The sequence below is a fragment of the Homo sapiens genome, chromosome 5 (assembly GCF_000001405.40).
Source record: "Homo sapiens chromosome 5, GRCh38.p14 Primary Assembly".
Lineage (NCBI taxonomy): Eukaryota > Metazoa > Chordata > Mammalia > Primates > Hominidae > Homo > Homo sapiens.
In genome coordinates, this window is record NC_000005.10 from 101,232,527 (window position 1) to 101,304,615 (window position 72,089).

Below are 72,089 nucleotides of genomic sequence, written 5' to 3' on the forward strand. Positions count from 1 at the left end.
GTGGTATCTCATCATGGTCTTCATTTGCATTTCTCTAATGATCAGTGCTGTTGACCTTTTTTTCATATGTTTGTTGGCCACATGTATGTTTTACTTTGGGGAGTATCTGTTCCTGTTCCTTGTCCATTTTTAAGGAGATTTTTTTTCCTTGTAAATTTATATAAGTTTATTGTAGATGGTGGATATTAGACCTTTGTCAGATAGACTGCAAAAATTTTCTTTTGTAGGTTGTCTGTTCACTCTGATGATAGTTTATTTTGCTGTGCAGAAGCTCTTTAGTTTAATTACATTACATTTGTCAATTTCTGCTAGTGTTGCAATTGCTTTTGTCGTCTTCATCATGAAATCTTTGTCCGTGACTATGTCCTGAATGGTATTACCTAGATTTTTTCTAGGATTTTTATAGTTTTGAGTTTTACATTTAAGCCTTTAATCCATCTGGAGTTGATTTTTTATAGGGTCTACAAAAGGAGTCCAGTTTTGATTTTCTGCATATGGTTAGCCAGTTCTCCCAGCACCATTTCTTAAATAGGAATTTTCCCCGTAGCTTGTTTTCGTGAAGTTCATCAAAGATCAGATGGCTATAGGTGTGCAGTCTTATTTCTGGGTTCTCTATTCTGTTCCATTGGTTTATGTGTCTGTTTTTGTACCAGTACCATGCAGTTTTGGTTACTGTAGCCTTGTAGTATTGTTTGAAGTTGGGTAGCATGATGCTTCCAGCATTTTTCTTTTTGCTTAGGATTGTCATGACTATTCAGGCACTTTTCTGGTTTCATACAAATTTTAAATTAGTTTTTTCTAATACTGTGAAGAATGTCAATGGTAGTTTAATGGGAATAGCATTGAATCTATACATTTCTTTGGGTAGTATGGCCATTTTCATGATATTGATTCGTCCTCTTCATGAGCATAAAATGTTCTTCCATTTGTTTGTGTCATCTCTAATCTCTCTGAGCAGCGGTTTGTAGTTCTCCTTGAAGAGGTCCTTTAGTTCACTTGTTAGCTGCATTCCTAGGTATTTTATTCTTTTTGTGGCAATTGCGAATGGGAGTTCATTCATGATTTGGCCCTCGACTTGCCTGTTGTTGGTGTATAGAAATGCTAGCAATATTTGAACATTAATTTTGTAACCTGAGACTTTTCTGAAGTTGCGTATCAGCTTAGGAAGCTTTTGGGTCGAGATGATGGGTTTTTCTAGATATAGAATCATGTCATCTGCAAACAAAGATTGTTTGACTTTCTCTCTTCTTATTGAAATACCCTATATTTATTTCTCTTGCCTGATTACTCTGGCCAGAATCTCCAATACTATGTTGAATAGGAGTGGTGAAAGCGGGCATATTTTTCTTGTGCTGGTTTTCAAGGGGAATGCTTTCAGTTGTTGCCCATTCATTATGATATTGGCTGTGGGTTTGTCATATAGGGTTCTCATTATTTGGAGGTATGTTCCTTCAATACCTAGTTTATTGAGATTTTTTAACATGAAGAGCTGTTGAATTTTATCAAAGGCCTTTTCTGCATCTATTAAGATAATCATGTGTTTTTTTATCTTTAGTTCTGTTCAAATGATAAATCACATTTATTGATTTGTGTATGCTGAACCAAACTTGTATCCCAGGGATGAAGCCTACTTAATTGTAATGGGTAAGTTTTTTAATATGCTGCTGGATTAGGCTTGCCAATATTTTGTTGGGAATTTTTGCTCACCAAAAATGTTAGCCTAATATTTTTTTTTATCTCTGCCAGGTTTTGGTATCAGGCTGATGCTTATCTCACAGAATGAGTTAGGGAGGAGTCCCTTCTTTTCAATTTGTTGGGAATAGTTTTATTAGAACTGGTATCAGCTTTTCTTTTTGCCTCTGGTAGAATTCAGCTGTGAATCCATCTGGTCCTAGGCTTTTTTACATTGGTAGGCTATCTATTACTGGCTCAATTTCAAAACTCATTATTGGTATATTCAGATATTTAACTTCATCCTGGTTCAGTCTTGGGAGGGTGTATGTGTCCAGGAATTTATCTATTTTTTCTAGATTTTCTAGTTTATATACATAGAAGTGTTTATAGTATTCTTTGTTGGTTGTTTGTGTTTTTTTGGGGTCAGTAGTAATATCATCCTTATCATTTCTGATTGTGTTTATTTGAATCTTCTCTCTTTTCTTCTTTATTAGTCTTATTAGCGGTCTATTTTATTAAGTTTTTCAAAAGAGCAGCTCCTAGATTTATTTATTTTCTAAAGGGTGTGTGTGTGTGTGCGTGTGTGTGTGCGTGTGTGTGCGTGTGTGTGTGTGTGTGTGTGTCCTTCAGTTTAGCTGTGATCTTGGTTATTTCTTGTTTTCTGCTAGCTTTGGGGTTCGTTTGCTCTTGGTTCTCTAGTTCTTTTAGTTGTGATGCTAGGTTATTGACTACATATCTTTCTGGCTTTTTGAGGTAAGCATTTAGTACTATAAATTTATCTTTTAACACTGCTTTAGCTGTGTCCCAGAGATTCTGGTAAATTGTCTCTTTGTTCTCATTAGAACTTCTTGATTTCTGCCTTAATGTCATTATTTACCGAAGAGTCATTCAGGAGCAGGTCATTCAATTTCTATGTAGTTGTGTGGTTTTGAGTGAATTTCTTAATCTTGAGGTCTAATTAGATTGTGCAGTGGTCTGAGAGACTGTTTTCTATGATTTCAGAATTTGCATTTGCTGAGGAGTGCTTTACTTCCAAATATGTGATTCATTGTATTTTTATTTTTTTATAGGCTACTTTTTTTTTTTAATACTTTAAGTTCTGGGATACATGTGCAGAGCATGCAGGTTTGTTACATAGGTATACACGTGCCATGGTGGTTGATCCACCCATCAACCCATCACCTACATTAGGTATTTCTCCTAATGCTATCCCTCCCCTAGCCCCCACCCTCCAACAGGCCCCGGTGTGTGATGTTCCCTCCCTGTGTCCATGTGTTCTTATTGTTCAACTCCCACTTAGTGAGAACATGCAGTGTTTGGTTTACTGTTCCTGTGTTAGTTTCCTGAGAATGATGGCTTCCAGCTTCATCCATGTCCCTGCAAAGGACATGAACTCATCCTTTCTTATGGCTGCATAGTATTCCATGGTGTATATATGCCACATTTGCTTTATCCAGTCTATCATTGATGGGCATTTAGGTTGGTTCCAAGACTTTGCTCTTGTGAACAGTGCTGCAATAAACATATGTGTGCTTGTGTCTTTATAGTAGAATAATTTATAATCCTTTGGGTATATACCCAGTAGTGAGATTGCTACATCAAATGATATTTCTGGTTCTAGATCCTTGAGGAATCACCACACTGTCATCCACAATGTTTGAACTAATTTACACTTCCACCAACAGTGTCAAAGTGTTCCTATTTCTCCACATCCTCTCCAGCAACTGTTGTTTCTGAACTTTTCAATGATCGTCACTCTAATTGGCATGAGATGATATCTCATTGTGGTTTTGATTTGCATTTCTCTGATGACCAGTGATGATGAGCTTTTTTTCATATGTTTTTTGGCCACATAAATGTCTTCTTTTGAGAAGTGTCTGTTCATATCTTTTGCCCACTTTTGGATGGAGTTGTTTGTTTTTTTTTCTTGTAAATTTGTTTAAGTTATTTGTCGATTCTGGATATTAGCCCTTTGTCATATGAATAGATTGCAAAAATTTTCTCCCATTCTGTAGGTTGCCTGTTCACTCTGATGATAGTTGCTTTTGCTGTGCAGAAGCTCTTTAGTTTAATTAGGTCCCATTTGTCAATTTTGGCTTTTGTTGCCATTGCTTTTGGTGTTTTAGTCTTGAAGTCTTTGCCCATGCCTATGTCCTGAAGGGTATTGCCTAGGTTTTCTTCTAGGGCTTTTATGGTTTTAAGTCTTACATTTAAGTCTTTAATCCATCTTGAGTTAATTTTTGTATAAGGTGTTAGGAAGGGGTCCAGTTTCAGTTTTCTGCATATGGCTAGCCAGTTTTCCCAACACCATTTGTTAAATAGGAAATCCTTTCCCCATTGCTTGTTTTTGTCAGGTTTGTCAACAATCAAATGGTTGTAGATATGTGCTGTTATTTTCGAGGCCTCTGTTCTGTTCCATTATTCTATATATCTGTTTTGGTACCATTACCATTCTGTTTTGATTACTGTAGCCTTATAATATAGTTTGAAGTCAGGTAGCATGATGCCTCCAGCTTTGTTCTTTTTGCTTAGGATTGTCTTGGCTATACAGGCTCTTTTTTGGTTCCACTTGAAATTTAAAGGAGTTTTTGCTAATTCTGTGAAGAAAGTTAATGGTAGCTTGATGGGGATAGCATTGAATTTATATATTTCTTTGGACAGTATGGCCATTTTCACAATATTGATTCTTCCTATCCATGAGCATGAAATGTTTGTCCATTTGTTTGTGTCCTCTCTTATTTCCTTTAGCAGTGGTTGGTAGTTGTCCTTGATCAATTTTAGAGTTATTGCCATGTGGTGAGGAGAATAATGTATATTCTGTTGTTTCTGGGTATAGAGTTCTGTATATATCTGTCGTGTCCACTTTATCCAGAGGTGAGTTCAGTTCCTGAATATTTTTGTTAATTTTCTCCCTCAGTGATCTGTCTAAAATTGTCAGCATGGTGTTACAGTTTCCCACTGTTATTGTGTGGGAGCCTAAGTCTCTTTGAAGGTATCTAAGAACTTGCTTTATGAATCTGGGTGCTCCTGTATTAGATGCATATATATTTAAGATAGCTAGTTCTTCTTGTAAATTAAACAATTTATCATTATGGAATGCACTTCTTTGTCTTTTTTGATCTTTGTTTGTTTAAAGCCTGTTTTGACAGAAACTAGGATTGCAACCCCTGCTTTTATTTCTGTTTCCCATTTGCTTGGTAAATTTTCCTCCAACCCTTTGTTTTGAGCCTATGTGTGTCTCTGCATATAAGATAGGGTCTCTTGATTACAGCATAGTAATGGGTCTTGATTCTTTATTCAGCTTTCTATTCTGTGTCTTTTAATTGCGGTATTCAGCCTGTTTACATTTAGGGTTAGTATTGTTATGTGTGGATTTGATCCTGTCATCATGATCTTAGCTGGTTAACATGCAGATTTGTTTATGTGATTGCTTTATAATGCCACTAGTCTGAGAAATTCAGTGTGTTTTTGAAGTGGCTGGTAATAATCTTTTCTTTCCATATTTAGTGTTTCCTTCAGGAGTTCTTGGAAGGCCATTCTGGTGGTAATAAATTTCCTCAGCATTTGCTTGTTCAAAAAGGATGTTAACTTTTTTTTTTTTTTTGGCTTATGAAGCTTAGTTTGGCTGCATATGAAATTCGGGGTTGGGAATTTTTTTTCTTTAACAATGTTGAATATTGGTCCCCAAACTCTTCTGGCTTATAGGGTTTCTGCTGAAGGGTGCACTGGTATTCTAATGGACTTCTCTTTGTCGGTGACCTAGTCTTTCTGGCTGCCTTTAACATTTTTTTTTTCTTTTGGACCTTGAAGAATCTAATAATTATGTGTCTTAGGGATGATCTTCTCATGGAGTATCTTACTGAGGTTCTCTGCATTTTTTGAATTTGAATGTTTTCTTGTCTTGCTAGGTTGTGGAAATTCTACTGGATATCCAGAAGTATGTTTTCCAACTTGATTCCATTCTCCCTGTCTGTTTCAGGTACCCCAATTAGTTGTAGATTCAGTCTCTTTACATAATACCATATTTCTCAGAGGTTCTGTTCTTGCCTTTTCATTCTTTTTTCTCTCTTCTTGTCTGCCTGTCTTAATTCAGAAAGCCAGTGATCCAGTTCTGAGATTCTTTCTTCTGCTTGGTCTATACTTCTACTAATACTTGTGATTGCATTGTGAACTTCTTGTAATGTGTTTTTCAACTCTAACAGGTCAGTTATGTTTCTCTTTAAACTGGCTATTTTGACTGTCAGCTCCTGTATTGTTTTATCATCATTCTTATCTTCTTTGCCTTAGGTTACAACGTGCACTTATAGCTCATTGAAGTTTGTTATTATCCACATTCTGAAGCCCACTTTTGTCATTTCAGCCATCTCAGACACAGCCCAGTTCTGAGCTCTTGCTGGAGAGGTGTTGCTGTCACTTGGAGGAAAATAAAGCATTCTGGCTTTTTGAGTTTTAATTGTTTTTGCTTTGATTCTTTCTCATCTTTGTGGGCTTATATACAACCTTCAATCTTTGAGTTTGCTGACGTTTGGATGGGTTTTTTTGTGGTTTTGTTATTGTTGTTGTTGTTGTTGTCCCCTCCCTCCGGGCACTCTGTCCCAGAGAGAGATCAGAGCTTTCTCCATAATACCTGCAGATGGGTATGGCTAGAGGCCCTGGCTGGGAGGTCCTCCCCAGTGAGGAGGAATGGATTGGGGTCCCACATAAAGAAGAAGTCTGTCCATGATCTGGCAAAGCCACTGTGCTACACTGCTGGGGGGACCCTTTCTTGTCTGGACCATTTGGACTCTCCATAGCCCACAAGTTGGAATGGCTGAGTCAACCAAACAGCAGAGATGGTGCACCTTCCCCCCCACCCAACCCCGGGGGGCTCGGTCTGATCTCAGGCAGGCTCCATCCTGTTGCCAATGCCTGGCTGGAATTCCAAAACAGGTTTTCTTATCCCATGAGGTGTCATGTAAGTGGAACGATACTCAGCTCTCTGAATTCTATCTACACTCTTCCTAGGGTTGTATGCAGACCTCCAGCCTTACGTGAGTTGCAGACATGTTTGTTGGGGATCCCTGCGCTGGAGTATGTAAAGCTACATGGTCTCTGTGTGTGCATGAGCAGCTGATCTGAAGACTCCACACAGCTCTGTGTGTCAGACCCAAGGTCCTGGTGGCATGAGCTCACAAGGGGATCTCCTGATCCATGGGTTGCAAAGATCCATGGTAGAAGCATGGTTTCCTGGAGTTACACAATCACTCCCGGTTTCCCTGGCTAGGGCTGGGGATTCCCTTGGCTCTATGTCACTCCAGAGTGGGCCATCACCCTACCCTGCTTTTCTTCATTGTCCACAGTCAAATTGTTTCCCTAATCAGTCCCAATGTGAGAACCTAGATATTTCAGTTGAAGGTACTGTATTCATTCTCCCCTTTCATTCTTCTCTGTTAGTATCTTGGATCGCAGCTGCTTCTAATTGGCCATCGTGGCACCTCTTCAGTATTCTGGTTTCTTAGGCAATAAGCAGGGCTATAAGGTTCCCAAAAGTTTATGTTGTTTGTGCTAAGCTACCAGGGTGGGTGGATGGGCACAACCAGGAGAAGCAAGGTTAGTCGAGTCTGTACTCTGACTCTCCTTGAGCAGAGCAAGCTGTGACCCCTGTGAGGGTCAGGGGGTGGTTCTATGGTCACTGGAGCAGTGTTCCCAAGGTGAGTATAACTGCCTCTGCTTCACAGAAAAGTTTGCAAAGGGAGTGGGGAGTTACAGGCGGCTGTAAGCTTCACCCAGCTTCCATGCAGTTGGCAAGGACAATCTCACTCCCACAGTGTTCCATTAACATCACCAGGTTAAGACCCAGGCTGCCTGTGCACAGAACTCAGACCTGCCCAGGCCATAAGCTTACCCTTCAGAGATAGCAACCATGGCCTCCCTGTCTCCGCACTAGGCTGGGTGCCCAGTTCCTGTGCTTGTTTCTGGAGCATACTTCCCTTTCAGCCCCTGGGTTCTGGGCAAGGGAGTTCATCCCCACTTGAGATTATATTATGAAATTCAGTTAGGAGCTTCATTGTCATCATAGTGACCCCTCCCTGAGCTAGTTGACTGACTTCCCCAAAGTCTCTTATGAGATATAATCAGGAATGGCTTCCTTCAGTCCTCACTGGAGACTGGGAATACTTGCAAAGTATTTCCTGCTGCTGCTTCTACTTTCAGATTTCTTGTCATTCCTTAAATCAGTCCCAGCTCTGGGTAGGTTTAATGTCTCCTGCGAGCTGGATTTTCAGATTCCCAAGTGGAAATGTATATCCTGGAGGCAGTCTCTCTCTCCTCACACTCTGTGGACTTACAGTTTTTCTCTTGTCTCAGAGAGTAGGCTTCAGACTGTTACTTGTTTCAAAGGGTCTATGGATTATTTAAGTTTTCCTATTAATTTCCTGCATTGCTCCTTGGAAAACAGTTCACAGTGTGAATTTCTACACAGTATTCTGTCCTTCCAGTGGGAGAGACACACTGACAGTTCCTCCAATCTGCCATCTTAGAAAAAAAAAATCACCCTTATTTGTATTATTTTCTAGGTCTATCTATATTTTCATGAAGTGAATGTCTTATTAAAATGACTTTATGGGAGATGTCAACAAAATGGTGGAAAAAGAGCTTTCTGACTCACATTCCAAGCATGGATGTACCAAATAAACATCTACTCATGTATCAGTTCCATCTGAGAGAAATTCAGAAATAGTTGAGAGACTCCTACTCACTGAGCAGCTAAGAAAACATCCACACGGAATGGGTAGTAAAAGCAGAGGCACACCCAGGTACAGGCCCTGTTCAGATACTGCACCACGTAGACAGGAGAGAAATCCCAAACACTCAGCTCTGCCTGTGGAGAAGAGGGCTTGGACCTCACATGTAATGCCCTCACTCTAAGGTTCCTTTTAATTTGGTTCTTAATTCACTAACTCTGGGAGTGAAGGAGATTAACCATGTAAAAGTCTATCTTGTCCACAAGAAAAAAAAAATGAGTGGTTTTGTATACATGTGCAAGCACTTCTAGGGGCTCTATCCTCCAGCAGTAGTGCAGAGAAGGGGCTTGAAAAAACAGCTCCTTGTTTCTCCCCAGAAGGGGTTTATGACACACTGTTGCAGTGGATACTTAGTAGCCTGGCTTCTACCTAACATACATTGAGGACCTAAAGATCAAACAAACAGTGACCCTCCAGCAGTCTGAGAAGCAGATCAGCACTTTCCAAGCCTTCTACTCCTGCTTGCCCCAGTGATAACATCAAGTTTATCAATTCATTCTGGAAAGAGTTTGTCCAAATATCAAACACTCCAACTTTTACAGCTTCCACCCAAGGTATTGAATTCTAATCCTCCTAGCTGTGGGAGCAGAGAAGACTACGCATATGTAAGTCTCTCTAGAACACAGAAGAAAAAGTACAGTTGTGAGCAATCATTCAAGTACTTCCAGGCGCTTCATCTCTCAAGGGTGCTGAAGATAATGGGGCTTTAAAAATGAAGTTTCCTTCTTCTCCCAGAAAATGGTTTAAGCCACACATTAAGTACCCCAACTTTTATGGATCCCACCAGATGGGCTGTCTCCTAAGCATCTTATCTCTGGGGGCAGAAAAAACTAGGCATATCCAAGGCTCTCTGGATCACAGAACAAAGAGGTAGTTTTTAAATGATGTGCAATATCTTCTAGTGGCTATGCCCCCTTAAAGCAGTGCAGATGTAGGGTTGGAATGTATAGTTTCTATTTTCTCTCTGAAAGAGGTTTCTTGTATTCTCTTTCAGTGTCTTCTTAATGTCCTGCTTCTAATAAATTTGTATCAAGGAGCTAACAGAATAGACAAATAGTAACCCTTTGATAGCCTTAGCCAGGGCTTGAAACTTCCTGAGCCTTTCCTCCTGCTTGCTCCAGTGATATATCCAGGTCTACCTTTTCATCCTGAAAAGAAATGGTTGAAGCACATAGTGCCATAACTCCCATAGCTTCTGCTCAAGGGACTATCTTCTTAACAACCTAACTCTGGGATTCAATGGATATTTGTGTTCGCGAGTGGCCCTAGACCACAAAAAATAAAGAGATAGATACACAATGGGCTCACGTCCAGCAGCTATCTGCCCAAGATCAGAGCATACAAACTGAATATGAGTACAGGCATTTGACAAAGATCCTTGCTCAGGCTTACTGCAGAAAGAGAGGGAGATAAGAGCCTGTGCTCAGCTTTACCATGAGGATAGATAAAACTGAAATACATCTCCAACCTTTCCAGTTACATCTAGAGGGGTTGGCTTTTACCTTAGTTATCAGAGTAAGGTCAGTAAGTACCTTACTTACTGACAGGATGTGGCCTATTCTAATCTCCAAGGAGCCACCAAAAACATAGACAGTAGTTTGGTCAAATACAAAAATTTAAAAGGTACATTAAAATCTCTAGCCAGACAGATAGGTGAGATGTTTCTCCTACAAAAGACCGGTCTAACAAGACTGAGGGAGGCAGTAGTCTTATCTGATTCACAGACACCAAGACAGTGAAAAAAAAAATGAATATACAGGTAAATATATTTAAAATAAGCAAACAAGATAAATCTCTAGAAACTTACCCAAGTGAAGTGAAGATATGTTTTTTACCTAACAGGAAACTCAAAATTATGGTCATAAAGAGGCTCATTGAGGTTAGGAGAGCAATGCATGTATAAACTGAAGATTTCAACAAAGCAATAGAAACTGTAAAAAAGTACTGAACAGAAATTGTAGAGCTGAAAATTGCTATAACTAAACTGAAAAATTTAGTAGAGGGATTCAACAGAAGACTAGCTCAATCAACAGAAAGAATCAGGAACTCAAAGACAGGTCCCTGGAAATCATCCAATCTGAAGAGCATACAGAAAAAAATAAAAAAGAATAAAGATAAGTTAACAAATGTTTCTCAACACAATAAAGGTCCTCATTATTTTTTAGTCTCACGTATCACTTTGTAATGTAAACGTTTTTCTTGGTATATAAATTTTACTTATTTTACCCTTCTCTTTCTCCTTTCTTAGCTCATGACAAGCTCAAAGCTAACTTTATACTGGGTGATAAAGAGTTGAAGGCATGTCTTCTAAAATTAGGAACAAGACAAAAATGCCCACTATCATCACCTCTTTTCAAAGTAGTACTGGAAGTCCTGGCCAGATTAACTAGGTAAGAAAAAGAACATCTAAATAGAAAAGAAAGATGTAAAATTTTCTCTGATTTCCACACATCTTATAACAATCTTATATAGAGAAAATTTCAAAGATTACACCAAAAAACTGTTAGAACTAATAAAGGAACATAGTAAAGTAGCAGGATACAAAATTAGTTTAGAAAATTCAGTAGTGTCTCTATACACTAAGAAAAAAAGACTTGAAAAAATATAAATTTAATTTACAATAACATCAAAAAATGAAATATCAGTAAATTAGTAAATTTAACTATGGAGGTGAAAGACCTGTGTACTGAAACTTGTATATCGATGTAAAAAAATGAAAAATGACATGAACAAATTGAAAGATATCTGGTGCTGATGCATTGGAAGGATTAATATTGTTAAAATGTCTGTTCTACTCAAAGTGATATACTGACTCAATGTAATTCCTATCAAATTTCCAATGTCTTTATTCATAGAAACAGAAAAAAATTACCATTCGTGTGGAACCACAAAAGACCCCAAGTAGCCAAAGTTATCTTCAGCAGAAAGTACTAAGCTCAAGCTATCACATTTCCAGCTTTCAAAATATATTACAAAACTGTAGTAATCAAAACAGCATTGTACAGGCAAACAAACAAACAAAACAAAACAATAAAAAACAACAACAACAAAAACCCCAGAAACATTCACTAATGTAATAGGAAAGAGGGTCAATAAATAAAATGGACATTTATGGTCAATTGATTTTCCAAAACGGTGCCAGGAACACAAAATGGGGAAAAGGCAGTCTCTTCAATAAATAGTTGTGGGAAAACCCAATATCCACATGCATATGAATAAAATTGAACCCTTATATCACTTCTCATACAAAATTCAATTCAAAATGAATTAAAGACTTAAATGTAATACTTGAGACTGTAAAACTATTAAAGAGAATATAGGAGAAAAGCTACATGATATTAGACGAGTCAGTGATTTCTTGGATATAACCCTAATAGCACAGATGGCAAAAGCAGAAATAGATAAATGGGATTCCATCAAACTAAAACGTTTCTACACTGCAAATCAAACAATTAACAGAGTAAAGAGACACCCTACAGGTAGAGAGAAAATGTTTGCAAATCATACATCAGATAAGGGGCTAATATCCAAAATATATAAGAAACTCAAACTAGTCAATAACAAGAAAAAAAATTTCAATGAAAATGGACAAAAGGGTTGAGAATGGTGGCTCATGCCTACAATCCCAGAAGTTTTGAAGGCCAAAGTAGGAGGATCACTTGAGCCTATAAGTTCAAGCCTGGACAACATAGTGAGATTTTGTCTCTATACAAAGCAGACAAAATTGTTAGTTAAGCATGGTGGCACAGGCCTATGGTCTCAGCTACTTGGGAGGCTGAGATGAGAGGATCACTTGAGCTCAGGAAGTTGAGGCTTCAGTGAGTTGTTATCACACTCACAGGTATGTAAAAAATGTTCAACATGTCTAGTCATCAGAGAAATGCAAGTTAAAACAACAACAAGATATTACCTCACACCCGCTAGAATGGCTACTATTAAAAAAATGAAAGATAACAAGTGTTGGCAACTATATGAAAGAAAGGGAATCATTTCTTAGGAAAAATAAATTCTGGGACCTATTACATAACATGGTGCCTATAGTTAATAATGTAATATATTTTTCAAAATAGCTAAAGAACAGACTTCAAATGTTCTTACCACAACAAAAAGAACTATTTAAAGGGATAGATATGTTAATTGTCCTGATTTTATCATTCCACAATGTATACATGTATCATAATGTCATATTGCATTCCACAAATATATAGTTATTATCTGTATATATACATGGAAACATAGAGCCACAAAATTTCCTAAAAAAGAAAAATCCAGGACCAGACGTCTTCAGTAGTTAATCATAACAAATATCAAAAAAAGAAAAAAAAAGTATCAAACTGTTAGCAAAAAAACTTGACAATAAAGAGATATTTTAAAATTCAGTTTATGAGCCTAGCAATGCCAAAATCAGATAAAAGCATCACAAGAAAAGAAAAACATGGAACAATATCCCTTATAAATACGTATGCAAAAATCCTTGGGAAAACATTAGCAGATCAAATCAAACAACATATACGAGCTATACACTATGACCAAGCAGGATTTATCTTCACCCACTAGATTTTAAGTAGGCATAATATAGCAAAAAATTATTTTTAACAAATTTATGATATCTCAGAGTAACATCAGCAAAATGGTAGAGTAGGCAATACCAATCTCTCCTTCATCCCCAGAAGAAGCAACAAATAAGCATGAATCGTTAGAAACAACTTTGACAAAATTCTAAAAAACAGTCAAATGTTTGTGTCAATCAAGTGAATGTTAAGAAAAGGCAAGTTGAAATTGACAAAAAATTCTCAGTTTTTTTACTTGCCTTTATCACACCACCTCCCTGGTACAGTAGCAGTCTTGAAGTGGTAGCAACTTCTTGTTTTCAGTGTGGGACCTTGGTCTCCAATTCCTGAAAAAGCAGAGCAAACCTTATATATAAAGCATTCTGTTTATCTGTTCTGAGCTGTCAAATGGGCTTCCTGAAGAACTAACATATGGTACTTGTCTCTGTTTTTCCTAAATCAGACCAAAAAAAGTGGCATATATTGCACATATATATATATCCATATATATATTTATATATGCAATATATATGCATATCTCAATGTATATATACACCATATATATGGTTTCTCTGTCTCTCTCTCTATATATATATATAGTGTGTGTGTGTGTATATATATATGGTGTGTGTGTGTATATATATAGTGTGTGTGTGTGTGTGTATATATATATGGTGTGTGTGTGTGTTTATATATATGTAGAGAGAGAGAGAGAGGGAGAGAGTAACTTTAGCCCCAGATAATTGTTGTTTATTAGTTCAACTTTCAGTGTGTATGTGTGTGTGTTTGTGTGTGTGTGTGTGTTTTAAGACATATGTGTGTGTGTATATATGTGTATACACATATATACTATATATATATTTTTTAAAAACTGTTTTACTATATTTTATTGATATAAATACAACAAACCTCCTAAGTGTGTTCCTGCTTCAAGGAACTTAAGGACGTCCTCCTCCTTTATTTGCAAGACATGAAGGGCTCCAGACATTGTGAAGGTTTCACTTTAAGTTAGGACTGACAGGAATACAGAACAATGCCATATGGACCCCTCTGTGGGTAGTATGGAAAAGCTGCTCATTTTTATATACCATCTAAAGTTCAATAAGTAAAGTTGTGATAGATTCTTTGGAAAACTAGGAACATCTGTGTATACAGGAGAATTTAGAATTCCACATGCATAACCAGGGCAAGATATATGCTCAGAAAAAACTGAGAAGGTCCTAATATTTTGCCTTGGGAACTAGACTAAGTTGGAAACCTGGCAAAGATTTGAAGTACCCCAGCATAGAGCCAATTTGCAATGATTGATAGAGAAGTTTGTTTTGGTTTGCTTTTTTTTTTTCTGTTCTATAGTTGTTGTTTTGTTTATTTACTTATTTTTAGTTCATAACAATCAAGAAAATCTCTGTCAAAGTATTGACTAAACACAAGGTAAAAGATCAGAGATTTCAGGGACCACATATGACAAAGAATACAATTTTTACAATCATTTGGAAAAGTCACTAAACATATGGACTATTAAACCTTCAACAATAAAAAAGCTGCAAATCCTGAGTAAGAGGGAGAATCTGACTTCCAGTTGCCACATTAAAGCATTCGAAAGTCTACTTTTTAAAAACAATAACAAAATCACAAGACATGCAAATAAACAGAAAAAAACCTGCCTATTGAAAGGAAAAAATATTAAATTGACAAAATATGCAATGAGCTAAATGTTTGTTTCTCCATCAAGTGTATATGTTGAAATCCTAACCTCCAATGTGATGGAGCTAAATGGTGGCGCATTTGCAAGATTATTAAGTCGCAAGGGTGGAGCCATCATGAGTGGGATTACAAGTTTTACAAGAAGAAGCGTAAGAGCTTGATCTCTCTCTTTCTCTCTCTCACTCATTCTCTCTGCTCTTCACAATTTTAGCCCTATAAAAAAATGCTGAAGGAACTTCTTTAGGTTAAAATTAAAGGATACAATTAGAAAACTGCCATCTGCAAACCAGGAAACACACCCTCACCAGACACTGGATCCACCAGGAAACACACCCTCACAAGACACTGGATCCACCAGGCCCTTACCCTCAGACTTCCCAGCCTCCAGAACTGTGATATATAAATTTCTGTTGTTTAAGATGTCCATTCTATGGTTTTCTCTTACAGCATTTGAAACTGATTGAGAAAGCCCAATCATGAGATGGACTGGACAAATCTTTAAACAACTCTTCTAAATATGCTAAACAGCTAAGAGAGGAGACAGAAAGAAATAAAAAACTAAAGAAATTAACAAAACAATGTCTAAACAAAAAGACAATAATATTAAAATGATGAATAGCTACAAAGAAACCAAACAAAACCTCTCAAGATAAAATGAATAACCAAAGTGAATGTTTTGCTATATGGGCTCAACAGCAGATTTGAGGAGGTAGAAGAAAGAATCAGTGAACTTGAAGATAGGACAGTTAAAATTATTGACTCTGAGGAGCAGAAAGAAAAAGTAATAATAAAGAATACTTAACAGAGCCTAAGTGACCTGATGAAAGCTATCAATTCAAGAACATACAAATTATGAAAGTCTCAGAACTAGAAGAAATAGAAAATAGGGGCAGAGAGAATATTTAAGGTAATAGAAACAAAAATACTACCATTTTTATCAAGTACATGTGTATGCAAATCCAAGAAGATGAACAAAATCCAAGTATAATAAAAATTAACCAGACCCACATTAAGACACAGCATAGTCAAATTGTTAAAAGCCAAAGAAAATATAATCTTGAATGAAGTGAGAGAGAAATGATGCATCATCATATATAAGGATCCTCAACAAGATTAGGAGCTAATTTCTCAAGTGAAACCTGAAGGCCAAAGGCATGGGTATTATATATTTATAATGCTGAATGAAAAAAAAATGAATGCCAACCAAGAATTCTATACCTGACAAAACTATTCTTGAGAAATAAAGTAAAATTAAGACATTTTCAGATAACCAAATCTGAGAAAGTTGATTACTACTAGACATTCCTTACAAAAAATGCAAAAAGGAATTATTTAGGTTGAAATGAAAGGAAACTGGATGTAATTCACAGCAATACAAAGATATAAATATCACCAATAGAGGTAAATATATGGACAATATAGAAGCTAATATTTTTGTAATTTTGTTTTGTAACTCTAAATTTGTTTTTGTTTATGAATATTAATCAATGAATGTGTCAATGAAGATTGCAAAAAATTAGAAAATACTTAGAGATGAGTTAAAATAAAACACAACATGTAAAACCTTAATAGATGTAACAAATGTAGTGCTCAGTGGGAAAATTATAGCTGCAAATACCTATATTTAAAAAAAAGACCTCAAATTAGTAACCCAAATGTACATCTTGAGGAATTAGAAAAAGGAATTTACATCTTAAGGAACTAGGGAAAATATTAACAAAGTAGGAACTAGAAATGAAAACTAAAGCCAAAGCTTTCAGAAACAAGACAATGATAATGGCTAAAGTGGAGACATAAAACAGAGAATAGAAAAACAATACAATCAAGGTACCCAAGAGTTGGGTGTTTGAGAAGATCAACCAAATTGGCAAACTTTTTGCTAGTTTGACCAGGAAAAAAAGTAGTGCAAGTAATTAAAAACCAAAATAAAAATAGAGACATAACTACTAGCTTTATAGAAAGAGGAAAGAATGTTAAGAGAATGCTAAGAACAATTGTACAGCAACAAATAGTTAACCTAGATGAAATTTACAAAATCCTAAAAATATACACATTTTCCAAACTGACTCAAAAGGAAATAAAAAATTTCATCAGACCTATAACAATTAAAGATATTCAATAAGTAATCTAAAATCTCCTAAAAAAGAAAAGTCCAGAACCAGATGTCTTCAGTAGTTAATCATGACAAATATCGAAAAAAGAAAAAAAAACTTATCAAACTGTTACCAAAAATACTTGATAATAAAGAGATATTTTAAAATTCAGTTCATGAGGCTAACAATGCCAAAATCAGATAAAAACATCACGAGAAAAGGAAAACATGGAACAATATCCCTTGTAAATACATATGCAAAAATCCTTAGGAAAACATTAGCAAACCAAATCAAACAACATATAAGAACTATACACTATGACCAAGCAGGATTTATCTAAGGAATTCAAGGGTGGTTCAACATAGAAAAATCCGTCTACGTAATATCTTACATTAGTAGAAAAAAAAGAAAAAAATGATTATCTCAGTTGTTTCAGAAAAAACACATGGCAAAATTCAGCACTCTTTCATGATAAAAACAGAAAAGTAGGAATACAAAGGAACTTCCTAAACAATAACAAAGAACATTTATAAGATCTCACACTAATAACCATCTATGCCATTGTAAAGACTGAAAGCTTTCCCTCTAAGATAATGAGCAAGCAAACATGCTTTTTTCCATTGCTGTTATTTGACAGTTTACTGGAAATTGTAGCCAGAGAAATTAAACAAGCAAAAGCAATAAAAAGCATTGAAATTGGAAAGGAAAAAATAAGATTGTCTGTAGTCAGAGATAACTTGATCTTACATAATAAAAAAAGAACTCCACAGAATTCAGAAAGCATTTGAGCTAAAAATTAAAAATTAAAAAAATATAACACAAGATCAGCACACAAAATCTAGTTGTGGTTCCTAAAACAGCAATGAGCAATTCAAAAAAAATCAAATCAATTTACAGATTCAACACACTCTTTATCAAAATTTCAAAAGCCTTTATTTGCAGAAACAGGAAAGCCAACTCTCAAATGCATGCAGAATTGCAAGGGTCCCCTCAAGGCCATGACAATTTTGAAAAACAGAACAAAGTTCAAGGACACACACTTTCTATTGTGGAAAGTTACTACAAAGCTACCATAATCAAAACAGTTTGATACTTGCAGAAGAATAAACATATGGGCCAATGGAATGTAATTAAGAGTTTAAACCACATCCTTATGACAAACTGATTTTTGACGAGGGTGCTAAGTCCATCAATGGTGAAAAAATAGTTTATCAGAATGGATGGTGCTGAAACAACTGAATTTCTACATACAAAAGAACACGATTAGACCACTTGATTAAAAATGTATCAGTGACCTAAATGTAAGAGCTAAAATTATAAAATACCTCAGACAAAACATGAATAAGCCTTTATGTTCATGGTTTTGGCAACAGATACTCATATATGACACTAAAAGCAATAAAAAATAAAAACAAAGGAAAAATCGACAAGTTGGACTTTGCCAAAACTAAAATCTTTTGTGCCACAAAGGACATTGTCAAGAAAAAAAAAAACCTACAGAATATGAAAAAATATTTGCAAATCATGTATCTGAGAAAGCTTTTACTTAGAATATATAAAGAACTCCTACACTCAAGAACAAAAATAAACAATACAATTTAAAAATGGGCAAATGTAAATTGATAAAAATTTCTTCAATGAAGATATAAAAGTGGGCTATACATACATGAAAAGATTTTCAAATATTCACTAATCAAAAGAGAAATAGAAATGCACATGAACATTAGTAATCACTAGGGAAATGCAAATTAAAACCAGGAGATGTCACTTCATGCCCATTAGAATGTCCATTATTAAAAAGCAAATAAAAAATATGTGTTAGTGCAGATGTAAGAAATTGAAACCCTTTTATATTGCTGGTGGGAATGTAAAATAAAGCAGCCACTGTGGGAAACAGTTTGTCATTCCCTCAGAAATTTAAACATGTAATTACCATACAACCCAGCAATTCCACTTTTAGATATATGCCTAAAATAATTGAAAACAGAGACTCAAACAGGTATTTCCATGCCAATGTTAATTGCAGCAGTATTAACAGTAACTAAAAGAAGCAAACAACTCACTTTCCACTAACAGATAAACAAAATGTGGTATATTCATACAATGGGATATTTATTCAGCCATAATAAAAAATAAAATTTGTATACATGCTACAACAATGATTTATCCTTGAAAGCATTGCAGTAAGTGAAATCACACAGACACAAAAGAGCAAATATTGTATATTCCAATCTATCTGAAATATCTAAAATAGGTAAATGTATAAAGAGAGAAAGTAGTTTAGAAGTTATCAGGAGTTGGGGAAAGGGGAATTGGAAATATGTGCTTACTTCTTTAAAGAGTGTCTGTTTGGAGTGTTAAAAAGGTTTTGAAAATAGATTGTTGGACATGGTTGGACAATATTGGAATTACACTGTGAATGTAATTAATGCCACTTAATAATACACTTAAAATAATTAAAATGGCAGAATTTATATGTATTTTACCATGATAAAGAAAGAAAAAGCAGTTCATATGATTTCGATAGAAATTCCTAAGACTCTCATTAAACATTTTATGAAGTGCTATTTTGCCCTGTGATGCCTCCAGTTAGTATTTGCATTGCTGTTGAATTCGTGAGTGATATGTATTTTCATGTTTTTAAATATCCCTCTACTTGAATATAAGATTTGGAAACACAACCATGTCTCATATTTGCTAGCACATTTCTGAACACTTTTTGATCAACATTCAAAAAATAATTTAAAATTTGAGAATATGTTTAAATCTCAAAATGGAAAAATATTAAGTCATTGTATACAACCAATTGCTCATAATCTTTCTTTAGATAATAGAAATTATATATGTAGAGTATATTATATGATGATATATAAGTATGTGTACATTATATCATAATTATATGCATATGTAATAATTATTAATTTACTCAACACTTGTGATACTACACTAGTTTATAAAGCTGACTATCTTTGTGACGCCACCCTGTATTTTCTAGAATTTTTTAAAGAATGGGCAAGAAATATCCAGCTCATTATTTTCTTTTGCAGAGTATATTCACATACCATTAGAAATAAAACACTCATGATTTGTAATACATATTTTAAAGACAAATTCTAACAAGAAATAGTAAATGTTTTCATGTTGAAAAACATTGAAATCAAGTAGAAATAATTGTTTCTTTTTGAATACAGAAGGAAAGAGAACAGAAAATAATTACTTTTGCTCATCTACATCACTTCACAAAAATGAAACATTTGTTTTCATCTATCCAATCTCTAGTGGTAGTTGAAGGCTCAAGCTCAGTGTTATTTGAGGACATCTGTGTTACTTCATTCCACATTGAATTCACTTCCTTTTTAAAGAGTTAGTCTCTAACTTGGCAGTTAATTTATACAGACTTATTATATATTACAAATATAATAATGACAAATAGTTACAGGGCATCTTCTATGCATCATTGGCTGTTCCAAGTGTTTTAAATATATAAATTCATGAAATCTCCAAGCAAGTTTATGAGATAGGTAAAATTATTAGTTGCATTTTGCAGATAAAGATATTAGTTTTGGAAAAACTAAGAGTCTTGCTCAAGGTCATATAGCTAAAAAGTGTCAGGCTCAGATAAGAATATATCTTTTAAACATCTTAATTACTATAGGTCTTTCAAAACAAATATACTATGCTATGCCATGCCATTCAATGCCATGCCATGCTATGTTATGCTTACCCCATTAGTATCTGTTGTGGGTTGAACTGTGTCCTTCTAAAAGATATGTTGAAGTCCTAACGCCTCATATTTGTAATGTGACTCTATTGGGAAACAAGGTCTTTGCAGATGTAACCAAGCTAAAATAAAGTGATATTAGATTAAGGTGGGTCCTAATCCAGTAGGACTCATGCCCTTATAAGAAGAGTGGAATATATGCAGGCTCACAGACGGAAGAATGACGTGTGAAGATGGAGTCTGAGATTGAATTTAGGAATCTACAAGTCCAAGAATGCTAAGAATTACTGGCAACCAGCAGAGCTAAGAAGTTGCAAGAAATGATTCTTACCTAAGAACTTAGAGGGATCATAGGCCTACAGATACCTTAATTTTATACTTCTGACCTACAGAACTCTGAGAGAATACGTGTTTTTAAACCACATAATTTGTGGTAGTACTTGGTTATGGCTGTTCTAGGAAACTAACAAAATGTCTCAGAGTGTTTTATCAATTTAGGATTTAAAATTGCTTCCGTTCACAAATTTTTAACGTTTAATTTTGTACATTAGTAGCATTACTTCAAAATTAACAGGAAACTTAATGTTAAAGCAAGCAAACAAACAAACAAGGAAGCAGTCCTGAGGGGCTTTCTGGTGAGGCCCCTGGTGCCACCTTCTAGGTCTTAGAGTTTTTTGATGCACAGTTGTGAAAAATAACAAACCCAATTTAAAGTTATTATTTAATTTGTGTGAAAACTGAAGCTTAAAGAACTTTATTCTCTTATATAAGGTCATCCAGATAGATGGTGGCAGACCTCTCACTTTGGTATGTATTGTTCTTTTATTTCTTTATTAATTTTCTACACTATGCTGGGCTTCAATTTAAAGACTGACTTCTAAAAATAGCTCTTATTGATTTTCTCATCATAAAAATATTATATTTTATCTCAAGAAAATTTATTAAATAAAAACAGTAAAATGAAGAAATGAAAAGTCTAATTAACACTCCATAAAAGAACTGTAAATATTTGGTGGATTTACATGTAAACACTTAACTCTGAAATTAGATCCTGGAATCTCTATTGCCTAGTCAGAAAGCAATCTTACAGTCAAAGAAACATCAATCCATCAGCCAAAAGATATTTACACAGAAATAACATTTTATTACTCTTTTTCTTGTAATTCACAGCACTTTGAAAACCCTCTTCCTCTAGTTCTTCTCATTCCACAATTTACTTGAAATTCTGTAGCCACCATTCCCATCCTTTACTCTTAACAATACACAGATTTCCTTTCTTCAGGAAACTCACCCTTTTTCTCCAACTTGTCCTTTCATCTCTCTTCCATTCTCCAGATTCTTTTTTTTGCAAAGTTCAGGAAACTTTCTCACAGAAAATCTACACAAAATGTAGCAATAACCTAAGCAGATATATTTTACCTGGTCCTGCCCTTGGTACACATACACATGTACTAGTTTGCATCATACTTTAGTCAGAAACACTGTCATCACTAGGAGTTCTCTTAAAATATTTGTTTTATTTATCCTTTTAAACTACTTTTTTCTCATTATAAGTCAAGAAATATCATTGATTATTGTACCTTAATTTTTACAAAGGATTAAGCAGATGCATTTATGGTAGGTATATATTTTTAAACATATCTAGGCTATTTTAATGTCATATATGCTATTGTTAAAATTCTAAACCATAGAAGAGTGAATAAATGAGACTTCTGTCTTCATCTCTAGATGTTGAGAAGTTGAAGGTACTTTATTCCCATATTTACAATAAAATAAAATGCAACAAACTGTAAATTCATGACCAGTTTTGAACCCATTATAAAGCTAAGTTGACAGAGCAACTGTGATATTGTGAAATACATATATTTAGTCTTCAGTCCCCATTTTTTGACATTTAACTCATAAAATCCTTGGACTATCCAGTGTTATAAAATTTTCTATGCTACTGACTTGACTAGTGGCTGACAACCTCTAGGTAGCCACAGGATTGGGCTGGTCACTAGAAAGACTAAGGCAGGATTAGACGGCTGAGACTTTCAGTACCACTCCTAAACCTTCAGTGGGGAGAGAGGGGCTAAAAGCTCAGTTGAGCACCAACAGCAAATGGTTTAATCAATCATGCCTATGTAATAAAGCCTCCATAAAACCCCTCAAAAAACAGGATTCAGAATGCTTCTGGATAGCTGAACATGTAGAAGTTTTTGAAGAGTGGCATGCATGAGGAGCGTATGAAGGCTCCATGCCTCTTCACGCATGCATTGCTGTATGCATCTTTTCATTTGTATCCTTTGTATTATTCTTTATAATAAACTGATAAACTTGAGTTACATTTTCCTGAGTTCTGTGAGCCACTCCAGCAAATTAACTGAACCCAGAGAGGTGCTGTGAAAGCCCCAATTTATAGTGGGTCAATCATAAACACAGGTAAAAAAAACCTGGGGCTTATGGTTGGCATCAGAAGTGGAAGGCAATTTTGTGGGACTGAGCCCTCAACCTGTAGGATCTGATGATATCTCCAGGGAGACAGTGCCAGACTTGAATTAGAACACATCCAGTTGCAGAATTTATTGCTTTCTTGGCATGTGGGGGAAAAATACCTACACATTTAGTCACAGAAGTCTTCTATGTTGACTGTGGAGTGAAAGTTTAGGAAAAACAGTTTGCATGTTTTTCATTCAGATCAACCCACTGCCCCAAAATTTCATTAGAGACAGCAACCTACAGAGAGAGCAGAGAAACCTGGAGGGAGAGAGAAGTGAGCGCTGGTTTACTTATTGAAGACATAAATGGGCACTTGCAACAGGAGCTCAGCATATATAATGCAAATTTTTGAAGGCTGTATTTGAGTTGGTGGGATATTGTAATGCCCTGGGTGTCATAGATATTGAGGTATTTTACACTCTGTGGAAAGCGTTTATCAACAATCTCACTGAGTATTCACAACAACTATCCAAATGAGTCCTAAGAAAGTTTCCATTGTAGATCAAATGTAGAGGAGGGCAGTAGCAGTTCTGTTAGAGAAGAAAGACTCCCACTTGAGCCCTTCTCCTCTAAATCCACTATAGAACAAAAGCCTTAATTTATGCAGAGGTGGGCAACATACACCACTGCCTTTAGAATACTGGAGAAAATTTATTGCATCTAGAATAAAACATGGGAAAAATATCTACTCCTGAATCAGGTGAAGATCTATGAACTGGATTCTGAACTAAGCCAATGGAGGTGAAAAGAAATAAGTAGGAGCCATTCCCCAAACCTAGGATACTGTGACTGCCTAAGACTTAAAGCTTGATCAAACCATTTAAGAATGCTTCTCAAGTACTGGGAGCCAAGCCGCCCAGCTTTGAAACACAAGTAATGATTGAGAACTGCAGAGAGCAGTATAAGAAAAGAATAAGAACATGCAAAAAATAACACTCTCTGAGGCACAATGTAAAAGGAAGGCCAATACTCAGGGTCAAACCAATCTATACACTAAACACATGGTATTGCTACAGGAATGTGCATCCTATTATGCATAGATAATAACTATAACAACAATATACTTCTTCTCAGCTCATCACCTGAATTAATTAATTAGTTAGCTTGAACTCCTGCACTGAAGGCATTCAAGAGAAAAGGTATAATCATTTTCAGCATTGAAAAACTGTTTACTTCAGTGTGTATTGTCCTAAACAGATTGCAGGTGGCTTTCAACAAAACCTATAAGACAAATAAAATTATCTGAGATAGCACACTGCTAAGAGACCAAGTAATAATCAAAACCATATTTTAAATGACACAGATATTAGAATTTATGCTAGGGCATTTAAAATAGTTATAATTGATATGTTAAAACATCCCATGGAAAAGGTGTACAATATGCAGGATCATATTGGGAATTTCAGTAGAAAAATTTATACCAATAAAAAAATAAATTATTGAAAGAACACAAGTACAGGACACAAATCAAACAAAAGAAAAAAAATTCAAATGGAAATACTAGAAATTAAAAACATACTAACAGAGACATAAAGACTGTCGTTGTATGCTTGGCACACCTGAGGGAAAAATCAACTCAAATCAGAAAATCAGACAATAGAAATTATACCAATTGAAAAACAAAAAGAAAAATATAAAACACTCAAGAGTTGTCTGGAAATACCATATGGTCTAACTTATGTGTAATTAGAATTCTAGAGGAAAATAAAAGAGAATAGGGCAAGAGAAATTGTTTAAAAAAGAATGGCTGAGAATATTTCAGAATTAATGACAACCATCAAACTATAAAAACACAAATCTCAGAACCAAACAATTGGTGTTTTTTAAAGAGAAGTATGTACATTATGTTCAAACTGGTGAAAACATTAGACAAAGAATAATAAAGCAAACATGGCAAAAAAGCAAATTAAATACAGATAAACAAATATATAAATTATGGTCTGATACCATACAAGCCGGAATATAATCAATCCAATGAAATAGGAAAAGAAACTACTTATGGGAGAAACTGAATGATATGGTTTGGCTCTGTATCTCCACCCAAATCTCACCTTGAATTGTACTCCCATAATTCCCACGTGTTGTGGGAGGGACCCAGTGGGAGACAATTTGAATCATGTGGGCGGTGTCTCACATACTGTTTTCAGGGTAGCTAATATGTCTCATGAGATCTGATGGTTTTATCAGGAGTTTCCACTTTTGCATCTTTCTCATTTTTTCTCTTGCTGCCACCATGTAAGAAGTGCCTTTGCCTCCTGTCATGGTGCTGAGGACTCCCCAGACATGTGGAACTGTAAGTACAATTAGACCTCTTTTTATTCCCAGTCTCAAGTAAGTCTTTATCAGCAGCATGTAAATGGACTAATACAGTAAATTGGTAATAGGAGTGGGGTGTTGCTGAAGAGATACTCAAAAATGTGGAAGCGACTTTGGAACTGGGTAACAGGCAGAGGTTGGAACAGTTTGGAGGGCACAGAAAAAGACAGGAAAATGTGGGAAGGTTTAGAACATTCTAGAGATTTGTTGAATGGCTTTGACAAAAATGCTGATAGTGATTTGGACAAGAAGGTCCAGGCTGAGATGGTCTCAGATGGAGATGAGGAATTTTTGGGAACTGGAGCAAAGGTGACACTTGTTATGTTTTAGCAAAGAGACTGGCGACATTTTTTCCCTGCCCTAGAAAGTTTTGAAACTTTGAACTAGAGAGAGATGATTTAGTCTATATGGCAGAAGAAATTTCTAAGCAGTAAAGCATTCAAGAGATGACTTGGGTGCTTTTAAAAGCATTCTGTTTTAAAAGGGAAACAGCATAAAAGTTCAGAAAATTTGCAGCCTGAAGATGCAGTATAAAAGAAAACCCCACTTTTTTGAGGAGAAATGCAAGCTGGCTTCAGAAATTTCCATAAGTAACAAGGAGCCAAACGTTAACCCCCAAGACAATGGGAAAAATATCTCCAACATGTCATAGATCTTCATGGCAGCCCCTCACATCACAGACCTGAAAGCCTAGGAGGAAAAAAAGATCTCATGGGCCAGGCCCAGGGTCCTCATGCTGTGTGTAGCTTAGGTCTTGGTGTCCTTCATCCCAGCTGCTCCAGCCATTGCAAAAAGGGGCCAAGGTATAGCTAAGCCAATGGTTCCAGAGGGTGCAAGCCCAAACCTTGGCAACTTCTCTGTGGTGTTGATCCTGCAGGTGCATAGAAATCAAGAATTGAGGTTTAGGAACTTCCACCTACATTTCAGAAGATGTATGGAAATACCTAGATGCCCAGGCACAAGTGTGCTGTAGGGGCAGAGCCCTTAAGGAGAACCTCTGCTAGGGCAGTGCAGAAGGGAAATGTGGGGTTGGAGCCCCCACACAGAGTCCCTACTGGGGCTCTGCCTAGTGGAGCTGTGAGAAGAGAGCCACCATCTTCCAGGCCTCAGAATGGTAGATCCACCGACAGCTTGAATCACGTGCATGAAAAATCCACAGACACTCAATGCTAGCCCGTGAAATCAGCCAGGAGGAGGGTTATACCCTGCAAAGACAAAGGGGCAGAGCTTCCCAAGACTATGGGAACCTACCTCTTGGATCAGAGTGTCAATGTGACCTGGATGTGAGACATGGAGTCAAAGGAGATTATTTTGGAGAACTAAAATTTGACTGCCCCACTGAATTTCAGACTTTCATGAGGCCGTAGCCCCTCTGTTTTGGCCAATTTCTCCCATTTAGAAGACCTGTATTCACCCAATACCTGTACCCCATTGTATCTAGGAAGTAACTAGCTTGTATTTGATTTTATAGGCCCACAGGTGGAAGGAACTTGCCTTTTCTTCAGTTGAGACTTTGGACTGTGGACTTTTGGGTTAATGCTGAAATGAGTTAAGACTTTGGGAGACTGTTGGGAAGGCACGATTGCTTTTGAAATATGAGAAGATGAGATTTGGAGAGGCTAGGGTCAGAATGATATGGTTTGGCTCTGTGTCCCCACCCAAATCTCATCTTGAATTGTACTCCCATAATTCCCACATGTTGTGAGAGGGACCTGGTGGGAGATAATTTGAATCATTGTGGTGGTTTCCTCCATACGGTTCTCGTGCTACTGAATAAGTCTTGCAAGATTTGATGATTTTATCAGAGGTTTCCGCTTTTGTGTCTTTCTCATTTTTTCTTTTGCTGCCATCATGTAAGAAGTGACTTGCAACTTCCACTATAATTCTGAGGCCTCCCTAGCCATGTGGAACTGTAAGTACAATTAAATCTTTTTTCTTCCCAGTCTTGGGTATGTCTTTATCAGAGGCATGAAAATGAAATAATATACTGAAGAAGTCCTAAATTAATGAAGAGATATATGTGCTTATGAATTGATATACGTGCTTATGAATTGATATACATGCTTATATATTGTAAAGATGTACGTGCTTATATATTGTAAAGATGTCAGTTCTTCCCCAAATAATCCACTGATTAGATGGAATCTCAAACAAAACTCTCTCAGGCTTTTTGGTAGATATCAATAATACTATACTCAAATTTATATAGGAAATCTAAGGAACTGAAATAACCAAAATACTTGAAAAAGAGAAATTTCTAGGATCATAATGATACAAACAACTAAATATATAAGTAAATGGAGGACAGGGATATATCTCTTCACGACAGAATAAGTCTGAATAACAAATGTAAAATTAATGATAAAAATAGACGATTAGTATTAAAACCCCACATTAATAATTTTCACAAGCAGTGTCCACTGGGATGATGCTAACGTTAGTGGGTAAAAATTTAAGCAGAAAGAGATATCTCATAGCTTCAAATGTCCCTCTCAAAATATTAAATGTTTACAAGGGGAAAAAAGTAACAATGGAGAATCATTGCAGACAGTACCTTAACCGATGATCAAGTTAACATCACCAGTAACACATATCTTCACCAAGAACTACCCAATACAAGAGAGTAGGAAGGACATATCAGAGTTGTGGCATTGTTTCCAATAATATATAAGGTATATGTAATAATGGAGACACTTCAGAAGAAAACAAATTGGAGGACATTCTATAATGTAACTGACCAGAATTCTTCAAAAGTTTCTAGGTGATGTGGTTTGGCTGTGTCCTCACTCAAAGCTCATCTTGTATTCCCACATGTTATGGGAGGGACTTGGTGGGAGGTAATTGAATCATGGGGGTGGTTCTTTCCCATGTTGTTCTCCTGATAGTGAATATGTCTCATGAGATCTGATGGTTTTAAAAGGCAGAGTTTCCCTGCACAAACTGTCTCTTTGCCTGGTGACATCCATGTATACTGTGTCTGTCCTGCAGACTCTGGACAAGCGATGGATGAAAGAAGTATGCAGATATTTTGCGTGAGCGTGACTAAGGGACTGCTCAGCTTAGAGATGCCGAAGAGAGAGTGCAGTCTCGATAAGCCTGAGTCGCTTGTATTTATTCAGTACAGATTTTATGATAAAGGCTTGGAGCTAACACAACCTGTGGATAATTAACATTGTTATTCCCCCTTTCAAGGAGCAGTCTTGCGTGGGGATGATCAAAGGTCAGTTTCTGGACACCATAAGTAAATAAACTTATCTAGATAAACTCCTTTACACTCCCTTGCATCTACTTCTCACCCTCTGCATCAGGGTAAGGGAATTAGCTGCATTCAGCTTTTATTCTCTCCCGAAGCTTTGCAAAACCTCCCGGCCTTCCAAGAGGGTTTGCGTCTTGTCCTAGAAATTTTCTTATAATTTTTCCCACCACCCTGACTGATCTCCTACACATGTAAGATGTGGCTTGTCCTCCTTGCCTTCCACCATGATAGTGAAGCCTCCCCAGTTACGTGGAATAGTAAGTCTATTAAACCCTTTTTCCTGGATAAAGTACCCAGTCTTTGTATTGTATTTATCAGCTGCACAAAAAGAGACTAATACAGTAAATTGGTACCAGTAGAGTGGGGTGCTGCTGTAGATCCCTGAAAATGTGGAATCGACTTTGGAACTGGTTTACAGGCAGGGGCTGGAATAGTTTGGAAGGCTTAGAAGAAGACAGGAAAATTTGTGAAAGTTTGAAACTTCCTGGAGACTTGTTGAATGACTTTGCCCAAAATGCTGATAGTGATATGGACAATAAAGTCCAGGCTGAGGTGGCCTCAGATGGAAATGAGGAACTTGTTGGGAACTGAAGCAAAGCTGACTCTTGTTATGTTTTAGCAAAAAGACTGTCATCATTTTGCCTCTTCCCTAGATATTTGAATTGAGGGAGATGATTTAGGGAATTTAGTGGAAAAAATTTCTAAGCAACAAAGCATTCAAGAGATAACTTGGGTGCTGTTAAAGGCATTCAGTTTTAAAAGGGAAGCGGATCATAAAAGTTCAGAAAATTTACAGCCTGACAATGGGATAGGAAACAAAATCTCATTTTCTGAGGAGAAATTCAAGCCAGCTGCAGAAATTTGCATAAGTAGCGAGGAGACAAGTGTTAATCACAAAAACAATTGGGAAAGTGTCTCCAAAGCATGTCAGAGACCTTTGTGGCAGCCCTTCCCATCATGGACTTGGAGATTTAGGGGGAATAAATGGTTTTGTGGACTGGGTCCAGGGTCTCTCTGCTCTGTGCAGTCTAGAGACTTGGTGCCCTGCATCCCAGCCATTCTAGCCATTAATAAAAGCAGTTAAGGTACAGCTTGGGCTATTGCTTCAGATGGTGGAAGCCCCAAGCCTTGGCAGCTTCCACATGGTGTTGATCCTGCACATGCATAGAAGTGAAGGATTGAGGTTTGAGGACCTTTGCCTAGATTTCAGAGAATGTATGGGAATGCCTGGATGCCCAGGGAGAAGTTTGCTGCAGGAGTAGGGCCCTCATGGAGAAACTCTGATAGGGCAGTGCAGAAGGAAAATGTGGGGTCAGATCCCCCGCACAGAGTCCCCACTGGGGCACTGCCTACTGGAGCTGTGAGTAGAGAGCCACCATCCTCCAGACCCAAGAATGGTAGATCCACTGACAGCTTGCACTGTGTGCCTGGAAAAGCCACAGACACTCTATGCCAGCCCGTGAAAGAAGCCAGGAGAGGGGCTATACCCTGGAAAGACACAGTGGTGGAGCTGCCCAAGGGCATGGGAGCCCAACTCTTGCATCAGTGTGACCTGACTGTGAGACATGGAGTCAAAGGAGATTATTTTGGAGCTTTAATATTTGACTGCACCACTGGATTTCTGACTTGCATGGGGCCTGTGGCCCCTTTGTTTTGCCAATTTCTCGTATTTGAAATGGCTGTATTTACTCAATGCCTATACCCCATCATATCTAGGAAGTAACTAACTTGCTTCTGATTTTACAGGCTCATAGGTGGAAGGGACTTGCCTTGTCTCAGCTGAAACTTTGGACTGTGGACTTTTCAGTTAATGCTGAAATGTGTTAAGACTTTGGGGTACTGTTGGGAAGGCATGATTGGTTTTGAAATGTGAGGACAGGAGATTTGGGATCGGCCAGGGGCAGAATGAAATGGTTTGGCTGTGTCCCCACCCAAATCTTATCTTGAATTTCCACATGTTGTCAGAGGGACCCAGTGGGAGATAATTGAATCATGGGAGTGGGTCCTTCCTGTGTTATTCTTCTGATAGTGAATATGTTTCATGAGATCTGATGGTTTTATAAGATGGAGTTTCCCGACACAAGCTCTCTCTTTGCCTGCTGCCATCCATGTAAGACTTGACTTGCTCCTCCTTGCCTTCTGCCATCCATGTAAGACTTGACTTGCTCCTCCTTGCCTTCTGCCGTGATTGTGAGGCCTCCCCAATCACGTGGAACTATAAGTCCATTAAGCCTTTATTCCTTTATAAATTATCCAGTCTTGTGTATGTCTTTATCAGCAGTTTGAAAATGGATTAATACACTAGGTCATGAAAAATAAGGAAAAATTAATACTGTTTCAAATATGGAGGCTAAGAAGACATGATAACTAAATGTATTGTGGAATAACTAATTATATTCAAGAAAAGAACAAGACAATGCGTGGGAAAACTGGTGATAATTGAATAAATTCTCTAGTTTAGCTGAGAGTATGGTACCAGAGTTATTTTCTTGTGTTGATACTCATGGTAATGTAAAATGTTAACATAGGGAGCCATTGGGTGAAGGATATATAGAGGTACTTCCCTCTATTTCTACAACTCTTCTGTAATCTAAAATTAATCTCAAAATAAATAGTTAAAATGAAGCCAAAATCTAAACGACCAAAAAGTGAATAAATAGAAAAAAATCTACATATCCTCATCTTTCCATGTTCAACATTTTTCAGAAGAAGACATACAAATGCCAAGAATTATATAGAAAGTGCTCAAGATAACTAATCATCAGAAAAGTATAAATTAAAACCACAAGGAGATTCCACTTTATACTAGTAAACATGGCTGTTACTCAAAGGACAAAAAATAATAGATGTTGGTGAGGATGCGGAGATAGAGTTACACTTATACATGGCTGTTGGGGAAGTGAATTACTGCAACTCTGTGGAAAACAGTATGGAGATTTCTCACGAACTAAAAGTAGAACTACCTTTCGATCCTGCAATCCCACTACTATTTATCTACCCAAAGGTAACAAAATCATTATATCACAAAGACATCTACACTTGCAGGTTATCACAGCACTATTCACAATAGTAATGACATGGAATCAACTTATGTTTCCATGAACAAATTGTTGGACAAAAAATTATGGTATACAATGAATACTATTCAGTCATGTAAAAGAAAGAAATCATGTCTTTTGCAGCAACTTGGACAGAACTGAAGGCATTATCTTAAGTGAAACAACTCAGAAACAGAAGGTAAAATCCCACATGTTCTCATTTATGAAAGCTAAATAATGTGTACACATGGACATAGAGTGGGGAATATTAGACATGGAAACTCAGAAGCATAGGAGGGTGGGGGAGGGGTGAGAGATGAGAAATTACATAATCGGTACAATGTACATTATTTGGGTGATGGTTACACTAGAATATCTGACTTCACCACTACACAATATATCCATGTTGTGTAGTATAACAAAACTACACTTGTACCCCTTAAATGTATACAAATAAATTTTAAAAAAAATTAAAAAATACATACACTCCATATTCTTCTAGAAATGTGGAATATATTTTTATTTTCCTAAGCCTTATATAATACTGCATACTCTTTTTATCTATTAAGATAGACTGAAGTGATGGTAAACTGATGTTCATTGATTAAAATTTGTATGCTTTGAAACATGTGACCCAAAGGTCCAAATTGTGTAAGAAACATTTCATAAAGTACTTTATTTTTGTAAAATATAAATTTCTGGGAAATAATTTCTACTTTAACTTTTTTTCTCTTACTGGATTGTTAGTTATACTTTAGGTGATTAGGCTGGTAAAGTGCAGGCTAGCTACAGAAGTATATGCTCATTATCTTTAAAAGTTTAGCATTTTTTGGTTGTCTGGATAATGTGAATATGTTTGTTTGCTTACATCCACTATATTTTTCCCAACACCATAACGTTTCTCTAAGGCAAAACAATTTCAATGTGAACTTCTTGGTTTAAAAATATGTCTGTTAATTTTTTTTTCTTTTTTACTGATCCAACTGGGGAACAAGTTAGTCTATGAATCCTTTAATCCTCCTCCCATAAAGAGATTTAAATAAAGCTTGTTCTTTTAAAATAGATGCGTATTTATGACTGTATTCTCAAATAAAATGCTGTGCAAATGACTCTGAGTGACTTTTGAGGTTAGGTTATAACATGCCATGAATCTTCCAGTAGTTCTCTCTGGGATTCTCTGTTACAATGTACAAAGGCCAGCTACCAAATGATCACTATATGAAAGGACGACAGAAAGTGACTACAAAAAGAGAAAGAGAGAGAGACCCAATAATTCCACTGGTTTTAGTGTCCAGATATTTGAATCTTTTCATTCTAGTGCAAAACATGTGAGGGAAGAAGCCTTCATGAGGACTGCAGACACCTTTTGATGTGAATGTATGAGTTAACAAATGAGAATTGCAGTTGAGTGTAGGCAACTTCCATATTCATGAGCAAAATAAATGATAGCTAGTGTTTTAAGTCACTGTTTTGGTATAGTTTGTTTTACATCCATAGATAACCGAAAAAGGAAATTATTTAGAATCATCTATAGGACTGTTACTGCATTTCGATACATCACATTTTATTCCAACTAATAGCCTTAAATCTTAAAATCCTGAAAGAGAGAATGTGTCTGCGATTGTCTCTCTGTCTTTTATCCTGAGATAATCTTTCTGTACCTCAAAGGCTTTACTTTCATCAACAGCTAAATTTGTCAAAACTGTTTTCTTACCCAATGTACTTAACTGAGTTGTTTATATTAATGAAAAAGAGTTTTGCATAACTTATCTTTCTTTTTTTTTCTTTTTTTTAGTATTTGAAGAGATTTATTCTGAACCAAATATGAGTGACCATGGCCAGTGACACAGCCCTCAAGGAGGTCCTGAGAACATGTACCTGTAAAGATTTTTTTTTTAATTGGGGTATGGGGAAGATACCAAGTCAAGATGCATGTGGTTACAAATAAGAATTTTTAAAAAGGCAGAATAAACATCTTGTAATAAACTTAATAAGAAATACGTAAAAGAAGAAAACCATATTGAAATGTATATCATGTTCTTAAATAGAAAAATTCAGTATAACAATATCAGCTCTTCCTTAGTTAATCTACTACTTTTATGTGATCCTGATAAAACGGCCAACAGGAACTAAAGTTAGACAAGCTGATTATAATGTATCTATGGGGAAAATAAAATTCAAGAATGAACATAGAATTCTAAACAGGGAAGATAATAAGGAAAGAATGTAATTCAAACACTGTGCTGCTATCACATGAATAGACATATCAATGAAACAGATTAGAAAGTCCAGGAATGGACACAAACAAACCATACAGGAATTATAATAAAAAATGAATTTTCAAATCAATGGAGAAAATATAGATTATTCAATAAATGGTATTGAAACATCTGACTAGTAAAGCAGGAAAAAAGAAACACATTTGGATTAATACCTTATATTATATATCAAGAAAAAGTCCAAGTTGATCAAATATCTGAATCCTAAAACCAAAACCATAAAAGCACTAAGAAAAAAATGGAAGAATTTTGTTTAATCTCAAAGTTGGAAAGGTCTTTCTATACGTGAAGGAAAACCCTGAAGTCACAAAGGAAAATATTGATAAATCCAACTCTGTAGAAATAAAAATGCATACATAAAACATCCAGTATAAATCAGAAGATAAATGACAGACTGGGAAAAAGTATTTGCAACTCATATTCAAAGGCTTAATTTCTTTAACGAATAAGAAACAAAATCAATGATTCAAAGAAAAACATGAAGAAGAAATAGCAAAAGACAATTTGTAGAAAGGAAAATCAAGCAATTATAAAAATTAAGGGGTATTCAATCTCAGTACTTACTTTTTAAAAATGTTAATCAAAACTACAATGAGCTGTAAGTTTTCATCTATTGCATTATCAAAGAACAAAAGTTTGATAATTCACCAGATTGCTCTGCCAGTTTTAGGGTTATTGTCCCTCAGCTCCAATCCTACCTTGTGAAACTGTGATGCTGGTGCTGGCACTCTGCACCCCACATTCATCATTGCCATCTGACTCCATGGTAGGCTCAGCCAATGAGAGGTACAAGAGGTAGAGAGGAAAGCTGAAAGAGGAAAAAGGGACTTATTCCTCCCGGTCCGCTTCCTGTTCCTGTCTATTTCACCTCAGCAACTTCTTTCACCTGCAGCATCAGTTCTTAGCCACTGAAGCAGCTGAGTCCAGTTTGCAGTTTTTCCACCACGTGCCAATTAAGCCTGATTATTCTGCCCTCAGAGAACCATCACTAGCCAACCAGTGCTCCCTGCCAGAAGTCTGGTCGCAGCCCCAGCGGATCCCTCCTCCAAGCTCACGGTATCAGATGAACCATACTCCGCGCTCAGAGATATGAGTTTCAATACTGGAGATCCCTCCTCTAAGTTTCTCAATTTTAATAATTTCAACTTATTCACTTGTTCTCCTTACCCCTAGAGATGGTGGTTGTTTTCTGCAATTGCTACCTCCCTGATACCTTAGTATTCCATTCTTGCCTTAATTTTCTTCTTAACAACTTTACACCTACTCAATTATCTTTCTGAAGGCTTTCGTTTAAACAAGTTTCCTGGTAACTTGCTTTATTGTTTGGGTGTCTTTTGACAGAAAAAATTTTAGCTGTGATATGCCAGTCAATATTGTATTCTCTGTATTTTAAATAAGAAAAGCTACTCAAATGCTGCCATAACTGCAGACTATAATCTCATTTCTGGGTTATGTTTTTCCTTTTAAAACCTTAGGCAAGATTTGCAGTATCTGTTTCAAGCCATAGAGACATTGGAGCCCAGATTATAAAATTCTATTTTTCAGCGTTACCACAGATTCACTGTAAGAAACTATAAAAATTGCTTAAATTTGGAGATGACATGATAACACATCTAGGAAATATGACCTTCATTTACATCATGTTCTTATTCCTCTACTATTAGCCTCTTGGTGCCTAAAAATTGACATGCAGCAACTTCAAATCTCAAAAGCTAAAATAGAAGTGAATACTTGAAGGTAAAAGTTTTTAAAGTATCAGTTGCACATGGAAGTAATTGAGAGGTGCTATAAAAAGAGGAAGGAAGTATTAAACTTGGCTCTCTTTTCACCTCTGTGGTGACTTGATACTTAGAATAATCTACATTTACAAGATATTTTCTTGGCTCTCTCCTGGCTTCTGACATCACAGATTACAGACAGAAAGGAATAAAGAATACTTAAATAATGGTGTCAGTAAATGGTATTAAATTTTTCTCTAATATCTGTGTGTCATATACTTAGTCAAGTAAAAGCTGAATTAAAATTTTAAAAAATATATTTTTAAGTATTTCCTCTTATTTCCATGCTCTTAATTGATGTTAGTGGCTTTAGGTACATTTTAAGACTTTGTACATTACTTAACTCATTTGGTTATCACCCTTTAGCCAATGTATTAGTTACCCAGTTTTACCAATGTGCTATCTGAATACCCTGAAAATAGAAATAAGATGACAGTGACTGTTTCCATCAAATTGTGCTATTAGAATTTTAAATAAATAGGAAATAATTAAATATCTACAAAGTCATAACAACTTCTAACTCGTTCTCAATAAATGATGCTGTTTGAAACTTTTTTAATTCTGGAAAATTATAAATAACCTAGAGATAAATAAATTCTGAATTGATAATTGTTAAAATACCCAGACATTCTGATGTAATCATTAATTGAATGTAATGCCATAAATGCACATTTACGTGAAGCAATATTTATCCCATATTAAGTGAAAAAAATGCTTTAAAACAACAATAAATTGCACCTCTCCTAGAGTAAGAGAGAATAGATTTTCCCTCCAATCTTAAAATTAAAAAATAAAAACAAAAGTATGCAAAAAATATGAAAGTACAGTTTTCAGACAGTAAACAATAGGCAGCAAAAAACTGTTACATCTGAGAGAAATGCTTAAAAGCATGCTTGGAAACAATTAAACTGGTGACAAAGTATTTACATGGATACCAAAGCAATGTCCAACACTAAAAGAATACAATAAAACTCTGGACCCAATAATGTAAAACCACAATGTTCATTACCCAATCAAGAATTCAACAGGCATGCAAAGAAGCAGAAAAACATGACTCTTATTCAGGAAAAAAATAAACTACTAGAAACAGAACCAAGAATTATCAACATAATAGGGTTATCAACCACAGATGTTAAAAAAAATTTATAAATAGGTACCACATTTAAGACAGTAGAGAAAAAGATGAATATAATGATGAGAGGCATAGGATATATGTAGAATGGCTCAAATAAAGTTCCATCCATTTAAAACAATATCTAAAATGAAAAATACACTGCATTGGATTAACAGCATATTAGACATTGCAGAAGAGACTAGTGATATTGAAAACAAAACAATATAAAATATCCAAATGAAACATAGAGAAAAATAAGAGTTAAAAACAAACAGAGCCTTGTTGGTTAGTGTGACAGTATCAAATTGTGTAATACTGTCTACTGGTCTCAGAAGAAGAAGTAGGAGAGTACCAAAAGTTGAATAAATAAGGGCTTTAATAATTTTTTTTATCACAGATGATATGCTGTTCTATGTACAAAATTTTTAAAAAATCTACAAAAAAGCTTTGAGAACTATTAAATACTTTTATCATGTTGATGAATGCAAGCAATAAACAAATGAATATTTAAATGAATGAAAACCAACTTCCACACAGCAGTATCAAATTTAAGAAATTTTTAGGGATATATTTAACAGGAAGTGTGCAAGTTTTGCACAATGAAAAGTATGAAATATTGCTAAGGGAAATTATGGAAGACCTAAGTGAATTAAGAACAGTAGTATCATTATGGATCAGAAGACCCAATATTGTAAAGATTTCAAATCTCTCTAAATTTATTTACAATTTTAAAGTCATCTAAACCAAAATGGAAATCAGCAAGCCTCTCTTAAACTTTATAGAAAAACGATGTTGGATAATTAAAATTACCTGATTTCAAGACTTATTGCAAAGCTATATCAACAAAAGCAGTGTGGTATTGATATAATGGTAGAAATATAGACTAGTATAAAATAATAGGAAGGCCAAAATAGAAAAACACACATAGGGTAAATTAATTTTTCATAAAACTACCAAGGTAATTCAATGCATAAAGGATGAACTTTCAAGACATTTTGATGAAACTATTAAATATCTAAATGCATAAAAATGAACCTACATGTTACCAAATTCTATACACAAAACTAAATCAGTATAAATAATGGATCTAAGTGTAAGGGTTACAACTACAAAAAATATATTAAAAAATTGAGCAGAAATATTTGTAGGAAGCAAATATTTTTTGATAGGACACAATATTTATAAATAATAAAAGATAAGAGACAGATGAACTTAAATTAATTAAAACTTAAATTAAAAACTTTTAAAATGTTTTTAGCTAAGATACAATAATAGGACTAGATTTATCCTTTACCCCAAAATAACAATAAAACCATTACCACATGTGAAACCATAGTTGTTAAGACATAGGTTATCAGACAATTAAGGTTAGTGATCTGAGAGAGAAAATAATTGAACAAAGTGAGTCATATGTTGGCCCAGCTTACTGCATGGAGAAAGTACGCAGCCAGCGATTTGAGGATGGCGAGTCCATGTGGAACTTAGTATTCTTGTCTCTTTAAGAAGATAAATCTAGGAGACCAAGGAGACCAAGGCAGCAATTGTTAGCAAGGCAGAATACGAGAGACAACAACAACAACAACAAAACAACAACAACAAAAAAGATTAGGAGGAACAATTCCTAGTAAGAAATTTATGAAAGTATTAAGGAGAAAAAGCCCCAAGCTCACGTGGGACTGGGAATCAATCCTATTCCCAAGAACTAAATTAGAAAGCTTCAAAATTTGTTCAGAATAATATCCATAAAGTTTTTGAATCTGTAGGAGTCACAATTCATCCTAATCTAAAGGCTTCTCTGCCTCCACCTAAAACAGCTCTAAATAAAGGTCCTGAAGAGTTAAACAATATCCAAGAAATCTAACCGCACCCCAGAACAAAGCTCAGTAGTATTTACTGGAATACAAAAATTTGCAGTATGAGATAAAATTCCTCACGTCTGTTTTTGATGAAAAACTACAGTCATGCAAATAAGCTGAAAAGTACAACCCACAATAAAATGAAAATCAACTGATAGAAAAATACCCCCAAAAGACACAGATGGAGTATTATAAATGAAAGTTTTATCTTGTATTATAATTGTACTCTATATGTTTAACAAGCTACAGGAAAGGCCGAATTAGACTTTATGTTATGTAGAATTAGGGAAGATATAAAAAAGACTCAACTCCCACACACCCAACCCTGGGCCACTCCTGAAAGTGCACTCAGGTTGCATCTGGAGTTCGTCCTGAGGGCTGGAGCAGGCAGTGTCCATCCTTGGTGCAGAAGCTACTGCCCTGGAGCTGTCTGCTTGGGTGATCCAGGCAGTGTAGTTCCCCTTAGACTGTGAGAGCCCAGCCCTACCCTGTATCACCTCTGCAGTTCCTGAGAGATGTTCCCCTTCTTCCCCAATGTCATTGCCAATTACAGGACCTAGAATCTAAAAGCATGCTGGGCAAACACACAGGGTGAGGAAGAGGCAGTTTTTTTGTGACTATGAGGGGTGTGGCAAAACCTTCATCAGGAACTACCATCTGTCCCTTGATCTTGATTCACACAGAAGAAAAGCCATTTCTGCAGCTATTGGCTGTGGTCAAAAATTCAAAACAGAATCAAATCAGTAAAAATAATGTGTACGTAATTTTGAACTTTGGAACATGAGCTTTAAGAAACATTGCAGCTGAAAATTTTTCAGTGCCAGTATATTGGTGAAACACTCTTCAAGAAAACCATGGAGGATGTGGGAGACACTTTGCTTCACCCAGCAGGTGGAAAGGAAGGAGAAAGGTTCAGAGGGTTCTGTGTGTCAGACAAGACTTTCCTCTGAGGTAAAACCATGGACAGAGCTTCTTGAAATGTGAGAGAAACCCAAAGAGACAGTATCACATGAAGCATGAGAGGAAACATGTGAAATATGTCTCTGGAAACATTCAAATGCAAAGATTGTCTTAAGCAGCACATGAAAACTCGTGCCTCCAAAAGGGATGTATGCTGATGGCGAAGAGAAGGCTGTGGTAAAACCTTCACAACTGTTTAAACTCCAGAACCATATTTTCTCTTTTCATGAAGCGGAGCATTCATTTATGTGTGAACATGCTGGTGGTGGCAAAGGTTTGCAATGAAACAAAGTCTCAGTAGTTATGCATGTACATGATTCTGATAGGAAAATAAAATGACCAAAATAAAACAATCTTATGGAAAATAGTTTTGCTTCTCATGTCATTGCATATATCCCTCCTAAACAAAACAGGAACAAGGCTTATCTTTGCCTACAAATGGAGAGTCACTGAATTGTATGAAGACAAGGTGCTCTGCGCAGTTGTGATACTTACCCCCAGCTAAATCTCAGATTGCTTTGTTTAAAGAACTATAGACTGAGGAACTTAGCTATTTCCTGTCAGAAGCATGTTTTTTTCCTTTATAAATCACTATTGCAGTGGCTCACACCTAAACCCAGCTACTTGGGAGGCTGAGGTGGGAGGATCCCTTGAGCCCAGGAGTTTGAGGCTGCAATAATTCTTCCACTCCACCCCAGCCTGGGTGCAGAGTGACATCCACCCCTACCCTGCACCTTGTCTCTAAAAAAAAAAAGATAAATAAAAATAAAATCACTGACGTAGAAAATAAAGCCCAAAGGAAATTTCTAGAGATTCTAAAAAACATTCTGAAATTTGGAATACACAGCAAAAGATTCCATAAGATTAGATATTGCAGAATACAAGATTCATAAGTTGATAAATTTTATACATAAATAATTAAAAATATCCAATATGAAACACAGACAGAAAAAAGACTGAAAAAATAAAAGGGCATCAGTGGACTGTGGAACAACTCTACAGGACTGAGAACATGTGAAATTAAGCTATTCATAAATTTTGAATTTTTAAAACTCTTAATAAATAATGCTGAATACTTTTGAAATTTGATATAAACTGTAAACTCACAGATCCAAGAAGCTCAAAGAACCTCAAGCACAAGTCTGAAATCAAAACTAGACAAAACACGAAGATATATCATAAGCAAATTTCCTAAAGAGTGATGACAAAATCTTAAAAGCAGCTGTGGGCTACAGTAAAAAAAACAAACAAACAGCAAATGTGATTTCTTGTCAGAAACAATGGATCAGATATATTCCTTAAAGTGTTGAGGGGGAAAAAAGAGATATACCTAAAATTATGTCTCCTGTAAAAATTCATTTTAAAATTAAAGGCAAAATAAAGACTTTTCAGACATACAAATACTTAAAGACTGTATTACCAACAGATCTAGGTTACCTGAAATGCCAAAGACGTTGGCATTTTTGACCACAGCCAATAGTTGTAGAGATGGCTTTTCTTCGGTGTGAATCAAGATCTAGGGACAGATGGTAGTTCCTGATGAATGTTTTGCCACACCCCTCCTAGTCACAAAAAAACTGCCAAAGACATTAAGACAGATGAAAATGATACCAAATGGGATTCCAGATCCACAGAAAGGAATGAAAAACACCAGAAATTGAAACTACGTAGGTAAATATAAAGACACTTTCCTTGTTATATGAAATGTTACAAATACAATTAATGTATTGAAACAAAATAATCTATCATGGAGTTTAAACCTATGTAAAAGTAACATAGAGAAATGAACTATGTCTCTATATACTAGTTATGAACAATTGGAAATGAAAATGTTTCTATGTGTGTGTATATATTTGGGTGTGTATACATACACACGGAGACATTTTAATTTCTTTCTATATATATAGGCAAGAGCATCAAAAATGAAATACTTAGAGATAAAGCTGACAAAATATTTGAAGAGCATATACGGTAAAAACTGAAAAATGTTTCAGAGAGAAATTTGAAGAAAAATGAAGAACTTTATGTGTCTATGGACTGGATGACTAATATTATTTAGATATCAATTTTCCCCAAATCAATCTATAAATTAAAGGCAATTGTATTCAACATTGCAGCAGATATTTAATAAAATAATGCTGGTTTTAAAATTCATGTGGAAATGGCAAGGAAATTGAATAGTTAAAATCAATTTTGAAATAAAAGGAGCAAAGTTGGATAAATTACACTGCCTGATTTCAATACTTATTCTAAAGCTTCTCCAGGAAAGAAAGGATGGTATGGGTGTCTAAATAGACAAGTCAAAGGAACAGAAATAGACATAACCATGTAAGTCTATTTTCCAGAGTTGCAAATGCAACTTAGTGAAATAAGGATAGTTTTTACCAAAAATTCTTGCTGAAAATTTGAATATCCATATTCAAAAAATTAAGCTGGTCCCAAAATTACAGCATGTACAATAATGAGCCCAAAATGCATTACAGGCTTAGAAGCAAAGCAAAAACTGAAACCACCCCAACTTTTAGAGTAAAACATAGGAGAACATATTTATGACCTTAGACTTTGTATGTAAACCTTAGATAATACATCATAAGCTCAGTTCCATAAGTTATTTAAATTGAATACATTTCTGTTGATATACATTGAATAAATTAAAAATAAAAATCGACCACTTAGACTTCATAAAAACTAACAACTTTGCTTGTCAGAAGACACTGTTAAGAAAATAAAAAATAAGTTACTGACTAGGATAAACTATTTGCAAATCACATATTTTAGAAAATGATTTGTATCAAAATATAAAAAAACTCAAAATTCAATGATAAGAAAAAAATTCAAATAAATATAGGAAAGCAAATAGGAGAAATAACACATGAATAGTAACGATTCCAATATCAGCAGAAACTAGAGCATTAAATTAGTCCTAACACAAGAAGACAACTAATTATGTATATATGCTTACACACAGACACACACATAAATTTGCTGCATAAATGAGAATGCCTCTAGTCAGAGGGAATCAGGTTGTAGAATTGTCATTTCTTGCCTTACAATTTCTTCCAGTTCTTTCTTTTTCTTATAATTCCCCTTCCCCTTGGTAAAATTGACAAGATGTGGAAAGTGATCACAGGAAATTTTACAGGATAATTAAAGGCATTTTTTAAAGTTAGAGAAAATCAGAAGAATATGTATAGAATGCATGTTCCTTAATTTAGATTACGTTTTAAACTTCCAATAGAATGAATATAAGGGCTCCCAGAGATAAGAACCCTCATTTTTTTTTCCCATTACAATCCTTTTGAATTTTTTTTACAACACAATTATTAGTCAGTTTTTCTAACTGGTTTTGATGAATCCCATCTTCTCCCCCTAAATTGGTATGTATTAGCATTTACATCTCATCTTTCTAGTAATCCTGAGATTTAAAGGCAGAGCTGCCATCCTGAAAATAAGTAATTAACATGTGCTTTCTCTAATACTCAATCGTGGATATTATTTTTCTAATTTTCTTGTGCATTTTTTCCTCCTTTCTAAAATTTATTTTATTTCCCATATAAGGGATTCTGCAATTTCTATTCCTTGGCGAGCCAACCCTAACAATGCAGTAATGATTAGATATGCTGCTAGACCCAGGAGTGTTACAATCCTTGCTTCTCTATCTTTCTCATTTGCCCTTTAATTGGGCAGTGTAGCATCAACATGTCATATAACATTTATTACTTTGAAGTGCCTTAGACATAGCATAAGAACAATACATGTTTAATTAAATGAAGGATGCATGGACAAGTGAACTCGGTCGGCCTGTAGGAGGTCTCTATGGATTTCACACATATTTCTAGGTAGCTGGGGGCAGTAGAATAGCATTTAATTTCTGAGAGAGGAAGTGATCCTGAGAAGACTCAAAAAAGCAAAGTACAGGCCTTAAAGAAAACTGCTCTTGGATGCCTAATTACCCTAAGCTTATCCCCACGTTCAAATCATTTTCAAATATCTGAAAGAATTGAGGAGGGCAGGTCTCAGTAGCTGAACCATAAAGAGATAAATTTAAGACCTGTATTATAAGAAAGTATATTCTTCATGTGTCACTGAGACATTGATATCTGCACAGCATTTAATGGAGTTTTGACAGTAGCTAATGATAATTTAGGTTACAGAGTTTTTGTTAGTAGGTTTACAGCAAGACCAAAAGTGGTTTTTGCGTACATTGAAAAATATTGTAGGATGGAGATGAAGTTTCAAATACTTAGTTAAAAATGGGCTACCCGATAAATGTTGTGAAGAAAATTGAATATTCATTTTAAAAGTCAGAAATATTTCTCAAGCAATATTAAAAACATAAATTTCAGTAATAAATGCAAGAAAAGCTGTATTTTCAAAGAATTAGAAAAAAATAATACTTCTAGAAGTCTAAGATTTAAAAACACATTTTAATTTCAAAAACTTGAAGTCAAACAAAATGCCATCAAAAAAGATGATTGAGTAAAATAAAGTACACATATACCACAGAATTCTGTTTAATATTTTAAAAGAAATAAGTAAATTTAAACAGACTGACACGAGCAAATCTCCAAGTCATATTGACATCAAATGCAATTCAGAGAAAATTACGTATCTAATTTGGTTCATTAAAATCTCTACTAGAAACAGGGTATCAAAAAGCATGTGTGTTTATGTGTGTGGTGTTTGTAAATTAATACAGTAAGGTCTGGACATGTATAAACTAGGCTATACCAGTGGTTATTTCTAGGGAGGAAAATAGGATTATATGAAGGTACAATGCTATTTTCACTTCCCACTACAATGTGGGAAGGTTTGACATTTTTCCCACATTGTGTTCCTCTATTATTTGAGTAGTTATAGAAACATTTTTAAAACACATGTTTTAAAATGTTATTTTTTTCTTATCATAATTTCATTCATCTGGAACTGCAGTTATTGAAGGACAGGTCAAAATTCTAGATCCATTTGACAGTTGAAAAGGAAAAATAAATACTATTGCAAAGAAGGTAGTATTCCTGGAAGTATTTTACATGTTGGGTTACTTTTCTTTTATTCTTTAAGTCACAGTAAACCTATTATGATGGTTTCTTACATAGATTTTTAAGGAATTGTACAAAATTGGATAAGAAGATTGCAATTCTAGGTAATAACATGTGAATTATTTTACCAATTGGAAATTCTTGAGACCTCCATCACTATATAAGTGACATATTGCAAAAGCCCTTGATATAAAAGGGTATGAGAGAGTTAAGAAATATAGATTCATCTTAATATCACAAATAAGATTTTAAAGGAATGCAATTTTTTACTTCCACTGTTGTGCTAACATCAGTTCTGGTAAGTTTTGAGTATCTAAAGCACTTTTAACTGTGTTCAACTTTAATGTATGACAAGCATTTGATTTTGTTATTCATCTTGCTGTATAAGAACTATGCCTGAAGGCCATAAAATGCATTCTATTTTAGAGTCTGAAATATCAGTCATAAACTCAACTTATTAAAACTCAAAGAGATAAAAGTTTCTATATAAATTATTATAATACAAAGGGAAATAATTCCATAGCCTGGTTAGAAGATAAGCCCTGCATTTGGGAATAGGCTTAAAGGGTTAGCAGCATTGATGCATTTCACATTGCCCCTCATAGAGGAGAATTGCCATAGAAAGCCTCAGAAAGAGAATGAGATATATGCTGCCTTCACACATTTAAGAAAAAGTCCAATTTAAAGATTTTTAAGTGTTCGTTTTAATTAATAGTGAAGCAGACATTTTATATTTTCTTTCTATTTCCTTCTATGATTTCAGCCTGCTGCCTGTTTCCTAGAAAAAATACAATTTAGTAATATATTCTTATTTTAGAGAAAGACATAATTATAGGTTCATATAATGTTTGTTCCAAATGGGATCTTAGAACTTAGTTTTCTCATTTCCTTATTTTACAGATTGTAAGTTAAAAATTATTTTAGGCCGGGAGTGGTGGCTCATACCTTTAATTCCAGCACTTTGGGAGACCAAGGTTAGTGAATCACTTGAGCCCTGTAGTTTAAGACCAGTCTGGGCAACATGGTGAAACCCCGCATCTCTACAAAAAATTATCTGGGCTTAGTGTCACGTGCCTGGAGTCCCAGGTACACAAGATGCTGAGGTGGGAGGATGACCTGGGCCCAAAGAGTCAAGGCTGCAGTGATCTGTGCCTGGGCAACAGAGTGAGACCCTGTTTCAAAAGAAATTAAACTAAAAACAAATAAAGAATTCTTTTCTGCAGAAGGAAATAATTTCTTGTTTCTACGTGACCATTATGCAGGAAATCTTGCCTAACTGCAAAACAGCATGTCATTTTCTTAGTTATGTGTATAGGTGACTCATTTCTCAGTCATGAAGTACAAGCAAGCATCAGTGGGAGGATTTGGGTACCTGGGAAACATGAGATTATAACTCAATGAGAATGTGGCTCTCCTTTTTCTCCCGGGAACAGGTTACAAAGGATCCAGAACAACAGCAACAATAAAAATTCCAAGAGAAGGAAAAAAAAAGACAAAATGAGTACTGTTCCCACAAATAATCCTTAATAATCAGTACTCTCTTGTTCACTAAGAAAAAAGCATATATTACAGTGGAACATAATATTATATGTAGTTTTGAATACCATCACCATTTTTTTTAGTTAAGTTCTTTTTATGCTGTTAAACCATATAATCTTAGCTTCTATGGTAACAGATATTTCTGTTCAAGAATGTTATTTTGACAAAACAATGCAAAAATTGAAGATGTTTTCAGGTGATGCTGAGAATTCTGAAGTATTGCCCAAACTGGATCAAGCAAACATTGAGAGACATTATTAATGAGCCACCTGACCAGCTTTGAGACCCTCAGAAAGTTCTTTGTTAAGCAAAGCCATGCTGTGTTGAAGTTGACAAAATGAAATAAGGGAAAGGGAAAGGTGCTATGTAGCATAACCACAACTCAATTGCTAGCCAACCTCCTACACAATGTACAGTCACAACTGGTGAGCCACTATTAATATAAGACAGAGGCAGCCTTACATAAAGTATGAAGGGAAAATCTTTTCTAAAACGGAGCATAATGGAACGGTGTGCTGTTGTCAAGGTAAAAACCTCATGGCAGTATGAAATATAAAAGATCTAATTAGAATGTGCCATCTAGCTTCTTACTAACTTAAGATGCAGTTCCCAGGGAAGGGACTTAATCCCTAATTTTAGTCAAAGGGCAAATGTACAATTAAGCTAACACAAATGCTTCAGCCAATCTTTTAGGAAAATTCTCTTATCCCTGGAGTCCCTAACCCACCACAGCTTAATAAGAACTTCCTACTGCACAAAATTGCTGTTTGTCAGGCTGAAAAGAGCACAGCCCACTGAACTGCTCTACATCAGATGACACTTTGATCTGAAATAAATGTGAGTATAAAATAGACTACAGCATGTGTAGTTGCTGGAATTGAAAATAAACTTTTTTTGCGCATAAAAAATACCTCACTTATTTCTAATCCAAAGATATCTCTGCCAGCCACTCTTGGAACACTCATGTGTTCTGAGGCTTTGACCAACAAACTAATTTGAAAATAAAAAAATATATATGAAATAACAAGCTTTACTGAAAAGATGCTGTGAGAATAAGAAAGTTCATCATTATGGGAATGCTTGTGCCAGTAACAGCACTGGCCCAAGTCTCCCTATGTGTTAATGAACAGAGGTATTTCCAGTCCACAAAGTTATTGGTGGGTTGAGTAGGGTTGGTTCACACAGTGTGCCCCTGTGAATAAGCAGTGCTATCCTTTTTGAGGAGGAAATTTGTCTTTTGACTGCTAAGGGTTCATTAGCTCCTCTCTTTATCTTGCAGAAAGAGGAAAAGGGAATAATGAGGGAGCTTTGGAAACAAATCTGATCTGAGAAAATGGTCTGGCTGTAGCTAATAGGTTGCATTGCTTTCTCCCAACCAACATCCATTTCAACTGAAATGCACTCAATTATGCTTATCCAAATTTTTTACCTCTAAAATGTAAAATTGATGTCACCAACATTTCAGGGAATATAGAGGAAAGTAAAAAACACAAACTCTACACTCAAACTTCCAGTTTATAAGTAAAAATTAAAAGTTCACAAATAAATATCACTCAAAGAAGAATATAAAAGCTATGAAATAGTACAAATAAAATGTAGAGGGAAATAAGAAAAAGAGATTAAACCCACCCAATCGTTCAGACCAGCCTCAAACAAATTGGATAGATAAGGAAAATCAGCCCCTTCCTCAAAACACCTACCATCACTTGCTTAAAATTTGTCACAAAAATTTAAAAATCTTCCATAAGCAAAAATGTGACCCGCGACCCTAGAGTTGCATTTGTATATCAGAGACATGGATATTTTTTAAAGCAAGCATTACAGGTGTCACTATTGGCAGATAATATAATAATTTTCTCAAAAAACTAAATGCTAATGAAGATCACTGACAAACTACTGGAATTACTCAGTGAGTTCTATAAGATGCTGGTTTACAGGTCTGAACTCTGTATTAGTGACAGAGCTATACCTGGCAAAAAACTTCTGGATACACAAGGCAAAATATTTTGTGTTACTTTTTTAGCAAAATCTCATGAGTACATTAGATTATGGTGGTTACTCAGTACTTAGCTACTTACCAAGTGTTTACTGAATGTTTGTCTTAGTGCATTTGCAGAACAGCAAGTAATAAATAAGCAGAAATTAGTCACTGACGTCAAAAGCCAAAGACCAGCTGCCACTATGCATAGATATATGTACTGAGGTCCCAATGGAACTAGTTTTATTATTTACGTGTTTGTGCGTGTGTGTGTGTTTGTGTCTGTGTGATAGTCATTGAGAACAGCTCACGTTATACATTTTCTAATGAGGAACTGAGGAAATAAAGTGAATGGAGATGAATTTGTTCCCTATTTTAAAGTATCCTTCAAGGACATTCAAAGTGAGATTATATATCTAGGAAAAAATACTGTATTTGTAATATTTTTCTGTGGCCAATTTGCTTTAAAAATATAAATCATTTTAGGAGGTTTTAAAAATTGTTCTAAAGTAATTCCTATTATGGACATTTTCTGTGTGAGTAGCAACATTCCATGCATTAAAATTCAACTTCTCAAATTATTTAATTTTGGACTTCACAGAAACAACCAAATAATTAATATAAATTGTTTTTTCCTCTACTAACGTAAGTATAGTTATTATATCACAGACTCTAAGTATTCCTCAGTTGCTTATGTCAATTTATCTTTTTTGACACAGGATCTTACTGTGTTGCCCAAGCTGGTCTCCAACTCCTGGGCTCAAGTCATCCTGCCACCTCCGCTTTGCAAGTAGTATATATCAATTTCTAATTTCATACTTCTAGACATGAAATCAGATATAGTTAAAAGCATTATTTATCTGGGTTAGATTTATTTTCTTGTGCCATTCAGGCTATGTTTGCTCTGCCTTTCCTTTAGGTTCTGAGTTCCTTTTTACATATTAGTCTATGCAAAAATAGATGTTGTTGTTTTGTTGTTGTTGTTATTGCAGGACCATTATTACTAGTCACAGTATTATTTTTAAAATCTTGGGTGCATTAAGACTTCACACTCTTAATTATTTTATTTTTTAATCAATTGCATTTTTTAGAAGGCTTTGCTCTCTCAGTTATCCTGTTCAACACCTGCCATGTCTTGCTATCTTGCTTACTATATTTTATGAGGGAAATATTTTATTTTTCTTTGTGGTTAAACTGCTACTCTATATATTTCATTAGAGTCTTACCTTTTCCTAGCTGCTTTGGAATTTTGTCTCTCTATTCCCTTGCTATAGTATGAAGCACACATATTTGTACATATTTGTGTAGGGTGTCATGAGGAGAAAGAACACTGTTCTGTTATGGATTACTCTGGTTTATCCTGGTTCCTAGAAGAAAATATAAATAGATCTAGAATGTGTTCACAATGAATATAAATCTCTGTATTAGTCAGCATTCTCCAAAGAAACTGAACCATTAGGATATAGAGAGGTATAAAAAGAAGATCTATTATGGGAATTGGCTCACACAATTATGGAGTCCAAAAAGTTCCGTGATATCCCTTCTGCAAGCGGGAGAACTAGGGAAGCCAATATTTAATTCAGTCTGAGTCCAGTGACCTGAGGACCAAGGGAACCAATGGTCTTACTTACAGTGGGGAGAGCGGGCACTGATCTAAGTCCCAGTCCCAGGCCAGAGTTCCAAAAACCAGGATCACCATGGCAGAAGAGGATGAATGTCTTAGCACAAGGAAGCAGGAAATTGACTCTTCCTCATCCTTTTTGTTTATTCAGGCAGGCCTTCCATGGACTGGATGGAGTTTGTCCACATTGGCATGGGCAGATTTCCTTTATTCAATCTACTAATCCAAATGCTAATTTCCATCAGAAACACCCTCACAGACACACACAGAAATAATGTTTTACCAGTGATCTGGGCATCCCTTAACCCACTCAAGTTGACAGATAAAATTAATCATCATATCTCTGATATGGCAGAAATGACAATATCACAATACTTTTTAGTGTCACAATATATACTTAATCACTGGCTACAGTGGTTCAAGAATTTACAGTTACCACATCATGGTAATTATGAAAGCGTGGAGGACTTAATCATTTATTAATTCTCTCCCTCAGGCTTATGTCACAACAAAATAGAAAAGGATCAAATAAGAGCATTGGTTTTATTAGTGGTCATATTGTGCCTATTACCTTGCCAATAGAAAGATTTTGGTATACTTTGTTAGAAATAATATTTAGGGTCTAAGGCCAAAATGAAGTTGTCTGCTATTTACTCCAAAATCTGAATATTAAGACCTGATGTTGGATTTATAGAGTAAACTTATCCACCTAACCATTTGGAAAATCTTAGTTTGCTTTACAAATCTGGCAATGGAGAGCTGCATTTTGACTTTTGTTACTCATAGGCACTTTAACTTCCTGGAACTCTGTCTTCATAGAAATACTAGAAATTATGTTTTATGACAATTTTAATATAAATATGGATATACTAAATATATAAAACATTTTCTTCAACCTAAAGGTGTATTATATTTAATCCCTTTTCAATCATCTATGGGCCAATATTATTTTTTAAACTGGGAATGACTATACTTACTCATGGAGTTAAAAATAATGAAAATATCTAAAATGAAAACAATTCACTGCCAATTATGTATCCCAAGAAATGGAATGTAGCTTCATACATATTTTAACCAATTTACCCACAGAGCATCATAACATTAATAGTCGCTTTATATATTGCTTATCATTTTTCAGGGCATAACCTTATTTAAATATTATGACAGCCATTTAATAGATCAGAAGCCTCAAATCCTAAGAGATTAAGTGATTTGCCAAAACTTACCTTGTGAGGAAATAGCAATGCTGAACTCAGACCCATCCTGAGACCAGATACTTAATTAATACAATATATATGGTCTGTTTTTTTATGGATAGATATTTGAGCGGCATAAGTTCACTTTATATTTTCATTAAGACTGTGCTGATGGAATGATCAGGTAAAGAACACATTTTATAAAATGTGTCTGTAAACAGATTCGTTACTGTTGGGGGGAGCTTATTTTCTGTGACGTTACAATATTTTAGATTCTGTAGAAAAACTTTAAAGGTAAAGAAATAGATGACAAATAAAATGCCTTTGGATAACTACAATGGTAATTTAATTCTAATTAGTGATTTCTTTATTCCAAGTTGCATATCTCGTTATCAAAAATAATTTATAAATAATTCATTTTATTTCTCCTAATGCTATCCCTCCCCTAGTCCCCCACCCGCTAACAGGCCTCGGTGTGTGATGTGCCCTCCCTGTGTCCATGTGTTCTCATTGTTCAACGCCTACTTATGAGTGAGAACATGTGGTGTTTGGTTTTCTGATCTTGTGATAGTTTGCTGAGAATGATGGTTTCCAGCTTCATCCATGTCCCAGCAAAGGACATGAACTCATTCTTTTTTATGGCTGCATAGTATTCCATGGTGTATATGTGCCACATTTTCTTCATCCAGTCTATCATTGATGGGCATTTGGGTTGGTTCCAAGTTTTTGCTATTGTGGATAGTGCCACAGTAAACATATGTGTGCATGTGTCTTTATAGTAGAATGATTTATAATCCTTTGGTTAAATAGTATAAAAAAAAGAATTCACTTTATGAAGCTCCATGAATACTGAAAGTCAAATGAATCAATAGGGTGATTTTCTACTGAAATTTTTTACATTTTTTTTGCTTTGATATCACAAAAAAAATCTTTTTAAATGGAAATTATTATCTTAATGAATTAAAAAATACCTATTACTACCTTTAGATGAAATTTCTCACCTATTAAAGATAATACTTAATTTTAGAATGTTTACTCTTAAGTCAGAAGAAAAAATAATGCCAATAACACCACCAAGAAGCTTTATTCCTTCTACAAGCATTTCAAAACAAAAATAACCTCAATTTCAAATGATAAAATTCTTCAAATTTTAGACATTTAAAGTGTAATTCTGTATAACCTGAGGCACCATTTCACCCTCTGGACTATTGCTCCTGAACATTTAATTGTGACCCAAATAAATGCTGTAACATTGTAGGAACCACTTTATTTTGAATAATAAGAGCAATAAACTTCAGGTGACTTGAGAATATTCACAATAGATTGCTTTCAATTAAATGGTGGTACCCCTGAAGGCCTTTTGTTTAGGCAGCAGGATGAGAGTTATTTATTGGTCATATATAGCCCATTCTAAAAACAGGAGGTCAGACCACTGCATAATACATTCACTGTCTCATTTCTGCTTTTCTGAAAATAGGTACTTTGAGCGTCAGTATAGTGACAAAGAAAAGCATTTGTAAGTAGGCTTCAGGAATCTTGGCACCAAATGAACATAAAATAGATATATTGTATTTTTAAAACATTATCCCTTATTTTCAGCACAGTTCTCATTGTTGGTATCCCTATGAATATTGTATGATTACTGTCCTTCACACAGTTCAAGGAGAGAATGATGTGGCACCACTGAGATGCTGCTGTGCAGCCACTTAAAAAGAAATCCCTAGAGATAGACACTGATAAAAGGGCCAGATGCAAATGGGTATTAGAGGCAGACCTTTCCAGAAAAGCTAGGTCAGACATCCTTGGTCATGAAGATAGAAAAAAAAAAAAATACAATGTGCACACCTAGAAGTCTTTTAAAATCTCTCTTTATAATTCCTCATTCTTAATAAACTTTTTGCACAGATTCAAGACCATCAGAACTAAATTGAAAAACTCTGGCATTGTCACCTGGATTCTCATTCACAGTATAATAAATATAAGGCTTATCATATACATACATACATACATATGGAATTATGTATGTATATACATTCTCTCCAGTCTTAGTTTAAAATATAATGATAAATAAAAATGTGACAACTTTTAATGGTGCAAATATGTGTATATATTTCAAGGTGTTTTTTTACCTGATAATACAAAATATTTTATCATCTATAATTTTAATAAATTATATTGAAATGTAATATATGAATCATATAAATCAAAAGTTTCATACAGTGATAAAATTTTAATTGTAGTTATTAATTATTGGCCATATACAGTATTGAATGCTAGCCACTATAATCGTTTGAATGCTGACATTTGATTCATGTATATATTTAATTCACTTAACAACATTGATATACAAGAAATATGATAAATCCTGGAAGACTTTTGTCATTCAGAGTAGTTAAAAACATAGTTTTCCTTTGTCAATAATTCAAGGTAGACTTTCTTATATTAATGTGGCTTTTTGTTCAGACGCTGTAAACAGGAAATCAAAGATGTATTAGATATAATCAGTAAGAGCATAAAATAAATACACCATCTCTTCTTACAGAGATATTTGGTTATAATTTTAAGTAGAAAGGGAATTATACACGTATCCATACAATTATAACTAAATATCAATAGGAAATATTAAAGTTACAGACAATAACACAGAGAGCAGAGGGGAAACCCATGAAGGATGTGAGGGCAATGGGGGTTGTTGTTGGCGGTGTGGTGGTGAACTGGGTACAAAGGAGTCAGTAAGATACATATACATAGAGGGTAAGGGGATGACATTACAGACTGAAGGCACATTATAAGCAAGTGTGGATAAATGAAAATGGATTTTGCATATACAGAAATCTACAAAAAGATCTTATTGAATGTGATCATTGGAGCATTCAGGTAGGAAAACAAAAGAGAGAATTTGGAAAATTTGGGAACATGTTAAAAGTTATCTTGAATTCTAAACTGAGTAACATGACCTTTCCTGTCAAAACATTGGATTGCTATTGATATGTATGTGTGTGTGTGAGTGTGTGTGTGTGTGTATGTGAGAAAGAGAATGAAATGAAGAAAGTAATGTTTTATTATGGTTTAATCTGTCTGCAAAATGCAGGATTTCAGTGAATGAATAAACTACTTAGGTGGTTAGAATGGAATTGATAGGTCTTGCACCACAGTCGTTTCCATGTGGATAGAAAGGAAATTTTAGGTGTAGATTATATTAGGAAAAGTGAACATAAAACACTTCAAGATTGATCATTTATACAGACGAAAGCAGATACATAAATATTATGTAAATGTTCTAAACTTTCATGACTTGATATATGGTGGCTTGGTTTTGTTTAAGGATCATGCATTCAGCTTTATTTTGAGCTTGAAGTAAACAGAAAATCAAAGTAGAAATGTGATTATATTTACCATCTTGGGATGGTTTCCTTTGCAGTCATGTTTGTTGCTTTACTTTTGAACAACCTATTGCTCAGCATGGTTTCCTAGCCCAGACATTGTCTCGATTCACCATTTTTTTTATAATTAATGAAGTGATAAATGTTAGGGTATATAAATGTTAGTTTCCTGAAGAGAAAATTACTGGTAAAAGAAAACCAGCTATTATAGTTCATCATGATATAAGAAAGCAATCGTTTCTGTTCAAGCGAAACTTCAAATGTTGAATATGATGATGGTGTAACGCTGCAGGATCCATCAGTTGTTCTCTATTGCACTTCCGTCCTAAAGGGGAGTTAGGAGTGAGAATTTACATGCTAGTCTGTGGATGCAAGTGTGAGAATTTTTATTAGGTCTTACAAAAAACCTTTCACAAATCAGGAGTCTACAAAAATGCCACTTTGTTGTTAAATACTTTTTCTATGACAAAGTATATAAAATGTTTAAAATCAAAGGAACCCAAGCATATTCCTCTGGAGGTTCCTAAATATTGGGGATAGATAAATAGCTATGTCTTGGGACACACTGTTTCATATCCCAAGCAGGAGGAAACATCAAGTGAGATAGTAGTTAGCTAGTCAAGAGAAAAAAAATTAATCAGTTTCTGGAGCCTGCAGTGTAGACCCTAAAGATAAGACATAAATAAAAAAACAGGCCGGGCACAGTGGTTCACGCCTATAATCCCAGCAATCTGGGAGGCCGAGGCGGTAGGATCACCTGCGGTCAGAAGTTCAAGACAGCCTGGTCAACATGGTGAACCCCCATCTCTACTAAATATACAAAAATTACCCAGGAGTGGTGGCAGGCGCCTGTAATCCCAGCTACTCGGGAGCCTGAGGCAGGAGAATCGCTTGAACCCGGGAGGCAGAGCTTGCAGTGAGCTGAGATTGTGCCATTGCGCTCTAGCCTGGGCAACAAGAGTGAAACTTCATCGCAAAAACAAACAAACAAATAAACAAACAAAAAACTAATCTGGATTGGAGAAGGTGGAACATGAGCTAGGTCTAAATGGGTAAGTAAAATTAAAAGATGCATGAGAGATGATATGTTGGAAGTAAAGCAGAGAGGCACATACATGCAAGGCATGAGCTGTGGCTGATAAATACACCAATTTGAATAAAACCCACAGTCCATGCAAATAAAATATAGTTAAATAGGGAAGTACAGAGAGGCCAGATGATATGCAATCTTTAAATTATAGTGAAGGAATGTAGTCTTATTTAGATGAAATAAAAGGCACAAAAGATGTTTGAGAAATAAATCTGTGTGTAATTATTTTAAGATATTTTATGTTTTATTCTGGTGGTAGTAAGTAAGGCATTTTGGAGAAAAAAGTGGCTAGAACTAGAATATATCATTTAGGAAGTTCATAAAATAGTACACACTTTGGAGCCTAATGATCTTTGGAACCAGAGACATCTGGATTACACATCTTTATTCCAAAATTAATAGCTTTGAGATCTTGAGAAAGTTACTTATTCTTCCTGAATTTAGAGATAATGTTGTATGATTGTTTGGAGATAAAATTATATAAGTGTGTACATGCATTTTATACATGTACACATACACACACATACATCTGTAGATAGATAAAATATAGATATATTACAGTGCCTGACATAACGATGCCTGACAAAGTTCTTAATTGAAATGTTTGTATACCCCATTTATGTTATTTTTTATTTAGCATCTATATATACATTTATTCATGTTGTCTTCTTATTCCTCTCAATATATTTCCTTTAGCAAAATGTTTAAAGTGTCTATAAACTGCTTAAACAAGAAAATAATTTGAAACTATATATTAGGTTAGTGCAAATGTAATTGCGGTTTTTTTCCATTACTTTAATGAAAAAAACCGCAATTACGTTTGCACCAGCCATTAAGTAATGGAAAAAAACCACAATTACGTTTGCACCAACCTAATAGAAACCATAAAATAAAGCGGTTCAGTGAAGAGAAGTCGGTGATGCCAAAAGGGTCATATTACGAGAAAAGGTCATACATAATTGGTCAAAGTTTTCTCATGTGAGAAAATAACTTTTTTTGCCATTGGGGACTCTGGAATTACTTTGAAAAGTTTCTTAGAATAGCATTTTTTTTATGTTCCATCTTAAGAAAATATTATTTCAAATGTGCAGAACATATGATAACAATATTTTGTATGTTTCATACAGTAGTTTCTGAGGCATTTTATGGACTTTAAAACACTCTTTAAGATCATGTAAAGAGTGATTTAGCAGAGTATACTTAACAGAGCGCATTGGCCTTCTATCGACAGCAAAAAGTATTCCTTTATCTCCTCATCATTTCTGAGGTAGAGAGCCTTTGCTCTCTGTTCCCTATTCATAAGAGAAGTAACAAGTACAAAGAGGGTCAAAATACACTTATTTACTAAAAACGAGGCACTTTTCTTATACTTTTAAGGGAATTTAAACCACTGGCTCAAAGGTTTAACTATAGTATGTTGGAAAAAGGCAGTGTATTTCTGGGTTCTTGGTTCTGTTCCTTTGGTCTATGTGCCTATTTTGTTGTTGTTGTTTTTTATTTTATTTTATTTTATTTTTTCCTTTTTTTATTATTATTATACTTTAAGTTTTAGGGTACATGTGCACAACGTGCAGGTTAGTTACATATGTATACATGTGCCATGCTGGTGCACTGCACCCATTAACTCGTCATTTAGCATTAGGTATATCTCCTAATGCTATCCCTCCCCCCTCCCCCCACCCCACAACAGTCCCCAGAGTGTGATGTTCCCCTTCCTGTGTCCATGTGTTCTCATTGTTCAGTTCCCATCTATGAGTGAGAAAATGCGGTGTTTGGTTTTTTGTCCTTGCGATAGTTTACTGAGAATGATGATTTCCAATTTCATCCATGTCCCTACAAAGGACATGAACTCATCATTTTTTATGGCTGCATAGTATTCCATGGTGTATATGTGCCACATTTTCTTAATCCAGTCTATCATTGTTGGACATTTGGGTTGGTTCCAAGTCTTTGCTATTGTGAACAGTGCTGCAATAAACATACGTGTGCATGTGTCTTTATAGCAGCATGATTTATAGTCCTTTGGGTATATACCCAGTAATGAGATGGCTGGGTCAAATGGTATTTCTAGTTCTAGATCCCTGAGGAATCGCCACACTGACTTCCACAATGGTTGAACTAGTTTACAGTCCCACCAACAGTGTAAAAGTGTTCCTAAGCCAAAAGAACAAAGCTAGAGGCATCACACTACCTGAATTCAAACTATACTACAAGGCTACAGTAACCAAAACAGCATGGTACTGGTACCAAAACAGAGATATAGATCAATGGAACAGAACAGAGCCCTCAGAAATAATGCCGCATATCTACAACTATCTGATCTTTGACAAACCTGAGAAAAACAAGCAATGGGGAAAGGATTCCCTATTTAATAAATGGTGCTGGGAAAACTGGCTAGCCATATGTAGAAAGCTGAAACTGGATCCCTTCCTTACACCTTATACAAAAATTAATTCAAGATGGATTAAAGACTTAAACGTTAGACCTAAAACCATAAAAACCCTAGAAGAAAACCTAGGCATTACCATTCAGGACATAGGCATGGGCAAGGACTTCATGTCTAAAACACCAAAAGCAATGACAACAAAAGATAAAATTGACAAATGGGATCTAATTAAACTAAAGAGCTTCTGCACAGCAAAAGAAACTACCATCAGAGTGAACAGGCAACCTACAAAATGGGAGAAAATTTTCGCAACCTACTCATCTTACAAAGGGCTAATATCCAGAATCTACAATGAACTCAAACAAATTTACAAGAAAAAAACAAACAACCCCATCAAAAAGTGGGCAAAGGATATGAACAGACACTTCTCAAAAGAAGACATTTATGCAGCCAAAAGACACATGAAAAAATGCTCATCATCACTGGCCATCAGAGAAATGCAAATCAAAACCACAATGAGATACCATCTCACACCAGTTAGAATGGCAATCATTCAAAAGTCAGGAAACAACAGGTGCTGGAGAGGATGTGGAGAAATATGTGCCTATTTTTATACAAGTACCATGCTGTTTTGGTGACTATGGCCTTGCAGTGTAGTTTGAAGTCAGGTAATGTGGTGCCTCCAGATGTGTTATTTTTGCTTAATCTTGGTTTGGCTATGCAGGTTCTTTTTCGGTTCCATTGAATCTTAGGATTTTTTTTTTTTTTTTTTAGTTATGTGAAGAATGGTGGTGGTATTTTGATGGGAATTGCATTGAATTTGTAGATTGCTTTTGGCAGTATGGTCATTTTCACAATATTGATTTCACTATTTCACTTATCCATGAGCATGGGATGTGTTTCCATTTGTTTGTGTTGTCTATAATTTCTTTCAGCAGTGTTTTGTAGTTTTTCTTGTAGAGGTCTTTCACTTCCTTGGTTAGATATCTTGCTAAGTATTTTATTTTATTTTTTTGCAGCTATTGTAAAAGGGGCTGCGTTATTGATTTCATTCTCAGTTTGGTTGCTGTTAGTGTATAGCAGAGCTACTGATTTGTGTACAGTAATTTTGTATCCAGAAACATTGTTTCATTTACCAGTTCTAGGAGCTTTTTGTATGACTCTTTAGGGCTTTCTAGATATACAATCATATGATCAGCAAACAGAGTTTGACTTCCCTTTACCGATTTGGATGCCATTTACTTTTTCTCTTGTCTGATTGCTCTGGCTAGGACTCCCAGTATTATGTTGAACAGGAGTGGTGAAAGTGGGCATCCTTGTCTTGTTCCATTTCTCAGGTGGAATGTTTTCAACTTTTCCCAGTTCAGTATAATGTTGGCTGTGAGTTTGTCATAGATGGCTTTTATTACCTTAAGGTATGTCCCTTCTATGGGAATTTTTCTGAGGATTTTAATCATAAAGAAATGCTAGATTTTGTCAAATGCTTTTTATGTGTCTATTGAAATGATGATGGGATTTTTGTTTTTAATTCTGTTTATGTGTTGTATCACATTTATTGACTTATGTATCTTAAACCATCTCTGTATCCCTTGTATGAAACCCACTTGATCATGGTGGAATGTCTTTTAGATATGCTGTTGGATTCGGTTTGATAGTATTTTGTTGAGGATTTTTGCATCAATGTTCATCAGGGATATTGGTGTAATTTTCTTTTTTTTTTGTTATGTCCTTCCCTGTTTTTCATATTAGGTTAATACTGGTTTTATATAATGGTTTAGGGAGGATTGCCTCTTCATCGTTTTGAATAGTGTCAATAGGATTGGTACCAATTCTTCTTTCAATGTCTGACAGAATTCAGCTTTAAATCCATCTGATCCTGGACTTTTTTTTTCTTGGCAATTTTTTTTATTGCCATTTCAGTCTCGCTGCTTGTTATGGGTCTACAGTCAACTCATCTTCAAAAAAGCAAACAAAAACATAAAGTGAGGAAAGGATGCCCTATTCAACAGATGGTGCTGGGATAATTGCCAAACCACATATAGGAAGAATGAAACTGGATCCTTATCTCTCACCTTATATGAAAATCAACTCAAGATAGGTCAAAAACTTAAATGTAAGACCTGAAACCATAAGAATTTTAGAAGATAACATCGGAAAAACCCTTCTAGACATTGGCTTAGGCAAAGACTTCATGACCAAGAACCCAAAAGCAAATGCAGTGAAAACAATGGTAAATATATGGGACTTAATTAAACTAAAAAGCTGCTGCACAGCAAAAGAAATAACCAGCAGAGTTAACAGACAACCCACAGAGTAGGAGAAAATCTTCACAATCTATACCTTCGACAAAGCACTAATATCCAGAATCTACAAATAACTCAAATCAGCAAAACGAGCAAACAAAGACTCCCATTAAAAATGAAATCATAAGATGAATATTTAGCTAAATGAGTAATCATTAAAGGAATATAATACATTTAAAAATATACATTATTTCAATGACACCCCTGGAAAAAAAATGTAATGCAATTTTTTTTCTGGTAGAAAGAATTTTTTTGATACATCAATCCATGTTTTATGTTTTAATGTTTATATGATTCAGAGATAAAATAATTCTACCACAGAACTGCTGCTGTTTTTTTCTTTCTTTCTTTCTTTTTTTTTTTTTTTTTTGCTCTCCTCAGCACTCTCGTGACCATTAACAGATCATTAGCATTGATGGGAGTTCCTAAGGCATATTGAAAGTACACATTCAGCTACCAACTCACTTCCTTTAAACATGACAAATAAGCAAAAATAAATTTACATCTGTTGCCTTTAAAGACATGTTTGAAGTTTCCATATCATTAAAATGGTATAGCTTTCCCTAACATGCATAACACTACTTTTTGAAAAAATAGTAATGCTCCATGGATTTTGGCTTCCTTGATCATTTTTTTAGCTAGGGGAGAGGGATATGTGATAGAATCATTTGTTGCTTGAACAGCATGTATAGAATGACAATAAGAAAAATGTTAAAATTTATTCAACAAATATGTAAAAGATAATATAGTTAGGAATAAAAAATAGTATAAATTTAACTTCCAATATTTACAACATATTGCTAAACAACCCAGAATTCATGCTAATATTAATATTTCATATTGAAAACATTTAGAATTATGTGAGCCAGTTAATTTTACTTTTAAAATAGTTATTTTTCTAACTATTCTGCATAATTTGAAAAAAAAGTAATATAAAATATAACCATTAGTATAGCACAGAGAAAAAGCAATTCAGCATAACTAGTAAGTATAATTCTTTGTAGACAATGAGAGTGTTTCTGGAATCAAAGCGGAAAAACGCGTATCTCTCAATGTAAAATGTATTATAAAATATTGTATATATTTTACTGCCTATATAAATGAAGTTTTTTAATATATGCATAAATAACAACATTTATAAAATGCATACTTTAATTATGATGTATATTCTAAATACAATGTTTTCTTTTTATCTTTTAGACGTGTATAATATCATACACTACACTACTATGCGTAGATTGTGAAAGCAACAAATTCGATATGACCGATGCTGATTTGTAATCTTGCTGAAGACAGTATTGCAATAGAAAAAGTCATCTTCTGTTTCAAGCAAATAATCAACATTTCATGTGCTTGTATTAGTTAAGTGGTAATTGGGATAGAAAAAAATCATTTAAAGTATGTTATTAGTCAAAAGATTGAAAAAATAGAGCTTTGAAAGTTCAAAGGAGAAATCAAGGTGACTATCACAATAAGCAATTCACTTTTACCATGTAAGTTCAATGCCATTCAGAAAGAATTAGAAAGAAAAGGACTTCAAAGGTCTCATAAGCATAAAGATGTCAAGGAAGGTCAATCTTGAAACAGCTGCTGAAGGGGATCAGAGAGATAAAACTTAAACCTCATAATTACTATTAGAAAATTAAAGGAATAAAAGTGGCCAACATCAAATCAAAAACTTTCAAAGTGGTAGAGGAGATTCTTTTGAAACAGCAATAAAATCCATCCAGACATAAGTGTTCAGAATTCATATTAAAAGATGATAATGGAAAAATAGATTTCAACCCATTTATCAATATATTATCAAGAAAGAAAGATTCTAGAAATCATTCAGAGGAAGGAATAAATGATAAAATTTTAAAAAAACAGGAAGTAAGATATTTCCCTGAGTAATAAGAGAATTTAAACCTTGAGGTAAAGGAATAAAATCCTAAATTTGAAATCTAATAGGTCCCAGGCCAAGGACAAGCTATTGAATAGTGGTCAGCAAATCAATTAATGTATCTCTGATTCTAAGACCCAGGGACCATGGAGACCAAGTAGATCATAGATATTTTAATTTATGAGTTCCTTGTGATAGCAAACTACTGCATATTACTCTACATACTGCTCTGGGTAATCGAGTATAGAATTCATTACCCTATATTTATTTTTCTACTTTAAGATTAAATTCTATCAGAAAATATCCATATCCACAGAAACTCAGTCATACTTAAAGAAAAATCCCAGCAGCAACAGTCCATATTTACATGGATCAATTATTGAGTAAATAAATAAATGGGTGAGAAAAAACACATCTCCTCTAAGGAAAATTTTCAAATAATTTATTTAGATATTTGTATTCAAGGATGTGAGGCATAAGCCTCTCTCCATTAAGTATGGCCTGGGCATAGTGACTTCCTTGCAAAGAGAAGAGTGTCAAATAGAGGAAAAGAAAAGTTACGTGGCATTGAAGAAACTGAGAAACATTATTTCAGTCAGACAATTGAATTCAACATCATCAGTGATCAGTCATGTTGACAGTATGTGCTCTTGATAGGATGTGATGAGAATGACATTTTACTTCTGTGGTTTTCCTCCTAAAAACTCATAATCATAGTATAATTCTGGAAAAACAACAGACAAGTTTCAATTGTGGTATGTACATTCCATAAAAATGCTAGACCAGTGCTTCTCAAACTGCCATGGTTGTCTGAAACAATAAAAGTCTAAGAAACTGTCAGAACCAAGAGGAGCCTAAGGAGATGCTGACAACTACATGTAATGCGTTATCTTGGATTCAATACTGGAGCAGGAAACGTTTGTAAAGTAAAAACTAAGGAAATCTGAATAAAGTGTGAACTTCAGGTAATTTTTGAAAACTTATGATAATGTTAAAATTATATTAAATACCTTAAATATTGTTTAAAACTATTCACATACAAGAATTACTATGTACAATTGTTAAAAATTAAGCTATTCCCAAAAGTTGACATGTAGGTGCAGCTGCACAGCCTTCTCTGATCCTGCAGTTATTCATCCCATTTAGATTGCTTGCCAATTATTATATTACTTAATAATAATAGACCATATCGCTAGAACCATCACTCCATAGAAACAGAGATTCAAAAATGGAGAGTTCAAAATACCATGAGTTATAAGCACACAAATTTCATCACTTGTCCTGGATTTATTAAAAAGATTTAAGCATTTTCAAATAATAATTCACTAATGTATTAACAGCAATGGGCATATTCATTTACTAGTAATAGTCTTAAAACTGAAATACAGAAGATGTGTTAACTTTTAATGTAAAATATATTTAGTATAATTGTCAAAGCCTTCTAAAGGGCCTTCCAGACAATAACTCTGAAGCTACAGACACACACACACACACACACACACACACACACACCCCATTTGTACATGAATACATATGTACATTTATATATACATGAATATTTTGTTGTCAGTTTTTTACTTGATTTCTTTAATCATCAACCACTTGTAGAAAACTGTGCTACTATTGAAATTATGTCTTATCCTTATTTTTTATGGTGGGTTTCTGTGACTAAGTACAGTATTTGAGCTTACTTTCATATTGACACTATTAATCAATGTGTTAGTACATATCAGTAATAGTATTAAAACGATACAATTGTATAGTATGTTTTCCAGAAAGGTTGACAAAAAGTCACGAGTTTTGCCTTAAGATCTTAACAAATAGAGAAACATTATTATGCAAAACAATGTAGAATCTAAGGAAATGTGGTAGGACAAACTTTTACAAGTAAAAACTTTAAAGTTGATAATATAAATGCTCTTTGGATAAAAATAATCAAGAAATTTTATCAAGGAGAAATATAGTCTTGAAATAAAACACTTCATTCAATTATGCCAAAAGTAGCTGGTCAGGAAGTTTAAAATGATTTATGAGATTTATAGCTTCTATCTTATAGAAAGCATTGGCTGAAAAATAATTACAGTGGTAACTCCTTGACCAAGCCAGTCTCATTCATCATGCAGTATCTTGTAAAAGCCCTCTAAGGGGCCTTCCTATTTCCATGTTTGCCTCCTAGAATCTATGTTCAATATAGTAGCTAAAATTATTAACATATCAGTCAGATCATGTCACATCTCTACTCAAACCATCAATGGACCCTTGGGGGATCCAGGATGGAAGTCAAAATTCTTACAAGTGCCTAATGGACAGTGTTTCTTAATAAAGGTATGACTACTATCCTCCCTCTCACTTCTTTTGTTTTATCTATATTGACTGCTACACATTTTTAAATCTAAACCGGTATACTTCTACCTGAGAAACATTTTACTGCTGTTTTCTCTGCCTGGAACAAACTTTGCCAATGTATCTACACCACCTATTTCTATACCTTCCTTAAATCTTTGTTCAAGTATTACTTTCAAAATAAGGTCTAGATTCACCTCACTTATTTCACAACTCCAATTCACCATCCTGTAATCCCAATCCTCTTTCCATAGTTGTATTGCTTTTGTATAACAGTTATAAACTTTTATCATACTATTTGCTTTATTTATTATCCTAATATTTATGTATTCCACTTCCATAATAAAAGCTTTATGAGAGTTGAGCTTTTGGTCTGTCTGGTCCCTTGAAATAAACCAGGAATCTCACACAGAGTACATGTTGAATAAATATTGTTTGAATGAATGAACAAATGAGAAGATTTTTGTGGTTCTTTTTAATTATTTTTGTTTAAAGATCTAAAATGGGAGTTTTTGGAATCCTGGAAAGAAAATTATAGAAATTAAACTTGTTAGGAAAATATGTAAAGAACACATAGCTGAGATCCTACTGAAATGGGAAACAACACAGCAAACCAAGAACGAAGAAAACATAAGAATTAGGATAAACTTTTTTTCATGGCAGACAAGTAAGTCATCTCTGACAGGTCCTACATTCTACCCCACAGAATTAAGAGTATATAGAAATAATTTAAGAAGATCGTTTCTCTACCCACCCTTCTGGCTTGAAATCTCTGATTCTTTGTTTTAACATCTATGTGAAGAAGGCTTCACTTGCTTTTGCTTTAATTTTTTTCTTGTAAATAATGTAATAATAATAATCATTAAGAAAATGATTGAAGAAATACAGGTGTACTTCAGAAATATTGTGGCTTCTGTTCCACACTACAGCAATAAACATTGCCATAAAGCAAGCCACACAAATTTTTGGTTTCCCAGTGCATATAAGTTGTGTTTACTCTATATGGTAGTCTGTTAAGTGGTAAATAGCATTCTGTCTATAAAGACATTGTACATATTTTCAGTAAAAAATACATTTTTATAAAATAATGCTAACAATCATTTGAGCATTGATTACCCTTCAGCAAGTGGTAATCTTTTTACTAGTGGAGAGTCTTGCCTCAATGCTGTTGTTACTGACTGATCAGGGTACTGGTTGCTGAAGGTTGGGTGGTTGTGACAATTTCTTAAAATAAGACAACAATGATGCTTTTTTGCATTGACCAACTGTTTTTTTTTTTTCACTAAAGATTTCTCCATAGCATGCGATACTATTTGACAGCATTTTACATTCAGAATTTCTGTGGCAATTTGAGTCAATCCTCTAAAATTGACCTAGTCCTGGTTTAGTCTTTTGTACTTGCCATCTCCTCTGCCAAGAAAGTTTTTTTTCTACATTAACCTTGACTTGCTTTCTCACTTACTTCATTCAGCTCTTTGCTCAAATCTTCTCAGTAAACTCTCCCTATCTAACCTATCCTATATAAAATTTCAGTCCCCTCACCCTGATATTTTGTATTCTAATTAATTATCAAGCACATTTTTTCTCCATAGCATTTGTCATGGTCCAATATATATAGATTTGTGTGTGTATGTGTGTGTGTGTGTGAAATTTCAGTTAAATTAGAAATTAAATATAAGTATGTCCAAACACAGCCTGCAACATATGTATCATAAAAACATTGCCATTTATCAGAAATTTACATTTAATTATACATTTTAATATGTGATATATGGGATATACTTTTAAAAATGACATGTAGTGACATCCTTTAAACATGCAGTATCTGAGACAGTAAAATTTATGTCATCTGAAACTTAAATTTAACTAGGAATTTTGTATGTTTTAAGATACTTCTGGCCAACCTAGTGTGTGTGTGTGTGTGTGTGTGTGTGTGTGTGTGTGTGTGTCTGTGTCTGTGACTCCCCAGTTACATTGTAATCTCTGTTAGATATTTTTTATTGATTTATTTGCTGCTGTAGAGGTGAACAAGTAAACAAAGGTGCTCTATAGTACGTATTTAAGAGTGAATTAAGTTGCTTGACTTTTTCATTTAGTTTTTGTTACTTGTAACATTAGGACATAAATATCTACCTACAAGGTTTTGGTGAGGTTTAAAATAAATAGCTTACATAAATCACTTTGGACAGTACATAGCAAGGCGGTAAGTAGTTGATTATTCATTGTTTTGCATTTGCTATCATTATAGTTATTATTGATTGTATTAATCCCAAGAAGGAAACCCAGATATTCAGGTGAAGAACTCTGAAAATCTTGATGTTTTTGATGTGAAGAGTGCCATGACAACTTTTCCTAGGATTAAGCTCAAAAATAGTTACTTTGCTTCTGAAAGATATATTAAGTGCCGATTAAGTCCAGTTGGAGTTTTACAATATTCTTATGTTTTTCAAAGAAATAAAATATGTTTTCCTTTCTTCATTTAGGAAGGCATGAAATAGTATGGATGAAAGAAGTCAAGAGGATGTGGAGTAAATCTGTAAAATGACACTTTCAAATGTTATATCTCATTTTCAAATAGAAGTCTATTACAGAGAGGAGGAGGATGTAAGTACAGGAAGTGATCAAAAAGCAATTTGAAAACTATTTTTAAATAACACCATTTCAAAACTTGCAATTTTCTTGTTCTCTGAAATAGGCTTTATAAGAGGTGAACCCATCAAATGCACTTTAATGCATTAAGTGCTGTTTCAGTTTTACAAGGATACTCGTCTAAGAGTTTGGAAGTGCTGTGATGGGGCAGGGTTGGGTCCTCTGGAAAACAGAGAGTGTCATCTCTTTTCCGTTAGCAACATGAAATCACAGGCTTTATTGTACATGTCTCAGGCATTGGTGCTTTTTTCAGGCCATTGTCATGGCTTCTTCAGAAATCAAGTTTACATAAGTTGAAGCAGTAGATGCATACTTGAAAAAATGGTTTTAAATTGATTGTATTCAATACATCATAATATATTTTCAATGTCTGTAAGGGAACTTACCGTTTACATGAACACTTCAGAAAATATTGTGATGAATTGGGAAACAGTTTGAGATTTTATATACTCACATCCTAACTTATTTGTTTTGTGCCTTTGGACAATCACATTATTCTATTGTACACAATTGGAGAATACCTGGTAAGCCTCACATAGACTTAAAACTAGACAATAGTTAAAACTTTGTTGTGATTAGATCACTGATAAAATTAAACAGACATTTGATGTCCATTTCCCATATGGTGACACCCGTTCTTATGAGTATTCTGTTGAGCAAAGCACACAAAGGTAAAAAAGAGATAAACTATTAATAAGATTTATGTTTTCATTTTTACACATTTACTCATATATCAGAATCACCATGGTTTTTAATTGGGTGTCAGAATGAACATACACTTGAATTTTCACATGAACAATTTTAAATATAGACATGAATACACAAGTTCAGTTTCTAAATTTGCCAGTTACTATTTTCTGCGATAGAAGCAAATAATGTACAGAGATTATAAGCATGGACTTTAGAGTCAGACTTCTACTTATCCCCTTCTCACACATGTAATCCTGCAAAAATTACTTGTTTCTGAAGCCTGAGTTTACTCATTTGTTTATTGTAGGACAATAACATCAGACTGATAGAAGTTTTGTGAGGATTTAGACATGTTCAGATAGGTGCTTATTATCAAACCTGCTATATATTAAATGATATAAAATGGTAGCTATTAGTATTATTTTATATGACCTCAAGAAGAATACGATTATAACCACCATGAGCTTGAAAATCTCTACTGTCTTATTATCATCATTATTTTAGTTCTTAAATATATTTTTATTATAATTTTTCTGTTAGACTACATAAATATACATATATATTTTTAATTCCACAGACACATATATTTTATATGTCTTATTACAATTTTGAGGGAATAATTTTTAAAAAGTTTTATTGTATGTTTATATTTTAAGGTAAGGCAAATAAGTCATGTAAAAATGACTTCTATTTATACATTTTGCAGGATGGTAATTTCTAGTCTTAATATAGAAGTCTGTATTTTGAGTTACTTTACTGTAATTATAAGACTTTATGATTTAAGTAACATATGTAAATGAACTTAAATGATATTTGCATACTAACTCATTTAATTATAATATTCATGATCAAGTAAAATAATTTTAGGTAAGTGTAGCTTTAATGAATGTAGTGAATTAGCTCTAATTTGCGAATGAGTGCTTTTAGATAATGCTTTTGAAATTTGACTTGATTTAGAAAAAACATTGATCGTTCTCTGTTAAGTTTAAAGAAATACCAGAAGCTGCTGACAAGTTAAATTCAACTACTTTTCTTCATTTCTGAATAAAAAAATTAAAATGCCTCATTGACCTATTTTATAATAAAGATATAATAAATAATAACAGTAGAGTCTATGTTAGTTATTCAAATGAATGACTGAGCCTTTTAAATGAAAAAATTCTAATTTCCAGTTAGTAACCATCTCACCTCTAAAAGCATAACTGAAAAATAAATTGAGTTACTGTACAATTTAAATTTCCTGGAAAGTGGATCCAATATATGCATGAATATAATTTATACTGGCTTCTTGCATCCAGTATATAAAGGAATTAAAAATCCCCCAATAGTCCCTAACTGTTTTGGAAATAAAGTTGAATTTTGAACAAGTTTTTTAATTAAATTTATTAGTAATCACCTGTTATAGTGGAAGTAAGATAATACAATTTTTAAAAATACAGATATCTGAGGAAAGCCTTTCTTTCAATCCAGCACCATAGTTTTTCTGTAACAACTGACAAATTATTTAACTTATCTAACACTCACTTTTCACATCTTTAATACAGCAATAATAACAGTATCTGACTTCTATATTTATTGAAATATGTAATCTTATTCCAGGCAATCATTTAGAAAATGGAAGTGCTCAGTAAAAATTAACTATTATCCTTATCACTATTATTATTTGCTCAAAGAAAAAATAATATCTTTAAAAAAATACTCCTTGAGTAATACCCTCATTATTACAAAATTTATTCCTGCTTAAGAGAAAAATTACAGGTTATGGCAGACCTATAGGAATCAAGAGTGGTTAAATAATCTCTGTAGACACTCAGAACAATCATATGAACCTTGTGGCTTTCCAAGCATAAGACTGACATCAAATATGTTTGGTCTGATCTAACCTTGATTATAGAAGCTTGGAGTACTTACATAACAAGCATGTATCCTGTAAAACTTGTGTTACTGTTATCACCCTTCTCAAATAGAAACATGATTTCTACACATCCTGTCCATTGTAACCATACGCAGATTTTGCTCTATTCCATTGTTCAACTCATTCTGCAATTAAGCATAACTGTAGAGGAAAAATCTAGTTTTCCATACTCAGGAGAGAAGTTAAAAGTGTTTTATAATCTGACCAAATGCCCCCAGATTTGTTCAATGCCAAAATTAAATGTAGCTGAAGTATAAACTCATTTGAGATTGACTTACTGCCAGGAAATACAATTTAGATTATGACTATATTTTCTTATTCTATTTAAAAAATCTATCCCACGAAGAACTTTTTTAACAATTATTCTTGTACAAAAATTACAAGCATTCTTATACACCAAAAACAGACTGAGAGCCAAATCATGAGTGAACTCCCATACACAACTGCTTCAAAGAGAATAAAATACCTAGGAATCCAACTTACAAGGGATGTGAAGGACCTCTTCAAGGAGAACTACAAACCACTGCTCAAGGAAATAAAAGAGGATACAAACAAATGGAAGAACATTCCATGCTCATGGGCAGGAAGAATCAATATCGTGAAAATGGCCATACTGCCCAAGGTAATTTATAGATTCAATGCCATCCCCATCAAGCTACCAATGACTTTCTTCACAGAATTGGAAAAAACTACTTTAAAGTTCATATGGAACCAAAAAAGAGCCCGCATCGCCAAGTCAATCCTAAGCCAAAAGAACAAAGCTGGAGGCATCACACTACCTGACTTCAAACTATACTACAAGGCTACAGTAACCAAAACAGCATGGTACTGGTACCAAAACAGAGATATAGATCAATGGAACAGAACAGAGCCCTCAGAAATAACGCCGCATATCTACAACTATCTGATCTTCGACAAACCTGAGAAAAACAAGCAATGGGGAAAGGATTCCCTATTTAATAAATGGTGCTGGGAAAACTGGCTAGCCATATGTAGAAAGCTGAAACTGGATCCCTTCCTTACACCTTACACAAAAATCAATTCAAGATGGATTAAAGACTTAAACGTTAGACCTAAAACCATAAAAACCCTAGAAGAAAACCTAGGCATTACCATTCAGGACATAGGCATGGGCAAGGACTTCATGTCTAAAACACCAAAAGCAATGGCAACAAAAGCCAAAATTGACAAATGGGATCTAATTAAACTAAAGAGCTTCTGCACAGCAAAAGAAACTACCATCAGAGTGAACAGGCAACCTACAAAATGGGAGAAAATTTTCACAACCTACTCATCTGACAAAGGGCTAATATCCAGAATCTACAATGAACTCCAACAAATTTACAAGAAAAAAACAAACAACCCCATCAAAAAGTGGGTGAAGGACATGAACAGACACTTCTCAAAAGAAGACATTTATGCAGCCAAAAAACACATGAAAAAATGCTCACCATCACTGGCCATCAGAGAAATGCAAATCAAAACCACAATGAGATACCATCTCATACCAGTTAGAATGGCGATCATTAAAAAGTCAGGAAACAACAGGTGCTGGAGAGGATGTGGAGAAATAGGAACACTTTTACACTGTTGGTGGGACTGTAAACTAGTTCAACCATTGTGGAAGTCAGTGTGGCGATTCCTCAGGGATCTAGAACTGGAAATACCATTTGACCCAGCCATCCCATTACTGGGTATGTACCCAAAGGACTATAAATCATGCTGCTATAAAGACGCATGCACATGTATGTTTATTGAGGCATTATTCACAATAGCAAAGACTTGGAACCAACCCAAATGTCCAACAATGATAGACTGGATTAAGAAAATGTGGCACATATACACCATGGAATACTATGCAGCCATAAAAAATGATGAGTTCATGTCCTCTGTAGGGACATGGATGAAATTAGAAATCATCATTCTCAGTAAACTATCGCAAGAACAAAAAACCAAACACCACATATTCTCACTCATAGGTGGGAATTGAACAATGAGATCACATGGACACAGGAAGGGGAATATCACGCTCTGGGGACTGTTGTGGGGTGGGGGGAGGGGGGAGGGATAGCATTGGGAGATATACCTAATGCTAGATGACGAGTTAGTGGGTGCAGCGCACCAGCATGGCACATGTATACATATGTAACTAACCTGCACAATGTGCACATGTACCCTAAAACTTAAAGTATAATAAAAAAAAATTATTGTTATCAAATATAGAAATTTAAAAAAATATAGTTCTTCTAAAAGTTTCACATCAAACTTTCATAGTCCGTCTCCCGTAAACATTGTCAAAGAAATGGGGCAAACTAATTATAAGTTCTATTTTTTAAATGAGGACTTAAAGAATGGTAAGATATTGAGGTATGGAATATGCTAAATTCAGTTAGCTGAATTATAAGCAAAGTATTCTGCTTAGGCACACACATGAACGCACACACAGAGACACAGACAGAGAGAGAGAAAATAA

The 72,089-nt window shown here is 34.7% G+C and overlaps 1 long non-coding RNA gene and 1 pseudogene across 3 annotated transcripts; one reads left to right on the forward strand and one right to left on the reverse strand.

Annotated features, from left to right (window-relative positions):
• Positions 1 to 13,072: 13,072 nt before the first annotated feature.
• On the reverse strand, positions 13,073 to 41,279 carry LOC107986438 (uncharacterized). Of its 3 annotated transcripts, XR_001742828.2 has the most exons (4): positions 41,040 to 41,279; positions 38,214 to 38,298; positions 34,593 to 34,702; positions 13,073 to 13,353 (listed from the first exon to the last, which is right to left on the reverse strand). It is a non-coding gene; the product is annotated as an uncharacterized LOC107986438 (long non-coding RNA). The 3 variants fall into 3 exon arrangements; XR_007058890.1 differs by having other exon boundaries at positions 34,593 to 38,298; XR_001742827.1 differs by lacking the exon at positions 41,040 to 41,279 and having other exon boundaries at positions 38,214 to 40,196.
• On the forward strand, positions 39,211 to 40,098 carry GTF3AP4 (general transcription factor IIIA pseudogene 4; annotated as a pseudogene).
• Positions 41,280 to 72,089: the final 30,810 nt, after the last annotated feature.